Here is a 72,089-nt window from a genome sequence, read left to right on the forward strand (position 1 = left end):
CCTGTCTAGGTGGACGTGGTCTTTCCTGAGTTCTACCCGTGGCGATATTATGTTTCAGAACTGGACAATCGTGTATATAATGACCTTGTTGTTTACAATAGTTACATGTCCCTTTAACTGGACCTGTTGAATCACCCTTTTGGTGACCATCAGCTGGAACTGACTGAGCAACAAGCATTTTCATTTTTGTATCTTTCATACGTCTTTGTTCGTGTTCTTGTTCTTCTCTAATTCTATTGTGGTGATATTGTAACATCTGTAACATCTGTGACGGGGTGTTACCCTGCCAGGTACTCTCAAATTTCAATACTCTATTCTTAACTTGCGGTAGGGAATTTTCAACTAATTTTGTCACAAACAAATGTGGATATGACTCGCTACTTGCTTTTATGCCACTATTTATACCAAAACATTTTTCAAATCGGGAATAGAAATCACTAGTGTCTTCATCTTGCTTTTGTTTACAGGCTGAGATTGCACCCCAGTCCTCCTTTTTCGTAGTTAATAAACGTGGCAGTACCTGCACTAGTAATCCTGGTAGTGCTGTAGTCTTTTCCCCAAGCCCTGCTCCTGCAGCTCGGGCCTTTTCTTCGTTTTCTAATGCTGTCCAATCTATCTTTTGGTCTCCCACCTCCCATTCCTTTTCTTTGAGTTTCTCGTAAATACCGGCAGGCATTAACACTTTCAGTATTTTCATAATGTCGGGGTAGGTATACTCTCCCATGAGCAACATGTCTTTTATCTCACGGTGGAAACCTGCTGGATCCTTGTCATGGCTGGGTACTACTTTCTTCATTTCTAATAATTCGATTTTAGTTATAGGCGTGTACACAAACACGCGGGTAAAGTTATTACCTTCACCTCTGATTGGGTGTACTTCGCGTAACGGATTCAGTCTATCTATGTGATACATTTTTCTTCCCATAGTGGGAACTGGAACGTGTTCTGGGCACACGAAAGTTATATACTGGTTTCGAAATTCTAGAATTTCTTTAATCAAATCAGTACCTGAACCTCTCCATTTATTCGTGAGTAATTCGGTCAATATGTCAGGTAAGGGTCCAGGATCGGAGTGTTGACTTTTATATAATATAAGGAGGTGTTGAATCATGTATATACTAGCTAAACGCTGTTCGTCTGGGGTAAGGTTCAGAAACGTGTGTGCTAGTGCATCATCACTGTATTTGTCGGGACAGTCAGCCCATTGTACTGCTGACCTGGCTAATTCTTGTTCATCCATGGAATCGAGCATATGGTACCCCCTTCGGTCTCGGAGTAGTTTATCAGCAGCTTGGAATAGGTGTTCAGGGGACCTTGTATTTAACATAGAGGTTTGAAAATGTCTATTACATTCTGGACGTATCGGACATATCGGATCATTGAGGCCTCTAGTATTATTATGGGGTCTTCCTCTACCTACGTAAGCTATCGTTTCTATTTGTTCTGATTCTTGCTCCTCCTCTCCCTCTGATTCAATTCTGTCTGCTTCTCTTCTTTCTTTATGTATTCGTTCTATTTCCTTGCGGATCTTTCGGCACATAACTACTATGCATGACTGTTTATCATGTTTCTCGTCTGATATGTTCTGACCCCATTTGGCAAGTTTTTGCATGGTATCATGATCTGCCCCAGGCCTGTCTTGGTTCCTGATCACGCAGTTTATGAAAAAACGTAGTAGTTGTCTTTGTACATCCACTTTCTGGTATTCCATAGCTTCGTTAATACTTTCTGGGCCTCGCCCTGTTTGGACAAAGTGATATATATTGTCTAGGTGTTCAACCATTCCTGGTATCGTCATTAAATACAATGTAGCTCGTCTTATACGTAGTGATGATATTAGCAATCTGTCCTGTTTACCTGGCACTGGATCGTATCTACAATCCACAAGATGTTCTCTAAACATGTCGGATGTCACTAGATGGGGTGTACGTTGGAGTGCTAAATCTCTAAGGGTCTGTTTATTTCGTGGTGGTGTGGCAAACATGTCTGTCGTACCTCCTGTAGCACCGTCTGAGGTGCTAGGCACGAAAGGATTCGTTGGGCGTAAGATAGAAATTGTAGATGCGGGAAAAACAGTAGAGACGGACGGACCTGTTGGAACTAGTGCCGGAGTTTGTTGCTGCGGAGATACAGACGGATGCTCTTGGTGTTGAACACCATCGGCAAGCGGTGTGTGTGGTATGGTATTAGCATACTCGGGAGCTACGTCATCTAAATAGGAGGAAAGGAAAACGTCCTTTGCTGTTTTAGGATGTGCTTTTATCGGGAGCAATGGAGGAGTCAAGTCTTTTGGTATTTCCGGGGTAGCCTTAGGTAATCCTTCGGCCAGAAGAGGATACATACCATTCATAAGAGTATTTCTTTGTCTATCTACTTGTTCTGTTTTTACTCGGGTACCTTCCTCTATTAATAAATTTTCTCGGGTTTTATTCGAATGCTCCCTACCTTTCTCTTCCTGTCTGAGTGCCTTTTCTGTACGTCTATATGATTCTTTACGCCATAATTCAATGGCATCTTTCTGTGACTGTCTGGCTTTCTTTTTCCATAATTCTTCTTCTACTCTCATGATGCAGTCTGCATCCCAGGTCCCCGCTGCGGGCCATCTTTGACTCTCTGGTAAATCCTTGGTGTAGTCCACCCATAAATCAAGAAATAACACGGCATCTAGGCCATGCTTATGATACATAAAGTACCCTGGAGTGTCCCTAGGTGGGATGGGAACAGCTTCTTCGAGTACCCCTTTTCTAGTTTTGATCTGTCTTAATTTCGAAAAGAACGGCATTTTATTTTGATCTGGTTACTTAATCTTAAACAACCTTAATACAAATAAACACAATAATGAACAATCATTCACACCACAATATATAGAACGTATTAAAACATTTAATATTTAACATTTAACGAATAATGATGACTAATAAGAAACTAGTTACTGACATAATACTAACACTAAATAATACTTGATTGTATGCAAGACATACTAGATATACTGCTAAACAGTACAGATACACTGCTGAAACAGTGCAGACCGGATTTGTGTACCCAAACCCGTCTTGACCGGCACAGACTATGTGCACGTTTAAATGCCTCCCCGGCAATGGTACTCACCGGGTAGCTCGGAACGGAAGGCCTCGGAACTGAACTGAAACTGGACCGGACTGGACTCGACTCGACTGGACTCGGAACTTCGGAACCTGGTGGGCCTCTGTATACCTCGGATCTTGCTCTCTCAGCTAGGCTCTGGTCGAGATACTTCGCACTTCTCACCGCCTCGTCTGGGTGTTGATCGCAGCCTCAGTCACCCCGCTTGGCCGGAGGGAGATACAGGAAATCCTGCGGGTACGCGTTTTTGTCCGTTCAGCTGTGGCAGGAGACCGGGCCTGCAACGCACCGCCGGCGCGTGAGATGAGAAAGTGTCCCTGTTCGGGCGCCAATTTCTGTGGTAAATATTTCATTACCGGTACTATTTTTTATGCGGCAAAGTCTAGTAAGAATAACTCAGTAAATATAAGAGGCAGAATCCGTGGTATTAGAGGTTCTAAAAGGCTTTATTCCTCTATAAAGGAAATACAATTCGAATTGCAGGCTTCACACTCCATCACCATGAGGGTTCAGGAAGGAAGGCATACATTATTGACAAGTAATGGTATTTATATGGAAAGCATTACATTAAGACAGATGCAAGAGGCGTAACAGCTGATAATACAGATATAATACACATATGTAATGAAAAAAAGGCGTAAACATGGGTGTAACTAAAATACGTCATTAAACATGATGTCACAAGTGGGTGGATCCATAAGAGAATCCTGCAATGTCAGCAGAAATACTTGGCAGAGATGCGCGCGCAGCCGCATGACGTGTGATTGACGTGTAACTAGAGGGTGAAGGGGACTTGACATTTAGCTCTACATGTGGAGACAGAAGTCTGAGGGGTCATGTCAACCTAATCCCAAATCATATCTAATATCTTATGTTTAAAGAACTGTATTATCCAAAAGGAAAGGTCTCTCGGACGGAATCTTTTCTATACTGACTGTTAGTGCGTGTACAAGCGTCTAAGTGTCTACATGAGATGCGAGGGGGCAGGAATCTTCCATGGTAACAGGAGCTATGAATTACTTGCATGAGGACAGTGAGGCCTGGCCCTTTGCACGGTAGCTGGAAGAATGTTTACCTAAACTACTAGACAGGAATGCATCGGATGAGGAGCGGAGCAGATAATCTTGAAGGTGAAATACAGTTTTTTGGCAGGCAACAGGCTGGATCAGGCACCGTTAGCCGCGCAGGGAGTAGGACAAAGTTCATGGATACAGATGCATGCTTGGACTGGAGCTTTCAGAGGCAGAAGGCAGGAAAAGGCTTGATGGCAGAATCCAGGGCCTACTCGCCTGAATCTGTAAAATGTGGAAAGTGAACCACATAAAGTCGGTGGCCTTTCATACTTAGGAATGGAATATCTGACCCATTCATGGTGGATCTGAAAGAGGACATGTTGACGGTGGACGTACATGTATTTGCGTCTTCAAAACTGGAGCTGGAGGGAACATACATGTACTTATAACATGCACATGGAGCCGTTGGGGTCTACGATAGGGGACATAACTGATCACAAAATTCATATTTCCTCAGGAGGACGTCCCATTTCCGGCGTAGGGGTTCTTCGAGGCCCATGATCATCCCTTTCAGGGTCCTGTTAAATCGCTCGACTAGGCCATTCCCTTGGGGGTGGTGAACTTGTATGATACCCCGCACTGCTGCCATAGGGACCTCATGTATTTGGAGATAAAGTTTGTGCCACGATCACTCACGACTTCACGAGGGAACCCCACGCGGGAGAAGATCCCCATCAAAGCCCGGCCTACCACGGGGGCCGTCACGGTGCGGAGGGGAATGGCCTCTGGGTAGCGGGTGGCATGGTCCACCAGGACGAGGATGAATCGGTGGCCCTGGGCGGTCTTGGGATCCAGGGGTCCCATGATGTCGATTCCAACCCGCTCAAAAGGGGTACTAACAACGGGGAAGGGTTGTATCGGAGCCTTGCGCTTCCCAAAACTTTTTCCGCTGGCTTGGCACGTGAGGCACGACTTGCAGTGGGCCTCCACATTCGCTCGCATTTTGGGCCAATAGAAGTGGGTAACTAGTCGCTGATAGGTTTTGTCTTGGCCTAAGTGTCCTGCCAGGGGTACATCATGGGCTAGGCCCAGGAGGAGACTTCGGAAGCACAGGGGTACCACCAGTACTCGGGCCGATCCCAGCTCGGCCGACTTCTGTTCGCTGTACAGGAGGCCGTTTTCCCAATATACCCAGTGGGTTCCGGACTGGTCACCTGCTGCCTGGGCTTCGGCCTGCTGTCAGGGTCCAATGCGGGAAGGGCAGGTGGCCTGTTCCCTGCAGAATTCTTCTTGGGAGGGACCTCCCTCGCAGTGCCACTGGGCCATCTCGGGCAGGTCCCCGAGCTCGGTCAGTGGCTCGGTATCTGGATGCACTGACCCGTCATCGGGAACGGCTTCTTCTTCCGGAAGAGGGTCATCGGGCTCGGGGGGCGCGTCCCGGTCCTCGGGGACGGCGACTGTGTTCAGCGGTATGGCCTCAACTCCCTCGGAGGAAGGCGATCGGGTAGTCATGGAGCGCGTGGTGGCGCATGCCCATTCGGGTAGGCCCATCATCTCCAGATGGGCTCTTCGTTCCACTTGTCCCCACGGGGAACTCTCGAGGTCGTTGCCCAGGAGGCAGTCTACGGGCTGGGAGGTTCGGACTGCCACCCTCAATTTACCAGTGACTCCCCCCCCATTCGAAGGGTACCAGGGCCATCCGGCAGAGGCTCTCGGAATTGTCCGAAGATATGACTGGACAGAAAGCGTCCAGCAGGATCTGGTCTTCGGAGATCAGGTGGCAGTGGACCGCTGTGACACTCGCCCCGGTGTCACGGAGGCCCTTGACTCGGTAACCGTTGACCGTCACTTGCTGTCGGTACTTCTTCGTGTTGGCGGGTAGGGGTGTTCCGGGGACCATCTCTCGGTCCCCTAGGGAGACCAGGGCCATGGCGGCTGGTTCCCACTCTTTGGAGTCGTCCATCTCTTCTCCTAGGGCTACGGAGGCCATTTGTCGGGCCGGAGGGGTTATCGTTGCGGGTCGTTGGTACATGGGACACTGGGGGTCACTGGCATAGTGTCCGGTCTGTTGGCAGCAGAAATAGGTGATCTTGACTCGGGGTCCCGGCCTCCCCGGGGGCCCGGTGCTGGCTGGAGGTGGGGCTGGAAAGTGCGGAGGTTGGCCTCTGGGGGGACTGTGCTGGGAGCTCCCCTGGAATTCTCTTGGTCGGCCTTGGTTCCCTCCGCCCCTCTGGCGGGGGGGGTCCCTGACTGTGGCGACCGTAGTCTCCCACGGGACCCCGGGAGGTCCGGGTGTTCACCCATCGGTCAGCTTCGACGGCCAGTTTCCGAGGGTCCGTGAGCTTGCTGTCCAGGAGGTGCTGGCGTAACTCCACAAAGCAATTTGCGGACAAGTGTACCCATGCTATTAGGTCAAACAGTTCCTCAAAGGTGGAGACCTTGCTGCCCTTGATCCACCCGTCCAAGGCCCGGCTGTAAAAGTTCACGTACTCTACCCATGTAGTACTGGGTATCTTCTTGCAGTCTCGAAACCGTTGCCGGTACATTTCGGGGGTGAGCCCATATCTGGCTACTAGGGCCTCTTTCATGTGACTGTAGGAGTTCAGCACCGTGGAGGGCAGGTCCAGCAGGGTATCTCTCCCCTCGCTCAGGAACCGGCCCCACAAACCAGCTCCCCAATCTTTCTGCGGAACTCGGTGGGAGGTCATGGCAACTTCGTAGGCCTTGAACCATTGCTGGATGTCGCCGTTCTTGTAGTATTCCTTCACCACATCCTTGGGGATGTGGACCTTTGGTTCCACGGTGGAGGAGGGTGGTTGATTTCCCGAGGTTCTGGACTCCTCACTTTTGGCCTTGAGCTCGATTTCTTTCAGGCTGCGTTCGTGTTCTAGTTGGAGTTTTCTTTCTTCGTGTTCTCTCTGGCATTTCTTTTCCTCGACTTCTCCTTGTAGGCGTAATTGTTCTACGGCTAACTTTTTCTCGGCCAGTTTTAGCTCTCCCTCTATTTTCAGTTTTGTTAGTTCTAGTTCGTGGTTGCGGCCCCTCTCTCGGTCCGCTAGCTCCTCCGGGGATAGGCCCCCCTCTGGGGCGCTGCTCCTTACCGGGATGCTTCGTGGCTCGTTTGGCGGCTCTCCTTCTGTTTGGGCCAGGGAAGCTCCTGCCTCAACCCAGGTCTTCAATGCTCCCTGGAAATCTTCTTTCGTGCTTAATCCGGTGGTAGCGATTCCAAGGTCTTTGCAGAATTGTTTTAATTCTCGATGCGTATAATATTCCAACTGGTCCTCTCGGAATGTCGGGCTTGTGTTGGTACCTGCGGCACCTAGGGAGGTTTCTCCTTCCATCTCTTTTCGGTAGTGCGTCAGCCGTTTACTGCACGATCTCTAGGTGTCGGCTCGGATCCCGTTGTCTGCCACTAAATGTTGGAAAGGCGTTCTCCGGGGGGGCTTGGAATATGTTCCTGACCACCCTTTGACCCACCTCTCCCAGAGTTAGGCCGAGCAAGGGCGGAGAGGCCCTTCCTGGAAGGGACTCGTTCCTAGGATCGCACACGCTGAGCTTGCACTCTCTGACAGAGGGACACCACACAGTAGTTCTTCGTAAGACAGTATTCTTTATCGATAGTTTCAGGGGATCTTTATGATCCGAGATGCAGTTATCAAATCAATGCCACAAGCGGCGGCGGTCTCGTGATGGGGGTATTGGGGTAGCGGGACAGTCTTTGAATTCAGTGTCTCTGCGGAGTATCCTTCGCACAGCTCCCAATCCTCGAGCTGGGGGATGTTGTTCCTCTCGGCAATCTCTGCCGATTCTCCTGGAGGGGAGTGCCGCGAGTCACTCAGCAGGCACAGGTGGTTTCGGAGTCGGGGAGCCGCGACAGCGTCAGCAGGGCTCAGATGGTTCAGAGTTCGGGGAGCCGCGACAGCGTCAGCAGGGCTCAGAAGGTTCAGAGTTCGGGGAGCCGCGACAGCGTCAGCAGGGCTCAGGTGGTTCAGAGTTCGGGGAGGCGTGACAGCGTCAGCAGGGCTCAGATGGTTCAGAGTACGGGGAGCCGCGACAGCGTCAGCAGGGCTCAGATGGTTCAGAGTTCGGGGAGCCGCGACAGCGTCAGCAGGGCTCAGATGGTTCAGAGTTCGGGGAGCCGCGATAGCGTCAGCAGGGCTCAGATGGTTCAGAGTTCGGGGAGCCACGACAGCGTCAGCAGGGCTCTCGTAGGTCCAGGTCTTCTCTGCCTCCCGTCCCTTCAGCACCCCTTGTTATACTCCCCCTCCTCTTTGAAGTCCGGAGTCCTCGCTGAGAGGGGTCTTGGTGCCTGGGGGCGGTGTTTTGGGATTTCCTGTCGCTCGGCCCTTTGATCTGTTCAGGTGGGTCTGGGAGGGACTCCAGACGCCCAGCACGCGAGGCACCCGCTCACCGGGGGCCTGGTGGCCGATCGAAACCCTCCTTGGGGAGGAGATCAGAGGTGTGACCGAGACGGCATCTCCTGGTCTTGCTTGGGGGTTTCCCGCTCCCTCGGCCAGGCCTGCGCGGTAGTGTTGTGGGTTCGGCTGGTGCCCCGGCCGGCCATCGGGTTTGTGGGGTCATGGTGGCAGGAAGTCTGTGACATCAGGGATCAGGTGCGGTTGCAGAGTTGCTCGCTCGTCGGGAGGGCCCACGCCACGAGGCCGGTCTCACAAGCAGCCTACGTGGAGCACCACACTGAAGCACAAGCTGCAGCAAAACACACAGCTCCAGCCAGCGCCGGGATTGGCAATAGCACAGGTAGGACTAATAAACCAGTGCACTGGTACCTAATCCAGGGTTGACGTCTGCACTGAGGAGCATCCTAAACGTGATGACGTGATGAGAAGAGTATAAGGGGAGAGATGCGACCTAAGTACCAGAGCTGCCAGCCTTGCACTGGGGAGCGAGGTTTGGAGTGCTGGCCTCACCTCAACACCCCCTGATCTTAAGCAAAATTACTTATCACCTGTGCTAACGAGAAGCTAACTGTGTGATGTAACTAGATGCTCATGCAAAGCACTCAAATGCCGTTGGGCTAAATTTGCGCTATATAAAACAACTGGAAAAATAAATAAAATCCGGAGCGGAGATATGCACCTAGTGTGGAAAACCTTTGCTGGGTTTTGTGTGCATGCGTGAACACTAACCACCCGTTTGCTGTGTGAGATTAAAACATAAAAAAATGCTTGATGTTGTGGAACATACTGCTAAATGCAATGCCTCTAATAAAGCAAGAAACAGAAGAAAGAAAACATTACTTCCTTGTTTAAGTAAACATGGGGCACAATTCCTAAATGAGCACTGGTGTTCCGCCTAAAGAAATGCATACTCTTGGAGAGGAGAGATGCCAGAGAAAAGTGTGCGTCTTACCGCAGTAGCCGCCACCGTGCTCCTTACTGCTCACTCCTGTGGCAATACTCCATGGGAGTGAACTTTTGAAGAAAGGTCGGACATACACCCACTATTAGCCATTTGCAGGCTACAATTTTGTAATGTGATATAAGGAAAAACAGGATACATTATATATAAATGCACACAGAGCTGAGGTCTGCAACTTCCATGCAAGAGTGTAAAGTTAGAAGCTGTTTTGGGACCCAGTAGGAATCCAGGCCTCTGCAAGAGAAGTAGGTCAGAAATAGCATGTTACAGAGGACAATGTGTTTAGCTGCACTAATCAGGTCACACAGTTCATTGAGAGCTAAGGAAATAGCCTGTGGTCACGAAGTTGAGATACTGCATGAAGCATAGATCATATCTTCCTTCAGACTCAAAAACCCAGTAGGGCTTAAGAGTGGAAGCTGACAAATTAGGTTACCACAAGTTCCATCTGCTAGATACATGGTCCAAAATGCACTTATCACATAAGAGCCTGCTTCCTCTGAAGTGCAGAGGATTCTTACACCTTTAAGCTTGAACACGTACATAGGAAATACTAGGAGCAGAGCCTGCCTTAATACATACTGACGCACATGTGAACGTTTCTGCTGAGATCACACCTACAAGTCATATAGCTGGTCACAAGCTACAGCAGAAACCACAGCTTCACACCTAAACGTTAGATGGCATGATGGATGAAACCACATAGGAAAAGTTAGATGAGCTTGGCCAATCAGCGTTGAGCAGGACATAACCATGGGCTGCCCAGTTAGATAACTATATCTTTGCTGCGCTTAGTTTCTGAGAACCGAAACCCACAGGATGGTTTTCACACTCATCATGTGAAACGAGGCCCACCTACATGTGCTTCTGTTTCTGAGAAATTGATACATCTACTGATGCTATCTTGTATGTCCTGTGTGAACATTAATTACATCAATGGTCAACGTGTGACCTTTTCCTTTATGGTTTGGAAGAATAAATGGAGCTGGTTCTGAACTAAAAGGAGAGACATCAAGTTGCATCTCCTCTGAGGTGAACTTATCTCTCCTGTAGTGACTTATCCTCACTAAAGTATTGTAATAAACCCATATTGTATGGAAGAAATCAAAACCTTCTCAGGGGCATCACTGATACACCTGGTCCTTTTAAACCAACAAAGAAGAGATTGGCACAGAAGCTGTAATATAAAAGACATCTTTTTATTTAACCTCAGAAGAAGGAGATTGCGACACAACAGTGATCTCAAGTCACTGTAGGAGGCATTCTAAGTAGTACAGAGAACAGGGGCCTTATATACCCACATAGGGGCTCAAAAGAAGGCGGTACAAGTACACATGAGAAGAGTTACACACATGGATGGTCATACAGAAAATGCACAGTCAACAAGTAGGAGCAGTAAAAAGTTGCTGACATCAGTTAGAACAGCCTGACAGTTCTATACTAGGAGCAGGTGCATTCTAGGCCCTTCTGAGCATGTGCGAGGTTCTGGAAGAGGGAGAAAGCAAATGGCCAGCACATAGCTAACTAAAATGGCTGCCAAGTACAAAATGGCTTTCAGCTCATGCTAACAGATCCCTGTAACAGTATTGTCAACTTGCTTTTCTTGGTGTTTGTTCAATAGATTTTTTGTTTGACAAATGACATACACGAAAGCCAATCAAAAGCGTGGGAGGAGTCAGATTCTCACACAGTACCTACAACAGATCGTCTAACAGCGCAAATGCTGCATAGACTTGACCTAAAAAGGAAAAAAAAATGGATTTGTGTTTTGGGCTGTTTGTCCGTCACATTAATTGCCTCCACTTTCCTTTTACCCATTATAGCTGCATAATATACCTGTGAATTACAGACATTCTAGGGCAATAATACAATTTAATACACACAGTACTGAGCCATTAAGGGGTGAAGAGCAGAAACAGTTCCTTTGTAGCTCCAGCAATAATGAATGGCCTGACAATCCAAGATCTCGTAGCAAGGGTAGCTGGTTGGATACTAACATTAACAAACAAAGGAAACTCCCTGCCAGTGCAGTTCACCATCAACACAGAATCAAAAGGTTCAAACTAATAAAACAGTCTAGAGTAGTAGTACTGCGCCTAGGGTTCACATCAGCGATTGGTAAAAAGTGTCCCCCTGTAATCCATCAAACATACTGAATTGACTTCTTGAGTCTGACTCACTGATGCCCCATCAAGTACCAAGGGGGGCGGGCCCGCTCTGCCTCTTCCTGGGATGACAGGCACAGGACAGGCTCGTCCTTGCCCACGCACATCCCTCACTGCGGACTGGAGAGAGCAATGTGAGCTGGTCACGCCCCCTTCAAGAGTTGGGCGCAGGTGCGCCTCCTGGCACAAAGAGCATTAAACCCTAACGTTAAGAGGGCCCGTGGAGGGGCCAAAGATGGGATGTATGTCGTTACAACGCACACTTTTACAACGCATGCACTTACAACGCATTTTTTACAACGCACAATCCATTACAACGCATGACATTACAACGCAGGACACTACAACGCATTTTTAAGAACTACCTTTACAACGCATTTCCATTACAACGCATACTACCTTTACAACGCATACCATTACAACGCATAATATAAAATTGCATTTAAGGTAAGTATTAGATAGTATAGGGTTAAAAATTACTATTCTAACTCAAGGGGGTGCAACAGTAGGGTAAATGTTGGATAGTATAGGGGTAAAAATTACTATTCTAACTCCAGGGGGTGCAACAGTAGGGTAAGTGTTGGATAGTATAGGGGTAAAAATTACTATTCTAACTCCAGGGGGTGCAACAGTAGGGTAAGTGTTGGATAGTGTAGGGGTAAAAATTACTATTCTAACTCCAGGGGGTGCAACAGTAGGGTAAGTGTTGGATAGTATAGGGGTAAAAATTACTATTCTAACTCCAGGGGGTGCAACAGTAGGGTAAGTGTTGGATAGTATAGGGGTAAAAATTACTATTCTAACTTCAGGGGGTGCAACAGTAGGGTAAGTGTTGGATAGTATAGGGGTAAAAATTACTATTCTAACTCCAGGGGGTGCAACAGTAGGGTAAGTGTTGGATAGTATAGGGGTAAAAATTACTATTCTAACTCCAGGGGGTGCAACAGTAGGGAAAGTGTTGGATAGTATAGGGGTACAAATTACTATTCTAACTCCAGGGGGTGCAACAGTAGGGTAAGTGTTGGATAGTATAGGGGTAAAAATTACTATTCTAACTCCAGGGGGTGCAATAGTAGGGTAAGTGTTGGATAGTATAGGGGTAAAAAGTACTATTCTAACTCCAGGGGGTGCAACAGTAGGGAAAGTGTTGGATAGTATAGGGGTAAAAATTACTATTCTAACTCCAGGGGGTGCAACAGTAGGGTAAGTGTTGGATAGTATAGGGGTAAAAATTACTATTCTAACTCCAGGGGGTGCAATAGTAAGGTAAGTGTTGGATAGTATAGGGGTAAAAATTACTATATTATGCGTTGTAATGGTATGCGTTGTAATGGTAGTATGCGTTGTAATGGAATGCGTTGTAAAGGTAGTTTTTAAAAATGCGTTGTAGTGTCATGCGTTGTAATGTCATGCGTTGTAATGGATTGTGCGTTGTAAAAAATGCGTTGTAAGTGTAGTGCGTTGTAAAAGTTGCGTTGTAAAGGTTGTTCCCCCCAAAGATGCCCTCAATTGCCACAAAAGTGTCCGGAGCTGCAGGATTGCATAGATTGCTCTCAACAGAGGAGTTGGCCTAACGGCTAGGGCTATCGACCTCGAATCTGGGGAACTGGGTTCGAATTTTGGCAATGACGCTGAACATCCTGTAATTCTGGGCAAATCACTTAATCTCCCCTTGACTAACAAAAATGAATGTGTCTTCGTGTAATGCAACTGGTGCTATGTAAAGCACTCAGGGGAATATCAACAAGGGCTGGCGATATAATTATCGCCGCTTTAGCATCCGTTTTTGGGCGAAAAGCGGCGATAATTATATCGCATTATTTACAAGAACACGCTATCGCGTGTTTCCTTGAATCAGCTCCTGTTTAGTTCACGCCTCGCTTTGCATCTCTAATGATAGGGAGATGTGGATTCAGCCACTGAATCCACCTCCCATGCCGTAGATAGGGTAGTCATGAAAATTAGCAGACGTAAAATACCGGCGATAACAGCGGTTAACGCTGTATTTTACATCGCTATGGGTGTCCTGGGCCGTATTGTAAATACAGAGTAGGGCAGTTAGAGATCATTTTCCCTTAGTTTTTGCAGGGAACGCCTACTTTGCATCTCATTAGAGATGCAAAGTGAGGCGTGAACTAAACAGGAGCTGATTCAAGGAAACACGCGATAGCGTGTCCTTGTAAATAATGCGCTATAATTATCGCCACTTTTCGCCCAAAAACGGACGCTAAAGCGGCGATAATTATATCGCCAGCCCTTGTTGATATGCCCCAAAGTCTCTAGTTTTCTCCATTACCTTTTGCATCTGTTCCGAGCGGGTGAGGTGAAAACATGTTTAAATTAAAACCTGGAAAAAGCGGAGGAGCATGAGTTTTCTGTACGAGCATTTGCGGACCTGTCATGCTCTCAACTAAACTGTACTTTGCAGGTATCAGAGTTCGAACAGTTCAAGCTACAGGTCGGAGACTCGGAAGAAGACCTAAGTCTGTAGTGCACACTACAAATGAAATCGAGTTGTGTATTTGGGGAATGCAGTCTGCGGATTACGTGTCACGACGGGTGCCTGATTGAAAGTACTGGTGCCAGGCTTTACTAATCCACAATGCGTTGAGGTTTCGGCACTGCCTAACAGCATGCCTTGGACATTTCAGGTGAGCCTCATGGTACTTGCGATTGAATATGGATCAGCTCTCTAGCCATTGGCTTTCCAGCTTTTCCGGTTTCAGGCATAGCATTGATGGCCTGTCAGTCAAGCCCATGGCATTTCGCTGATGTTCCCCTTTGCTTTACATTAAGGACATGATAATGGGGGTAATCAGAAATCTGCTCACTGTTTCCAGCAGTTACAGAATATGACCACCTGCCCTCTTTCTTTCTGGTCCCCTCCATGAGTTGAGAGCCTCCTGATATGGTGACTGGTTGTCCACGACCTCCTCTCTTTCAGTTGTCCGCCACCATCACTAAGGTTAGAGATCCCTTCTGCACATACCGTGGTGATGTGCAGCATGTGGAAACATTTGTGACTGAAAAGTTAGCATTGGACCATAGGCGTCAATTCACCAAAATGCCAGGGCTAGCAGCAGAGAAGTCTTCCAAGCAGATGACATTACAGGAAGTGACAAATGCAAAAAGAACAATTGATGGACAGAATGCTGCACAATGTCAAACACTCACCCCAATACAGTGATCTGGGCCTACATTTATTGTTATGTTGCTCCCCATGCCTTTCCAGTTCAGACCCAGCCATTTGCTAATCAGGCTTGACCCTGTTTCATGGGAACAGTACAGCCCGAACTGCCAGACCAGGTCCTCCCTGGACTGGAAGCAAGTATCCTGGGACCAGTTTTGGGGCATCACCCCTCATCAGCCAGGCTAGCTTGAGTCCAATGACATGGAGAGCACGGGACCCACGTCTAGGCATACCCGTCCAACTCGGGGTGACAAATGCAAAAAGAATGATTGATGGACAGAATGCTGGACAGTGTCAAACATTCACCCCAGTACAGAGATCTGGGCCTAAATCCATAGTTTTTTTGCTCCCCATGCCTTCCCAATCCAGAAACAGCCATATGCAAATCAGGCTGACCCCTTTCCCCATGTGAACAGTCCAGCCTGAGCTGCCAGGAAGTGACATCACGTGGCTATTCAACCCAGATAATGTTAGAGTGGGTGTTGCCACATGAACATTGACATAATACCATTAAAGCAGTGAATCCTAGCATCTCCTAAATGAAGTTCATGCATTTAACTGTTGCTGCCAAGAGAAGTCACAAGTAATTAGATGATGAATTTAGTGCTGATTGTGGAATGTTAATGTGATAAATGTTAGACACAGCAGTTTCTAGCTAGCTGGGACGCACCGTAGCCAGACAGAATCCACCGCCCTAGATAGGATGAGTATGATACACTTGTCAGATAATCTGTGCTCACCCTCTGTTAGACCTGGGCAGAGTTTACAGAGTTCAGTGTGTGACCAAAATACTCCACTGCGCTACGCGAAGTTCGGCAAGCGGCGGAGTGCGTTAGGTCACGCCTGGCGTTTTTCTTGTGCTGGAAAAACAGCGCGAATGGCACCATGCGCAGAGCAAGAGGGCCCTGCTTCTTTCTGCCACTTAAGTAGATGGTCTACTCGAGTGGAAGACTCCTCAATGTAAACGGTTGGTTTCTCAACGCGAGTAGTCGCGTCCGCCCGCTTTCAGAAATATCATAGGGGGGTGGTCTAGCGTTGGATTTTCCATGCTCACTCTCGCCAATTTAACATTGGCGAGCGCGAGTGAGGAGAAAAATCTGTTCCATGGAGGTGTTTTTCAGAACTTCATGTGCTTCACGGAGCGCAGAGTGTGGAATACTCTGCAAACTCTGCTAACAGAGCTGAGTTTACAGCCCCGGCCTAACTCTCTGATAGCTTGGCACAGATCAGTCAGGCTTATCCTCAGGTTAAAAGTTTAAAGTATTGGCACAACACCACCCTCGCAACACACTGCATATGCTAAAAAAAAACTCCACACCGTATGTATAAAATAGTGTGACACGTTGGCCTGGTATATGCTGTCCACTAATTATAGTGGGCACCTTGCACCATTCCAAACAACCCCTTATTGATAATAGGTTAAAGACAACCTTTATTGAAAGCTATCCTAGTGGTAGCTATGGAGAGCAGCCTTCAGGCTAAGTCTTGAAGGAATATAAAGCAGCTTGTTTTACCAGTCTATAATCTCTTGAATGACCAAATGAAAGGCAACCACACCAGGTATATATATACAATATATGTATTTATTTCTAAACACACCCTACTAGTCTCTTCATGAGGCTAGAGGTCCAAACACTTAAGTTACACTTCAAATATTACAGTAAAATAGCACAAATACTCGTCAGGCCCTAGGGGAGAGCCAAACCATATACTAAATTAGTGGTATAAGAACCATGACTTAACTAGACACAAGGCCTAGAGCCTGTAGAATAACTGGGACCAAAAGGAACCACCCAAGGTATTGACACAGGGGGCCCACGGGGACCGTGTACAGTGTGAGAACACAGCTGCGAGCTCCCGTTAGCTTCTATGGGGAAAAACGCAATTAGATTTTTAAAGATTAGTTACACTTAAAGATGAGCTAGGTCAAACCCTTTTGGACTTAGGAAGTTCTAGGGTCAACACCCATGGGAGCACCGTAGTACTCGAGTTACCTCACCCAGGGATGCCGGGTGCATAGGTGTCAAATGGTGTCAATTCACGATGTCGTTTTCAATGGGAGCTGGCAAAGAAGTGCTGCTGGCATGAAGATGCGAAGTGTCTGAAGAGATCCAAGCCTGGATGGAAGTCAAGAAGAACCTGAAAGCAGAGGGGACAGAGTCTGGTTCACTAGCCAGTGACCAGGAGCACGATAGGCGAATGTCCACCGATGTCGGGTGATTTCAGGTGAAAAAGGTGATGCTTGACTCTTCAGCCACGAGGACCAGGAGGCGTCGAGGATGACCGGGAGCTAGATTTGAGCTGTCCCACAAAGGATGTCGAGTGCTGCAGCATCGGTGCCCGGATTGGACACAACAAGCCTTGGCAACAGCAACCCACGCAGAAAGGAGAAAGATGCTTTGGTGCAGACCAGCAAGGTCTGAGGAACTCACCACTTGGTAGGGAGTCAGGGCACATCTGGAGCAACTGGAGCCACCAAGACCTGGAACACCCTCCCCCTCAACCTACGACAAACCGAAGACCTGCTGACCTTCAGAAGATGACTCAAGACCTGGCTCTTCGACCAGTAGCAGCAGCAGCACCCCCCCGCCTCCCCCCTCAGCGCCTTGAAACCCTCATGGGTAAGTAGTGCACTTTACAAATGATTTGATTGATTGATTGATTGAGGGAAGCCCAAGGAAAATCAAAGTTGCCTTTACGAGGACCCACCAGTCGACGGACCTGGGATGGTGAAGGGACTTCGAGAGGAATCACAAAATGGCGACCCACAGGTCACTCGGGGTGACTAGGCCGACAATCTTCGGAGGATTCTCTGCTTGAGGTGGGGGCTGCAAGTAACCCCAAGCACGACTTCAAGAGACGTCGAGAAGTCAATGCTCTTGTAAAAGTGCACGGTGACCAGGAATTCCAGTTCCACATTACTCACGAGGGCTGCAGGTCTCAGCTTTGCTGGGGACTCGGGTCAGCCTCTGAGAGGTCTGGAAATCCTCTTCCTGTGTTTCAAAGTCTTCGGCATCCAGCGGGAGCTTCGGAGATGCAGACTGGCAATTGCTTTGTTGGTGCCTGCCAAGCAGGGGAAAGTAGAGAGTCGAAGTTCCAGGATTCAGTTGCAGAGTTTCGTCCAGGGATATCTAAAGTCCTGTTTCCAGGGGTTCCTTACTTATACCTAAGGAAGGGGTTGGACTAACTTTGGGGACCCACCTATGGGAGGGTTTGGAAAGAGCGGTGGCTACACCCATTTTCTTTGTCCAGTTTCGCACCAGAGCAGGGGCTGGAAGCCCCTGAACCGGTTTGAGCTGGACTATGCACAGGGACACCAAATGTGCCCCCAGTGCAGGACTTCAAAGCACTCTGAGAGTGCTCCCACCCAGCGCCAATACAGATCAGCCTGTCTGCGAGGTGGTTACACCTCCCTATCACAGGAAACCAATTGTCCAGGCCTCCCCTGCCAGACTTCGGTCAGCAGCAGGCCAGACCTGTGTCTGTGGCTGCAGCATCCATTTTGTGATGCCAGGGCTCTGTTAAGTTGGTACCGGGTATACCGGTGCTGTCATGTCTCTCCCTCTAGAAGTGTGGGATCATATTCTCAAATCAGGAATTAATGTGGGGGTATGATTCCAAGGTGTTTGACCAATGTTTCCGTGCAGTCAGTCCAAAGTTAGCATTAACCCTTTTAGTTATAATGCACTTAAGAGTATATGGTCAGGCTGCACTACTGACAACCCCGGAGGATAGATTCCGAAAGCTGCAGAGGGGCTCAGCTCATGCCTGGGCACCCTCTCACATATAACCAAGCACCCTGCCTTCAGGATTGATAAGGCCTGCCATAGGGGTGACTGATAGGTTTCTATGTGCAGTGATAGGTGAGATATAGTGAACCTATGCATGCACAACCGTACCCAGTCTGCAGTAGCAGACCTGTGGTGTCATTTTGGAGGGCTTCCCAGGGGTGGCATAATACATGCTTCAGCCCCTGGTAGGCATCTGGGGTACCTATGCTCTCGGTACATAGTATACCATATACTAGGGACTTATAAGGGCACCTCAGAATCCAATCTGTGATGTACCTAAGGTACATGGAATCAATTTAGAGAGGAAGCAGCTAGGCTGGGGTCCTGAATAGCAGGGCCCAAGCCAGACTAAAGTCGAAAAACAGTGTTACAGCAGCAAAAAGTGGGGGTATCCATGTGAAGCAGATCCTACTCTCTTACAACTTGTCTTTGAAATCAAATCAACATACACATTGGATATATGCTTTACAGTTTTATGCAACTGTCAAACTCTCCCATTAGCAGCAGAACGGCTTAAACATATATGTACCCTTCATAGGAATTCACTTGCTCCGTTATCCCCTCAGCCTCGAAAGCAACATAAACCCATGTGCATCCGAATGTTGGACACGGCCATTCTTAAGGAATTTCCCTAAAACGTTTAGCTTTTTGTCCTGGATTTTGCTGACTCTCTGTTCGTGGCCTTAGGACGCTGGGCACTTTCCCACTGTAATACAGTGGGAAAGCGCATATGCCATATCTATACATGCCAGGAAGGGGTGCTTACTTGATTGGTTTAGCTGCTGTTCCTGTGAGTGCCCTGTAAAAAGGTACACCACATACCCAGGACAGGTACTGCAGTGGTTAGCAGTGGGACGCAGCACTGATTGTGCCACCGAACCGAATGGCCTGTAAAACATTTATCATGCTCAGGTTGGCCTTTCTCTCTCATTAGCCAACCCTGAGTGGGCCTTTAACTACCACCAGAGCACCAATAGGTACTAGGGTGCGTCCTGAGGGGTGAAACACGTGGTATGTTGCGCGGCCGGGGAGCTACACATTTGTTTTCCCTACCTGGGTAGGGACGAGCCCCCAAGAGTTTTCCCTACCTAGGGGGGCGGCTTTTCGCTTGTGACACCTTCTGGGTTGTGCTCATTCACTTGTGTGGCCTTAGGTCCTAGGGCACCTTCCCACAGTAAATGCAGTGTAAAGGTGCGCACACCATTCCTACCTATGTTCGGAAGTGGTGCTTACCTGATGTTTTTAAACATGTGTCAAGCCTTCCATTGCAGGCCGGTGTCTGTGCACTGGCACCTATGGTGGTTTTAAACACATGTCCAGCCTTCCATTGCAGGCTGGTATCCGCAATGGAACCTAGGATGGTCTTAAGCATGTGCCAAGCCTGCCATGTCTGCACACAGGCATTTATGCAGTTCGGTGTGTGCGCAATTGCACTTATGCTCATGCTGGTTGCTAAGCTCTGAGGGGTGAAGCAAGTGGAAGGCGAAAGGCAGGGCAGGAATGCATGTGTGTACCCTTCCCAGGTAGTGAAGACTACCCATGTGTGTTTTCAATACCTATGAGGTTTGCTTTTCCTTTAGGTTAACATGGGATAATTGTGGAAGTTACTTCAGGCTGCAATAGTGGATTGCAGTGGAGCAGCCTCATAATGTTTCCTATCATTGGATTCACAATAACAAACCCTTTCCTGTAACAAAGCTGGTTTTCTAGCAAGTGGGCATTTCTCTCCTCTAAAACTCCTTGTGTGCCTTTAAGTTTGACTCCATACCACATGGGAGGCTAGGGCAGCACTTCCAGGTATTCAACTGCGACAGCAAACAACAGACCTCTGCCGTTTGAAGTCCTGGCTGGATAGATTGGAGGAAGAGGTTTTAAAACTTGGCCTCTGGAGCCAGATCATGGCCCCACTAAAGATTCAGATCTGCATTCCACAGCATCAGTGCAGACAGGACTGAAATTTATGGAAGTCATCTGTAGTTCAAAGGGAAACCCTCTGAACCACCTCCACTTCAAAGGCACAATGCTGTAGAACTACTGGTGCCATACTTCAGCTGGGCAGAGATACACTTGTGGGGACATGAGACCAGAGAACCTGGAACTGCGCGGTGCATACTGCCAGAGGAATCTGTTGTGCACATGGAGGATTACTGCAATTGAAAGGGGCTACGTGCGTTCCTGAACAATGGCTGGCCTAGGCTGACTACCTGCTTTTGTATGACACCCTGAAGTGTGCTCTCCAAGGGCTTGTTGGTTTGCCCCCTCTTTTTCGGAATTCTCAGGGACATCAAAGAAGTCCTACGATGAAACCACACCATCTACTTGTGACACCTGGAAAGCGGTGCCCTTTAAAGTGTCCACATCGTCTGCTGGATCCTAACTGGTAGTGCGGCGGAGAGTAAAACTAAGAATTCTGCCTGGAGACCAGATCGCCTTGTGTGGACCCCACGCATCTACGGTATGTGGCCCATGCATCTCGGGGACCTTGACCCACATAAGCATCTTCTTGGTGGTGAGCAGATTCACCAGTGCGACATCCAGCATGACCTGCTTCATCGATCATGCATCATCTCTGTCATGTGACACACCAACTGCATGCTCATTGTGTGCGGTGTCCAATTCACAGGTTGCGACCCTCGGAGGTAAGGGCATAACACTAGTAGAGCCTCATTCTACCTTGTGTGGCATTGCTGAACTTGCGCCTGTGTGTGTGACCGGAATTGCTTGGTGCGATCCAAATCATCTTGCACCAGGGGTTGTGCCTCATTTACAGGGAGGTACATAATTTGCAACTCTTTGTTGTGGGACAGAAATAGCCTGGTGCAACCTGTATCATCGCAAACCAGATGTTGTGCCTCATTTCCAGGGAGGTACAGAATTTGCAACTTTTCATTGTGTGTAATCGGATCTGTCTAGTGCGGGTCAGAGCTAGGCGCACCAAACGTTGTATCTCATTTCCAGTGAGGTAATAACTTTGCAACTCTTCATCATGTGAGACCGAATTGTCTGGTGCATCTCGTGTCACTGTGCTCCAGACTTTTGTGCCCAGATTTCCTGGATGCTACTCTGTTCGACATGTGCCTGGTGGGGTACCTCTTCTTCTGAGGGGCTTCCCTGTTTCATTCCGTTTCATCGATTGTTCCCTTCTAGGTCCTCAGTGAGGTGGACCAACAGCCCTCTTCTCACCAGGCCCCAGACAATGTGTTGCCAGGTAGTATTGCCCGGCTCCGGCTTTTACTTGTAAGAGTGATTGACTGAAGGTACGCTTCCGAGAGTGATTGAAAGAGACTGCGCAACCCCTTTGTGCTTCGCAGAACAGGGCTGGTGCCGGAAGGCCCTTGTGGAACCCTTTTGAGGCACTGATATTGACATCAGCCCGCTTCTGCTCTTCTTCCTGTGGGTGAACTTCCTGAGTGGCTGCCAAACCCCCATTTGACGACTGCTTCCTAATTAGTCCTGCTACCTATCCCCAGCTGCTTCCCTGGGACCCTGACTAAGTGTGACTTCAACCGCGTGTGGCCTAGTATCTGGGGGTAGGGCTGGATATCTCCAATCTGGGGGGTGTAGGGTAGTCAGGTGAGTTGGAGAGTGAAGGGAGGCTTGGGCGAGGCAGTCTACAGTGTGCTATCATTTGCAATGCCGCAGATCAGTTGCACCGCATTACGGTGCTTTGTGTCTATGTGTGCGAGTGCATTCCGTACTGAGTGCATTCCGTACTGACCTGCCTGATATCAGCCACATATCAGTGCTGAGTGTGTGCATGATAGTCCCCTTCCTGGAGCACAACGAGCCTCAGGATACCACATGTCTGCAGATAATCTAGTTGCAGTCCTTCCTGCCCCAATGGTATCTCTTGTCGATGTCTCAGCATCGATCAGCGTAGTGTGGTTCAAATCCCAAAAGTGTCTCTAAACTCCAGAGGAATTATACCCATAGTGCCCTTTGAAGATAAGATCAGTTCAAAAGGCCACTTTTGAAATGCACAGACCCCTCTAAATTTGGTCTTCTCTGCCATTCTACCCTGGGAGACTTGATCAATATCTTTAGTTGGGCCAGGACCGTGCCCTTTGGAATGCAGGTGCCAATTCAATTCCGCCTAATCCATCCCAGGAAAGCCCCTCAAAGTGAGAGGTCTGATGTTTCCATTGAGTGGCCCGAGTTTATGGCCATCTAGCAGGAATGCACAGATGTAGCTGTCCCCCTCGCACCCAGATGTGGATTGTTGGGGGTGATTGAGCCTTCTGACAGTTGAGCCTTCTGACGGTCCATGGACCAGCCTGGTGGAGCTGGTGCCCAAACCTAATCCCCAGGGGGACTGAAGGAGTTAAGGTTCTGTGTGGAATACAGAGGACTTAATGCAGTCATCAAGACTGATACTCACTCTATACCTAGTGCTGATGAGCTTATTGATTGGTAATGAACTACTAAGTATCTGAGTACATTTGATTTGACTTCAGGATCCTGGCAGATTTCCCTCACAGATGGAGCAAAGGAGAGGTCAACATTTTCCACACCAGTGGGACATTATCATTTCAAGGTAATGCCCTTTGGCTTAAATAATGTTCCTTCCACCTTCCAAAGGTCGATGAACAGAGTCCTGGCTGGGTTGAAGCAGTTAAGTGCAGCATATCTAGATGGTTTAGCTGTATACAGTTCTGCCTGGGAGGATAACTTAAGCCACTTGAGGGAAGTTCTTCAGGCCATGCAGGAGGCAGGCCTGACTATTAAGGCCAGAAAGTGTCAAATAGGGCAGAGGTCTGTAGTGTACCTGGGCCACCTTGTATGTTGAGGCCATGTACAGCCTCTCTAGGCCAAAACTTCAACCATGTTGGATAAAACAGCTTCTGTTACCCAGACTCAGGTCAGGGCATTCCTTGGACTGACTGGGTACTATATAAGATTTGTTCAGAACTATAGGACCATTGTGTCTCTGCTGACAGAACTCACTTGTGAGAAAAGGCCCAAGAAAGTGGCTTGGATCCCAGAGTGTCAGAACGCTTTTGACACTGAAATCTGCTATGTGTTCAGCACCAGTGTTACTGGCCCCTGACTACACAAAGGAATTTGTGGTACAGACAGATGCTTAAGAACAGGGGATTGGGGCATTGTTGGCACAGGTAAATGAAGTGGGCCTTGATCAGCCAGTTGCCTTCATTAGCAGGTGACTTCTCCTCAGAGAGAATAGATGAAGTGCCATTGAGAGGGAAGCCTTTGCTGTTGTTTGGTCCCTGACAAAGCTGTGACCATACCTGTTAGGTACTCACTTTTGTATTCAAACTGACCACAGATCTCTCAGGTGGATCATGCAGACGAGAGGGGAGAATCCCTAGCTGTTAAGGTGGTCCATTTCCCTAGAGGGGACCCTCTGGGCCGGTCACCCCACGCACCGCGCACACTCCCCGTGAGTGAGCCCCGTTCCCGCCAAGTGCCGCCGCTGCTCGCAGCTGTACTCCCGGCCCTCGACCGCCGGTACTGCTTCTGCCCTGTTGTGTGAATTGTACTTCTGCTAACTCTGCTACTTTTGCCTCCGTGTAATCTTGCTTTGCTCTGTGTTCTTCTCTCCTCCTCAGTTATTCCCCTGGTTGTTGTGCCCAGCCCCCGCCGCGTCATCTCCCTGTGTAAATTGTACTTCTGCTAACTTTGCTACTTTTGCCTCCGTGTAATCTTGCTTTTGCTCTGTGTTCATCCTTCGTCCTCTGTTTGCCCCTTGTTGTTGTGTCCAGCCCCTGCCGCGTTTCCCGCCACCTCCCCGCTCCCTGCCGCTGCCCCCCTGTGGCCCCGCCCCCTTCCCTCGGTCGCCCTTCCCATTCGCCGCCCTGCTCCCGCCTCCCAGCTGCTCCTCCCTCCCACTGGACCATAAAGAGCAGAGTGCACACGGTGGTGAGCAGTGACCTCTGACCCTCTGGGCCGGTCACCCCACGCACCGCGCACACTCCCCGTGAGTGAGCCCCGTTCCCGCCAAGTGCCGCCGCTGCTCGCAGCTGTACTCCCGGCCCTCGTCCGCCGGTACTGCTTCTGCCCTGTTGTGTGAATTGTACTTCTGCTAACTCTGCTACTTTTGCCTCCGTGTAATCTTGCTTTGCTCTGTGTTCATCCTTCGTCCTCTGTTTGCCCCTTGTTGTTGTGCCCAGCCCCTACCGTGTTTCCCGCCACCTCCCCGCTCCCCGCCGCTGCCCCCCTGCAGCCCCGCCCCCTTCCCTCAGTCACCCTTCCCATTCGCCGCCCCGCTCCCGCCTCCCAGCTGCTCCTCCCTCGCTCCGCCCCCCCCCCACTCTCCACATATGGCAGAGTGCCACACGCGCAGCGTTGACGCGCAGCGGGCGTGCCGATTGTGCGCCGAAGGTGCGCCAAAGGTAAGCCCGTCTGCGCCCGTCCGCGCCTGGACCGCGCCCAGCGCCCCTACCCCTGGCCCCCGCAGACACCAGCCCACCCGCCGGACCTACGACGCCGCCGAACTCAACGCACTCAACACCAACCGAATCCCGGGATGCTACAGAGCCACCCCGAGACGCACCCACGGACCCTTCAGCTGCCACTCCTGCAAATTCACCTGCATCCGGACCTGCACTACACCAGCACCCGCCAAGCCGAGCACCAGCAACAACCACCTGATGTGCATCCTGCTCAACACCCGCTCCGTCCACAGACACGCCATCGAACTCTGGAACCTCCTCGACACCACATCTCCAGACGTCGCCTTCCTCACAGAAATCTGGATGAACGCCTCCTCAGCGCCCGACATCGCCATCGCCATCCCGGACGGATAAAAGATCACCCGGAGGGACCGCGGCAACCAGACGGGAGGAGGTATCGCCATCATCCACAGGAACACCATCCGCATCACAACCAACACAGACGACACCCTCACAACCGCCGAACACCTGCACTTCCAGATCCACACCGACCCCAAGACCACCCTCAGAGGCACCCTCATTTACAGACCCCCGGGACCACGCACACAATTCAGAGAAGACATCGCCGACTTCATCAGCCCGCACGCCCTCCCCTCCGCTGACTACATCCTCCTCAGGGACCTCAACTTCCACCTGGAGAACAACAACGACCACAACACCTCCACCCTGCTGGACAACCTCGCCAACCTCGGACTCAAGCAACTGGTGACCACCCCCACCCACTACGCCGGACACACACTCGACCCCGTCTTCTCATCCAGCAAGGATGTCGCCTTCAGCCACGCCACCGGACTCCACTGGACGGACCATAGCTGCGTCCACTTCAGCTTCAGAAGGACCACGATCCACCACCACCAGCAACAGACTGCACGCAGAAGCTGGAACAAGATCACAGCCGACCAGCTCGCCGCATCCCTGAAACAGAACCCTCCCACCAGCTCAGCGAACCCCAGCCAGGCCGCCAACAACCTCACGAAGTGGATCAGCAACTGCGCAGACGACCTCGCCCCACTGAGGACCCCGCCTAGCAGACCCGGCAGCACGAAAGCCCCATGGTTCACCGACGAACTCAAGAGCTCCAAGAAGAACTGCCGAGCCCTCGAGAATGCCTGGTGCAGAGACCCAACACCAGACAACATGACTACCCTCAAGCTCGCCACCCGAAAACACCACCAATTGATCCACGCCACCAAGAAAACAGCATTCAAGGAACGACTGGACAACAACTCACACAACAGCAAGGAACTCTTCAACATCGTTAAGGAGCTCTCCAACCCCAACGCCGGAAACAACAACATCACCCCATCACAAGACCTCTGCAACTCCCTCGCATCCTACTTCCACAACAAGATCGCAGACATACACAACAGCTTCAGCACGCAACCGACGCACCCCACGACCACACCAATGCCCCCCACCACCACCCTCCACGCCTGGACACCGATCAGCACCGAAGACACCAGCCGCACGATGAGCTCCATCCACTCCGGATCTCCAACCGACCCCTGCCCTCACCACGTCTTCAACAAGGCCGAGGCTGTCATCGCACCCCATCTGCGGGACATCATCAACACCTCCTTCGACACCGCTACCTTCCCGGAGAGCTGGAAGCACGCCGAACTCAGCGCTCTACTGAAGAAACCATCAGCGGACCCCACCGAGCTCAAAAACTACCGCCCCATCTCGCTCCTCCCGTTTCCGGCCAAAGTCATCGAGAAAACTGTCAACAAACAGCTGTCCACCTTTCTCGAGACGAACGAATCCCTCGACCTCTTGCAGTCTGGCTTCCGGGCCAACCACAGCACCGAGACCGCCCTCATCGCAGCCACCGATGACATCCGAGCCCTGCTCGACAACGGAGAAACAGCGGCCCTCATCCTACTGGACCTCTCCGCAGCATTCGACACTGTCTGCCACCGCACCCTAGTGCAGCGCCTCAGCAGCGTCGGAATCCAGGAGAAGGTACTAGAATGGATCATCTCCTTCCTCGCTGGAAGGACACAGAGAGTCCGCCTCCCCCCGTTCAGATCAGAAGACACCGAAATCATCTGCGGCGTTCCTCAAGGCTCCTCGCTCAGCCCCACCCTCTTCAATGTCTACATGAGCCCCCTTGCAGCCATCGCATGCCAACACAACCTCAACATCATCTCCTACGCCGACGACACCCAGCTGATCCTCTCCCTCACCAACGACCCCGCCACCGCCAGAGCCAACCTACACGAAGGGATGACAGACGTAGCCAAATGGATGATGAACAGCCGCCTGAAACTGAACTCAGACAAGACGGAAGTTCTCATCCTGGGCTCCTCGCCCTCCGTCTGGGACGACTCCTGGTGGCCCCCCGCCCTGGGCAGCGCACCCAAACCTACAGATCACGCACGCAACCTGGGCTTCATCCTGGACTCTTCCCTCTCCATGACCAGACAAGTCAACGCCGTCACCTCGTCATGCTTCAACATCCTGCGCATGCTACGTAAGATCTTCCGGTGGATCCCCACCGAAACCAGGAAGACGGTCACCCAGGCCCTCGTCACCAGCCGACTGGACTACGGCAACTCCCTCTATGCCGGAACCACTGCCAAACTCCAGAAGAGACTCCAGCGGATCCAGAACGCCTCAGCAAGACTCATCCTCGACATCCCCCGACACAGCCACATCTCCGGACACCTGAGAGACCTGCACTGGCTCCCGGTCAACAAGAGAATCACCTTCCGTCTCCTCACCCATGCACACAAAGCCTTACACAACCAAGGCCCAAGATACCTCAACAGCCGCCTCAACTTCTACACTCCCACACGCCAGCTTCAATCGTCCGGCCACGCCCTCGCCGCCGTCCCCCGCATCCGAAGAGCCACCACAGGAGGAAGGTCCTTCTCCTACCTGGCCGCCAAGACTTGGAACTCCCTCCCGACCCACCTCCGCCTGACCCAAGACCACCTCGCCTTCAGGAAGCAGCTCAAGACCTGGCTGTTCAAGCAGTAGCGGACCCCCCCTCCCCAAGCGCCTTGAGACCCTCCGGGTGAGTAGTGCGCTATATAAATGCCTTGATTGATTGATTGATTGATTCCAGTGGAACATAGACCTGGGTATGCTCCTGCCGATGTGGATGGACAATCCTGGATTTCCACTTAGCTGATGAGGACTACCAGGGTGCAGGTTAGTGACCCATCACATTTCTTTTGGGGGGGAGGCTAGACCCACTTTCCAACAGTAGCAAAGTACAAAAATGGCAGTTTTAGTGAGCAGAAATCTAAACGATGAAATAGTTCGGAATTTCGCTAGTGTAATTAAACTTTGCAAGTAACTTGATCTAACATGAGTAAAACTGATTGACTTTTAAAAATCAACAAAGTTGCCTTTAAATCATCTGGGGGCTTTCAGATTCCTCTGTCTAATCTGTGACATAGCACTTGAGTCTTTGTAAGAGTTGATTTGTCATGCCAGCATAGAGTGCGTTGCCACAGTCCAATCTGCTGGTGGTGAGGGGCTGGGTGACCATGCGTCTGGTGTTGGCGGGAAGCCAGAGTAATATAGTGCAGAGCATGCATAGGATTAAGAAACAGGAGGCTGTGACAGCATTGTTTGGAGTGGGTCCCAGGTCTCTTCGCCACTAGGAGTTCCATGGAGAGCTCTTGTTGTAGAAGGTTAGTGTTAGACCTCTCAGCATAAGGGTGGTCTTCCCCCCAACTTTTTCTTAACTTGTTTTTGCTGGCATTTGAGTTCTGCATTGTTTACCACTGCTAAGCAGTGCTAAAGTGCTTGTGCTCTCTCCTCTAAACATGGCCATATTGGCTTATCCCAAATTGCCTTATTTAATTTACTTGTAAGTCCCTAGTAAAGTGGTATCACATGTACCCAAGGCCTGTAAATTAAATGCTACTTGTGTGCCCGCTGCCCTGGTTGGGCCTCTTAAATAGCCCATTAAACATGTCTTAGGCCTGCCATTGCAGAGCCTGTGTATACAGTTTTAAACTGCCACCTCGACCCGGAAAAATACACCTTTTGTCAGGCCCAAACCTTTCTTTTCAATACATATAAGCCTCCACTAGCGTAGACCCTGGATAGTCCAGAGGGCAGGGTGTAATGTGTTTAAAAAGAAGGACGTGTACTTTTATGTTTTATGTGTCCTGGTAGCAAGAAACGTTTCACTACTATAAGGCCTATCTCCCCCATTGGATAACATTAGAGTTGCCTTATTACATTTTATAAGTGTAATATCCAAATGGGAAGGGATGCTCAGTTCATGTTTGGTGTCTCTGGAATCCTAATTTCAAATCCTATCTTATGGTGAAGACAGATTTTAAATTAAAATTCAGGAAATGTCACTTTTAGAAAGCTAAAGTAAAGAAACAACAAAACAGCTTTGATGCACTCAATTACACAAAGTAAACAAAGTCTTCAGAAGAAACAAACCGTATGATAATGTGAACATTTTGTGTAGTTATGAATTAGTGTAGTCGGAGTATGAAATAAGTGAGACACTCTTTTGAATGTATGTAGTAGTGCACTTTCTGTCTAAGACTTTTGTCCTAGTACTAATCTTCACTTTTAGAAAGCTGTCATTTTCATGCCTTATCCTTTTGGTACCTGCAGCCTGTCTTTGGCCACATTACTGGTTGTAGCTGGCAGTGGGGCTTTGTGCATTCCTCCTAGACAGTCACACACAATGGGAGCTTAGGTGTAAGTGGATGGGCAATCACTGACAGGATGGGAGGTAGGAACTGGGCACTTATACCTGAATAGGCTGTGTCCTGTCTCCACACAAAGGGCATAACAGCCCTGCATTGTCACTTCAGCTAGGTTGGAGCTTGGAGTTGGCTGACCTCCTAATCTGAAGACTCAGGGGTATTACAGGCTTCCAAAAACCTTGCATCTGCACGTGCACTCTGCCATCTGTGAGTCTACCCGGCCATGTGGTGCCCCCCCACCCAAGTTCTGGATCCTTGGAAGTTGGCTTAAGGTACTTTGCCAGCCTCTCTGGATTCAGCGGAACTGATGCATCACCTCAGCTGCACAGCAGAACCGATGCATCTCTGCATGGATTTGACTCGTAGCAAAGATTTGTTAGCTGCCCTAGACCCCATCACCTTCTGAACTGCCACTATGCAACAAATCCTCAGCTCAGGCCCTCGCATCTCTTGTCCACAGCAGCCTTGACAACAACCAATGACTCCTCGTTACAGCCTTGCCGCTATTTAAATATTTATTGCTTAGTGCCAAGCTCCTAGGGGGTGAGCACAGGTTTAGTTGGGGTTTGCTTGTGCCTTACCCTGACAATGATTGTGGTTGCTGCTTGACCAGGGCTCATACCCCAGTCAACCAACAACCCAATTTTCTTAAATCAAGACTTCCGTTCTATCTGTGTTGAGCTTTAGGCAGTTATTTTTTACCCAATTAGCTACATTGGACATGCAGGTATAGAAGTTGTTTCTGGTAGTGTGGGTTGTTGTCTCCAAGGAAGAGGAGGATCTGTGTGTCATCTGTGTATAATACAATGTTCATTCCATGAGATCTTATGACATGGGTGAGTGGTGTCATTAAATGTTGAAGACGGTAAGGCTCAATGATGATCCATGAGGGACACCACAGATGAGATTCTTGGATTTGAATGTGTAGGGCAGGAGTCCTATTCGCTGGATCAATCAGAGAGGAAGGAGGACAGCCAGCTCAGGATGGGACCATGTACTCTAGAGTTGTGGTGTCTTGTGAATAGGATGCTGTGGGAGACAGTATCGAAGGCTGAGGAGAGGTTGAGTAGTAGAAGTGGGTCAGTTTCTCCTTTGTCCACGATTGTCTATATCTTTCCAGTTACTGTGATGAGAGTCTTTTCAGTGCTGTGGTTGTTGCGGAGTCAAGACTGCAGGATGACTAGTGGGTGGTGTTGTTCAAGGTGGTTGGACAGTTATTCCTTGATAGCTTTCTCAATGACTTTGGCTGGGAAATGCAAGGGGGTGATGGGTCTGTAGCTGCTAAGCTTCTTTGGGTCTGCCGTAGTTTTTTTTCAGTAGAGCTGTGATTTCTGCATGTTTCCAGTTGCCTTGGAAGGTTCCACTTTGGATAAAGGTGTTGATGATAGTAGTGAGGTGGGAGGTAATCAGGGTTCTTACAAGGTTGAGGCAGGTGTCGGTGGATGCCCTAGAGTGGATTGTTCTCATGATTTCAGATGTGTCTTCTGGGGTGAGGGGTTTCCAGTTTGTGATCTGGTGGTCTGATTTTATGGTAGTGTGCAGCTAGTCGATAAGCTCTTGCGTCTTGCGTTGGGGGTTGAAGTTGCTGTAGATGCTGAAGATTTTGTTGTTAAAGAAATTGGAGAAGTTGTCGCAGAGGTCTTGTGAAGCGGTAATGTAGTTGGTGGCAGCTGAGGGGTTAGTGAATTATTTAATGATGTTGAAGGGTTCTTTCCAGTTGTTGGAGATGTTTTCCAGTCTGAGAGCTTTGGCTGGTTTTCTTGCCTCATTGAGTTGGGTGTGGTATTTCCTGAGTGCGGAATTGCAAGAGTTTCTTGTGGTGGTGTCCCGACTGCTTCTCCATTTTTTCTCCATCCATTTGCAGAATAGTCTGGAGTCTTCACTGATATGCTATGATTGCCTTTCAAAAGATTTTAATATGACCTTTTAAAGTGGATTTTCCTGGCTTATGCTAACTATGCCTCAAAGCTATCTTGATCAAAATTGATGTCACATTCACTGTTTATTATTTCTGCTGCATGTAGTCAAGCAAGTTATGTTAGTTTATCTCTGAATGAAACTCTTCCCGAAGAAGACTCTCTAGCTTAGTCTCAGTATTGTATCCCCAACATTCTTCTGCTTGCACGCAGTACTGCATTTATTCCCAATGGTTCACTTTTGTTTTTATAACTAATTGATTTTGACACTGGAGGATGACATGGAGTCAGAGGTGGCTGAATCAATAATCGTGTAGTGGCTCAGTGCTTAGATGGTAAGGCTGAATGCAGGGGTGCAATGCAAGGTCCAACAGCCCTGCAAGTGCAGGGGGGCCCCCAGGCGTTCTAACCTGACAGGGGCTCCTCACCCAAACATCCAGCGACAGTAAATTTGGCTAAATAATAAACAGACCCAGCTGCTGTTTGTCTGCGGCATTCTTTGTGCAATGTCCTAGGCAGTAAGCAGAAAGATACAACTTTGCAACAATTTGATGTATTGTTGAAATATAGAGGGGCCAGGCATACAGGTGCCCCTGTGACTCTCTTTGTGTCTGAGCATGTGAGGTGGAGACTGATGAGGACCAATTAGAGATGATAAACTAAAAAAGGAAGAGAAATGAGATAGGAAAATACAGAGATGCCAATAAAGCAAGGAGAGGGAGAAAGGCTCTTAAGAGTTAGGCGTGCAAGAGACATCTAAGTGAGAGAGCGAAAAAGGGAGACTGAGGAGACAGTAGCTAGAGAGAGGTTTTAACGCAAAAGATGGAAAGCAATCTGTGACAGTGGAGGCAAGTGAGAAACCAGGGATGAGAAAGGGGAGAGAAGACCAATGGAAGATCAGGAGACACCACTAACCAGTGTGTGAGAGACAAAAGTTATGAAGAGGAATGTGTGTATTTCTGTATAAAATCTACAGTGAGAAATACAGCTGAGAGTGTGACAGAAAAGTGAGAGGGGAAGAGTGACAAAATGAAGAGAGAGGATGTTACTGAGGGAGATGTGAGTAAGGAGGTAATAATTAGAGGGGAGGTAAGAGGTCGAAGGCAGAGGATTTGTCTACCATGTCCCTATGAGGGACTGAAGGTAGAGCTCTACCTCTTCAATGCAGGTCCAGAAAGGCGAGTGGCCCCCTTACCATATCTTACAGAAGGAGCCTTGTAGATTTTATTAAACCACTGTCTGCATGATGATATCTAAATGTGTGTTCCAATTTGTCACAAATGTTTTTTTTTCTCATACCACTATGAATTTGCTCTTTCCATGTATTTCTATGAGAAGATTTCCTTTCTATACCCACTATTTTGGGGTTGAGTCAGAATGCTTATGAAACTTTTCCTCTGCTATAGGGATGTTCTATGATATCTTACTGATTTGCTACTCATTTTTGACTTTTTTTATTTTGCCTTTTATCCTGTATTGTTATATTACTGAGAGCCTTCATGTTTATGACTTTATGCATTTAACTGTGACTTGCTGCATCATTACTTTATGACTTTTTTGCATTTAACTAAGATTTGCTGCATCAGTACTTTACTTTTCCTGTATTGAACTTGTTAAACTTTGTAATACATCTTTATACATTTCTAATTCTGCCCTAGACCACTCCCATTGAGTCATTTCTTACTTGACTGTATTTTTGAGATGCTCATTTTGTACCTTATCTTGTTACACATTGCCTCCATAAAGTTAGGTTAACATTGTCCCTGAACCACCAAACCAGTTGGCGTGCCAACACTACAATAAATTTTGGACAATCCCATAAAGATGTGGATGGCCTATATGCTTTGTGTTCTGCTGAATGTGATCTCATATACAGTTTTTTTTACATTAATTTCTTGTTTTGTTGACAAAAAGTATTACTTTTGTGGTTTGCATCTACCTTTCAAAGTAACCTAGCAGGCTATTTTAAAAATGGATGGTGTTTGATATGAATATTTTATAACTAATAGTGGTTGCTGTGGAATTTAACTACTTATCTGTCCTTTCTCACATGAACACTCCTTTGTACTTACTTACATTGGCTTGATGTTCATAAATGCTTTGGTTTAAACAACCCACAAGCGGGGTATTTGTTAGCTGCCTGGTAAATTGTGTGAATGTGTGGAGTTTGTGGAGTTTGTGAGAGTGTGGCTGTATTGACTTTTTCTTTTTCTTTAATTTCAGGGACTATCTTGATGGGTATTGGGGTAAGACTGTAAGTGGACTGCCACGACGTTTCTCAGTAAAGTGCACCCAAGACCTTTCTTTTCATGAACACATTTATAGACAGGTGGTTTGGATCAACCTCCTTTCACCGTGGCTTACTCTGTGTCAGCCTTTTTCAGCCATTGCATCCACAAGCTTACCATAGGTGTCTGTTACTCCTCTGTTTACTGTGCAAGCTGGCCTCACACTTCATGTCTGCTTCCCCGTCCTGCCTGTATTACTGGCACAACTGCACTTGTGCCAATAAAAGTCTACATGGTCTGACTTGATTGGGATCAAGCATCCCTTATTGTGACCCTGACAGAGTCCTCTACCTGAATTTTGGTAGCAAACCATCATGCAATGTAGCACATATAATGAGGTAGACTGAGTGTTCACAACTATGGGCATACTTGCACTGCATATGTTTCTTAGATGAATAGGTGCATTACCTAAATGAGCTAGCATCAGGAGGGGACATGATGTTCCTGCCTAACAAAGGGTGTGATGCGGATTTAGGAACTCAAATGTGCCACACTACTTTGATGTGATTCTTTTTCAGGTCCTCATCTTGGATATATGTCTGCCACGGAGAATTTACCTGGCCCATTGCCAGTCTCTGTTTGAGCAATGTGTTGTTTACAATACACTTTCTCACTAAGATATAAGATTACACGCATCTTGGATTTTCTTGAAGCAGGGATACTGGTCTTTTGTGCAATATATGATGGGAATCTGACAGTTGTTTACAACTAAACATCTTCTTGAATCATATCGATAAACTCAAGAACTTGCTCAAACACCAAATCCATTTTACCTATATTGTTAGTTCAGGTATTTTTTGAAAACCAAAATGTCGGACGCTGGACCTTGGCCAATACCTTTGGCTAACAGGCATAATGAAAGGCTGTATATTTACATATCACATGGTGTACCGATAAATAATCTGGACTAAATCACTAAATCATTCCAGCAAATTCCCATGTGTCTTAAGGTGTCCAAATGTAGAGACATTTCCACTTTAGATGTGTAAACTGTATTGCAAACTAATCTATCTATCTATCTATCTATCTATCTATCTATCTATCTATCTATCTATCTATCTATCTATCTATCTATCTATCTATCTATCTAGCGACCACTGCGCCTTCATCGGCCTGGTCGCCCCCACGCTCCTCGTCCCTCCTGCTCCTGTGCCTCACCTGCTGCCTGTGCCTGCCTGATCGCCGAATACCGTCTTCTCCCTCCCCCAGCGCCACAGCCGCCGCAGGGCCATCCGCCAAGCCCGCACTCGATTTTCCCGCCGCTGCCTGCCTGCGGCCCTGCCCCCCCCGCCAGCCGATAGGCTAACACGCTCCCGCCTCCCAGCGGACCCTCCCCTCCCGGCTCCCTTCTTAAGGGGACCCAGACTCCTTCTCGGGAGCGACCACTGCACCTTCATCGGCCTAATCGCCCCCACGCTCCTCGTCCCTCCTGCTCCTGTGCCTCACCTGCTGCCTGTGCCTGCCTGATCGCCGAACGTCGTCTTCTCCCTCCCCCAGCGCCCCAGCCGTCACAGGGCCGCCAAGCCTGCACTCGATTTTCCCGCCGCTGCCTGCCTGCGGCCCCGCCCCCCGCCAGCCGATAGGCTAACACGCTCCCGCCTCCCAGCAGATCCTCCCCTCCCGGCTCCCTTCTTAAGGGGACCCAGACTCCTTCTCGGGAGCGACCACTGCGCCTTCATCGGCCTGGTCGCCCCCACGCTCCTCGTCCCTCCTGCTCCTGTGCCTCACCTGCTGCCTGTGCCTGCCTGATCGCCGAACGCCGTCTTCTCCCTCCCCCAGCGCCCCAGTCGCCGCAGGGCCGCCCGCCAAGCCCGCACTCGATTTTCCCACCGCTGGCTGCCTGTGGCCCCGCCCCCCCGCCAGCCGATAGGCTAACACGCTCCCGCCTCCCAGCGGACCCTCCCCTCCCGGCTCCCTTCTTAAGGGGACCCAGACTCCTTCTCGGGAGCGACCACTGCACCTTCATCGGCCTGGTCGCCCCCACGCTCCTCGTCCCTCCTGCTCCTGTGCCTCACCTGCTGCCTGTGCCTGCCTGATCGCCGAACGCCGTCTTCTCCCTCCCCCAGCGCCCCAGCCGTCGCAGGGCCGCCAAGCCTGCACTCGATTTTCCCGCCGCTGCCTGCCTGCGGCCCCGCCCCCCGCCAGCCGATAGGCTAACACGCTCCCGCCTCCCAGCAGATCCTCCCCTCCCGGCTCCCTTCTTAAGGGGACCCAGACTCCTTCTCGGGAGCGACCACTGCGCCTTCATCGGCCTGGTCGCCCCCACGCTCCTCGTCCCTCCTGCTCCTGTGCCTCACCTGCTGCCTGTGCCTGCCTGATCGCCGAACGCCGTCTTCTCCCTCCCCCAGCGCCCCAGCCGCCGCAGGGCCGCCCGCCAAGCCCGCACTCGATTTTCCCGCTGCTGGCTGCCTGTGGCCCCGACCCCCGCCAGCCGATAAGCTAACACGCTCCCGCCTCCCAGCGGACCCTCCCCTCCCGGCTCCCTTCTTATGACGCCCCCAGAGCAACCGCGCAGCGGACGCGCGCAGCGGGAGCACCGATTGAGCGCCGAAGGTGCGCCAAAGGTAAGCCCATCTGCGCCCGTCCGTGCCTGGACCGCGCCCAGTGCCATGACCCCTGGCCCCCGCAGACACCATCCCACCCGCCGGACCTACGACGCCACCGAACTCTACGCACTCAATGCCGGCAGAATCCCGGGCTGCTAGCGAGCCACCCCGAGACGCACCCACGGACCCTTCTGCTGCCATTCCTGCAAGTTCACCTGCATTCGGACCTGCACCACACCAGCACCGACCAAGCCAAACTCCAGCAGCAATCACCTCAAGTGCATCCTGCTCAACACCCGCTCCGTCCACAGACACGCCGTCGAGCTCTGGAACCTGCTCGACACCACAGCCCCTGACGTCGCCTTCCTCACGGAAACCTGGATGAACGCCTCCTCAGCGACCGACATCGACATCGCCATCGCCATCCCGGACGGCTACAAGATCATCCGGAGGGACCGCGTCAACCAGACAGGAGGAGGCATCGCCATCATCCATAGGAACTCCATCCACATCACGACCAACACCGACGACACCCTCGCACCCATCGAACACCTGCACTTCCAGATCCACATCAACCCCAAGACCACCCTCAGAGGCACCCTCATCTACAGACCCCCGGGACCACGCACACAATTCAGCGAAGACATCGCCGATTTCATCAGCCCGCACGCCCTCCCCTCCGCTGACTACTTCCTCCTCGGGGACCTCAACTTCCACCTGGAGAACAACAACGACCGCAACACCACCACCCTGCTGGACAACCTCGCCAACCTCGGTCTCAAGCAACTGGTGACCACCCCCACTCACTACGCCGGACACACACTCGACCCCGTTGTGGGAGCCGGCCTCGTGGCGTGGTCCTGTTTCCCCGCACTAAGCCGCACGAGGTCCCATGCACATCGGGACTCCCCCATCTTGGATTGCACGTCACTCCACGTGACCACCTGTATGACCCTGCTCTACCCGGCCTCGGTCCCAGCGAGGCCCGACATCGAGACGCCAACCCCTGGCCCGGGGGATACCACGTGAGCCCTTCCCGCTCCCGGCGGAGGGCAGTATCGATGGGACCCCCTACCGTCTCTCCACACCTAGGTGTGATCACTCCACAGCTCTCTGGGGCCTGGCGCCTCTCCTGCTGGGCGTCTGGCCGCTCCCTACCCGGCCTCTCCGCCCCCTCCGGGCGCAAGGGTCTGGACATCAAAGGGCTCCCGTCCTATATCTGGGGCAACCCGACAACAGGGCAGTAGTTGTATCCTGGAGTCAAGAGCCCTGCTGATCGGATCGCGGCTGACCCTACGGAAGAAGACTCCCCCTGAACCACCACTTGAGCCCTGCTGACGACGTCGCGGCTCCACCGTGCTTAAAGACCTTCACAAACCTTTGGGGCCCTGCTGACGCTGTCGCGGCCCGACCTTGTTGAACCTTACCACCAGAGCCCAGCTGACCTCGTCGCGGCTCGACCGAAGCGGACCTACCACCAGAGCCCTGCTGACCGTGTCGCGGCTCGACCGAAGCGGAACTACCATCCGAGCCCTGCAGACGACGTCGCGGCTCTCCACGTCCGAGCCGCTCTGAGACCAGCATCCAAGGTCTGGCGCAGAGCCCTCCCGTGCCCGGCTGGCACTAAGACTGTCCCGCTACCCTACCCTCTTGAACGAACATTGAGACTCTGATAGGATCCCTCGATCCCTCTGTAAATATTGCACGTATTGCTGCCGATAAAGAATCTAATCTCGCAACTACTATTGAGTCCTGTGTGGTGGTGTTACTGGGCCTAGTACGATCATAGGAGAAAGACCTCCCCGAGGGGGCTTCTCAGCGGCGCTCGGCTATAAACTTTGCGGTAGGAAGGTGCCCGGAATAGTCTCCCCGACTACCCGGTGGGCCTCCCTCCAACATTTGGTGGCCAGCGGCGGGATCCGAGCAAACGCAATCGTACAAGCAAGTAACGCAACCACTACCTGACGAGACGAGGAGAGAAAAAGGGAACCATGGATGGCCAAGAAGCAACCGTGGCCGCAACCTTCCAGTTGGAGAAACTGGAGGAATACACCCACAAGGAACTGAAACAATTCTGCAAAGACAAAGGGATCCCAACTTCAGGATTGGGCACCAAGGAAGAAATGCAGAAAGCCCTGAAAGCCTGGGCAGAACCCGAAACCCCTCCACCCCGAGCCGAAGGGACCTCGGCCCGGGACGGAAACCTGCCAACCACGACCCCGACAAACGGGGAGCAAACCACCCCAGACACCAGCCTTTCCCCCGAAGAGATCCGAGAACGGGAAAGGGCCCGGACGCACGAAATGGACCTTGCCCGACTCCGGCTGGACGGGGAGCTCCTACTAGCAGAGAAAAAGATAGCCCTGGAGCAACTATGACTACAAGAAGAAATCGAGGAGAAGAAAAGGCATCGGGAGCTAGAGGAGAGACGGCTAACCCTCGAGCACGAGAGGAGCCTTAAAGAACTTGAACTAAAAGCTAAAACTGGGGAGACCAGCAACCCCGGAGCCCGGGACGCTCTGCCCCCGACCGAGCCAAAGGTTCACATCCCCAAGGATGTCATCAAGGAATACTATAAAAATGATGACATCCAGCAATGGTTCCGAGCGTACGAAGTCGCCATGACCTCCCATCGGGTACCCCAGAAGGATTGGGGCGCCGGCCTATGGGGGAGGTTCCTCAGCGAGGGACGGGATACCCTGCTGCAACTCCCCGACGCCGTGATGACCTCATACGACCACATGAAGGAAGCCCTACTCACACGCTACGGACTGTCGGCCGAGATGTACCGACAACGCTTCCGGGATTGCAAGAAAATCCCCGGCACCACATGGGTCGAATACGTGGACTTCTTCAGCCGAGCGTTGGAAGGATGGATCAAAGGGAGCAAGGTCACCTCATATAACGAACTGTTCGACCTCATTGTCTGGGAGCACCTCGCCAACAACTGCTTTGTGGAACTAAGGCAACACATCCTGGACAGTAAACTGACCGAGCCCCGGAAGCTCGCCGCCGAAGCGGACCGATGGGTCAACACCCGGGTCCCCCGGAACCCCGTGGGGGACTACCAACGGAGCACCACGGGCCCTCCCCGCCAGCGCGGCGGAGGAGGGAGGTCCCACCGCAGTCGAGAATTCCCAGCCGGGCTGCCCAGTAGCCCGCCACGAGGTCAAGCAACCAACCACCCTTCCCCGACCCAGGGCCGAAGAGGGACCCCTATCGCCCGGTCTGGAACACGACCGACAGTAACCTGCTTCGGATGTCAGCAGGCCGGCCATTATGCAAGTGACCCGGCTTGCCCCGTGAACCGACGGAACGCAGCCCTGGGGGAGGGAGAGGACGAGGAGGAGAACCACGACGACGGGTCCCCCGAGTGGGAACCAGCCGCCATGTCGCTTGTGTGCCTAGGCTCCCGAGAGATGGTGCCCCGCGCCACCATCCCAAGCAACACCCAGAAGTACCAACAGTGGGTCACCATCAATGGGCGACGGGCCGAGGCCCTCCGGGACACTGGGGCCAGTGTGACCGCTGTCCGCTGCCATCTGGTGACCCCCGAACAGATCCTACCACATGTCCTCTGCCCTGTCCGGACCGCCGACAACACCGAGAGCATGTGCCGGATGGCCCGAATCCCCTTTGAGTGGGGAGGAGTGTCCGGCACCCTGAAAGTGACTGTCCGCGACGACGCCCCGGTGGACTGCCTCCTGGGGAACGACCTAGAGAGCTCCCCCTGGGCCCAGGTGGAGCGCCGAGAGCATCTGGGGATGCTAGGACTACCCGAGGGGGCCTGCGCCACCACTCGGTCCATGACCGTCCAGCCAGCTGCGGCCCCGGCCCCCGACAAACCGGCGGGCCCCGAACCATCCACCTCCTCCGGCCCGGAGGAACCTGACGAGGAGGCCGGGCCATCCGAACTTTCTTCCAAAGAGGCCGCTCCCCTCAGCGAGATCCCCGAGCTGGCCCAGTGGCGCCACGACGGGGGCCCCACCCGTGAACAATTCCAGCAAGAACAGAAGGGCTGCCCGTCCCTCGAGGGGGCCCGACAGCAGGCGGCCGCCCAGGCTGCGGGGGACCCCTCGGGAACCCACTGGGTCTATTGGGACAATGACTTATTGTATAGCGAGCAGAAAATCGCCGAACTAGGGGCCAGCCGGGTGCTGGTGGTCCCCCTCCGATTTCGAGAATTCCTCTTGAACCTGGCACATGACGTGCCCCTCGCCGGACATCTCGGGCGGGACAAGACTTACAGCCGCCTCGTGACCCATTTCTATTGGCCCCGAATGAGACGAGACGTGGACCAACACTGCCGGTCCTGCCCGACCTGCCAAGCTAGCGGGAAGACTGGGGGACGAGTGAAAGCCCCCCTGCAGCCATTTCCAGCCGTCCACACCCCGTTCGAACGAGTGGGGATAGACATCGTGGGGCCCCTCGACCCCCGAACCGCCCTGGGCCACCGCTTCATCCTGGTACTGGTCAACCACGCCACCCGGTACCCAGAAGCTGTCCCCCTCCGAACTGTGACCGCTCCCGTGGTGGGCCGGGCCCTGATGGGCATCTTCTCCAGAGTGGGGTTCCCCCGGGAAGTGGTGAGCGACAGGGGTACGAACTTTATCTCGAAGTACATGCGATCCCTCTGGCAACAATGTGGGGTCACATATAAATTCACCACCCCTTACCACCCCCAGGGGAACGGACTGGTCGAGCGGTTCAACCGAACCCTGAAGGGGATGATCAAGGGCCTGGAAGAGCCCCTCAGGAGGAGATGGGGTGTCCTGTTGCCCTGCCTCCTGTTCGCCTACCGGGAGGTACCACAGAAGTCCCTGGGCTTCAGCCCCTTCGAACTGTTGTATAGGCACCCCGTCCGAGGGCCCCTCAGCCTGGTCAAGGAGGGTTGGGAGGCGAACGTCCAAAGTGCCCCGCCCGACGTCTACCGGTACCTCCTGACCCTGCGGAACCAGACTCGAAAGTTCCGTGCCCTGGCAGAAGCCAACCTTGAAGCCAGCCAAGAAGATATGAAACGCTGGTATGACGAGAATGCCTCAGCCGTCGAGTTTGAGCCGGGCCAGCAAGTCTGGGTCATGTCACCCGTGGACCCCTGCGCCCTGCAGGACAAGTGGACCGGGCCCTTCAAGATAGTTGAAAAGAAGAGCCCCGTCACGTACCTGGTCGACATGGAGTCCCCAAGGAACCCCCTCAGGGTCCTGCACGCCAACCGGCTCAAGCCCCATTTTGCCCGAACTGAACTAAGCTTACTACTGGCTACCGACGATGGGGGCGAAAGTGACTCCGAGCCCCTACCCGACCTCCTGGGGTCCTCGAGCCAAGACGGCTCCTTGGAGGGCGTCCACCTCTCCGCCACCCTGACACCGGAACAGCGCCATGATTGCCAGAAGCTACTGCAACCCTTCGCTGCCCTCTTCTCTCTCACGCCTGGGGTAACCCCCTGGTGCGTCCACGACGTGGACACGGGGATAGCCCCCCTGTACGACACCGCGCTTATAGAGTGCCTGACCGAGTCCGAGCCTGCATAAAGACCGAGGTCGCCAAGATGCTCGCCCTCGGAGTCATCGAGCCTTCCGACAGCCCGTAGGCCAGCCCGGTAGTCTTGGTGCCGAAGGCCGCCGCGCCCGGCACGGCCCCCGAACTCAGATTCTGTGTTGACTACCGGGGCCTGAACGCAGTTACCAAGACCGATGCCCACCCTTTGCCACGAGCCGATGAGCTGATTGATCTCACCTCAAAGAAACAACCCAAGGCGGTGCACTGGACGCCCCGCTGCCAGACCGCGTTTGATGCTCTCAAAGCGGCCATGTGCGCTGCCCCTGTGCTACAGGCCCCCGACTACAGCAAGGAATTTGTAGTCCAGACCGATGCCTCGGGGTACGGGGTCGGGGCAGCCCTCTCCCAGCTGGACGCCAAGGGCCTGACCGACCGGTGGCCTTTATCAGCCGCCGACTGCTGCCGCGAGAACAGAGGTGGAGCACCATCGAGAGGGAGGCCTTCGCTGTGGTATGGGCTCTCAAGAAGCTCCGGCGGTACCTTTTCGGTACCCACTTCAGGGTCCAGACTGACCACCGGCCCTTGCGGTGGCTCATGCAAATGCGGGGCGAGAACCCCAAGTTGTTACGCTGGTCCATCTCGCTGCAAGGGATGGACTTCACTGTTGAACACCGGCCCGGCAACGACCACGCCAATGCTGACGGCCTGTCCCGATTCTTCCGCCTCGGCGAGGAGGACCCCCAAGAAGATGGGTGACTCTCCCTGCCTTCAGCTGGGGGGGATGCGTGTGGGAGCCGGCCTCGTGGCGTGGTCCTGTTTCCCCGCACTAAGCCGCACGAGGTCCCATGCACATCGGGACTCCCCCATCTTGGATTGCACGTCACTCCACGTGACCACCTCTATGACCCTGCTCTACCCGGCCTCGGTCCCAGCGAGGCCCGTGGTGGTGTTACTGGGCCTAGTACGATCATAGGAGAAAGACCTCCCCGAGGGGGCTTCTCAGCGGCGCTCGGCTATAAACTTTGCGGTAGGAAGGTGCCCGGAATAGTCTCCCCGACTACCCGGTGGGCCTCCCTCCAACACCCGTCTTCTCATCCAGCAAGGACATCGCCTTCAGCCACGCCACCGGACTCCACTGGACGGACCACAGCTGCGTCCACTTCAGCTTCAGAAGGACCACGATCCACCACCACCAGCAACAGGTTGCACGCAGAAGCTGGAACAAGATCACAGCCGACCAGCTCGCGACTTCCCTGAGCACGAACCCTCCCACCAGCGCAACGAACCCAAGCCAGGTGGCCACCAACCTCGCAAAGTGGATCAGCAACTGCGCAGACGACCTCGCCCCTCTGAAGACCCCACCTAGCAGACCCAGCAGCAAGAAAGCCCCATGGTTCACCGAAGAACTCAAGAGCTCCAAGAAGAACTGCCAAGCCCTCGAGAAAGCCTGGCACAGAGACCCAACACCGGACAACATGACTGCCCTCAAGCTTGCCACCTGAAAACACCACCAACTGATCTATGCCACCAAGAAAACTGCATTCAAGGAACGACTGGACAACAACGCCCACAACAGCAAGGAACTCTTCAACATCGTTAAAGAGCTCTCCAACCCCAACGCCGGAAACAACGACATCACCCCTTCGCAAGACCTCTGCAACTCCCTCGCCTCCTACTTCCACAACAAGATCGCAGACATACACAACAGCTTCAGCTCTCATCCGACGCACGCCACGACTGAACCACCGCCCCCTACTACCACCCTCCGCGCCTGTACCCCGATCAGCACCGAAGACACCATCCGCACAATGAACTCCATCCACTCCGGATCTCCGACCGACCCCTGCCCTCACCACCTCTTCAACAAGGCCGACGCTGTCATCGCACCCCACCTGCGGGACATCATCAACACCTCCTTCGACACCGCTACCTTCCCGGAGAGCTGGAAGCACGCCAAACTCAGCGCCCTACTAAAGAAGCCATCAGCCGACCCCACCGACCTCAAGAACTACCGCCCCATCTCGCTGCTCCCGTATCCAGCAAAAGTCATCGAGAAGACCGTCAACAAGCAGCTGGCCACCTTCCTCGAGACGAACGGATCCCTCGACCTCTCGCAGTCTGGCTTCCGGGCCAACCACAGCACCGAGACCGCCCTGATCGCAGCTATCGATGACATCCGAGCCCTGCTCAACAGTGGAGAAACAGCGGCCCTCATCCTCCTAGACCTCTCCGCGGCCTTCGACACTGTTTGCCACCGTACCCTAGTGCAGCGCCTCAGCAACGTCGGAATCCAGGAGAAGGCACTGGAATGGATCATCTCGTTCCTCGCCGGAAGGACACAGAGAGTCCGCCTCACCCCGTTCAGATCAGAAGCCACCAAAGTCATCTGCGGCGTTCCTCAAGGCTCCTCGCTCAGCCCAACCCTCTTCAACGTCTAAATGAGCCCCCTCGCAGCCATCGCACGCCAACACAACCTCAACATCACCTCCTACGCCGACGACACCCAGCTGATCCTCTCCCTCACCAACGACCCCGCCACCGCCAGAGCCAACCTACTCGAAGGGATGACAGACGCAGCCAAGTGGATGATGAACAGCCGCCTGGTGGCCCCCTGCCCTGGGCAGTGCACCCAAACCAACAGACCACGCACGCAACCTGGGCTTCATCCTGGACTCCTCCCTCTCCATGACCAGACAAGTCAACGCCGTCTCCTCGTCATGCTTCAACATCCTGCGCATGCTACGTAAGATCTTCCGATGGATCCCCACCGAGACCAGGAAGACGGTCACCCAGGACCTCGTCACCAGCCGTCTGGACTACGGCAACTCCCTCTATGCCGGAACCACCGCCAAACTCCAGAAGAGACTCCAGCGTATCCGGAACGCCTCAGACGACTCATCCTGGACATCCCCCGTCGCAGCCACATCTCCGGACACCTGAGAGATCTGCACTGGCTCCCGGTCAACAAGAGAATCACGTTCCGTCTCCTCACCCACGCACACAAGGCCCTACACAACCAAGGCCCAGGATACCTCAACAGCCGCCTCAACTTCTACGCTCCCACATGCCAACTTCGATCGACCGGCCACGCCCTCACCGCCGTCCCCCAGAGCCACCACAGGAGGAAGGTCCTTCTCCTACCTGGCCGCCAAGACTTGGAACTCCCTCCCGACCCACCTCCGCCTGACCCAGGACCACCTCGCCTTCAGGAAGCAGCTCAAGACCTGGCTGTTCGAGCAGTAGCGGACCCCCCCTCCCCTAGCGCCTTGAGACCCTCCGGGTGAGTAGTGCGCTATATAAATGCTGTGATTGATTGATTGATCTATCTATCTATCTATCTATCTATCTATCTATCTATCTATCTATCTATCTATCTATCTATCTATCTATCTATCTATCTATCTATCTATCTATCTATCTATCTATCTATCTATCTATCTATCTATCTATCCAAAAAAACAAAGGGTAAAGTGACAGTATAGTTAGGTGAAAATGTCAGGTAAAACATAACATTTTAAACAAAAACAAAAAAACACTATTCACTCCTTTTAGTTAACTGAAGTAACTCTAACTCGTGCTATGAAGTAACTATAATTCACGCTTTCGTCATGCACAGTATTGTCATATAAAATGTCATCACTTGTTTTGTCAATGCTGTCATTGAACATCTCATATGTCATGTAATATGTGAGGATATAAGCTGTGCACTACACCCAGGGGACTGGCGGACCCCTGTCCCTTATGCTTTCTTAATTGTTGTTTCAAGGACATGGGGACTAAATTCCCAAGTCCTAACATGGTGACGGAAACTTTTTCGGCAAGTTGCGAGCAGATAATCAGATTGTGTGGTTTGATCTTACAGCACCATGGATCTTCGCAGTGGATCCATGGTGGTATACAGATGCATGAACTATACAAAAATTTTAAACCTTAATTTTTTTTAAACTACTGAATAGATTGGACCCCTCTAGGTATAACTTCCTGGGGTCCACCCAGAGCTACCTCACACAGCAAAGGGGTTACCACTACGGAACCCCTTTTCTCTCTGATGTGCACTTTCACTTTCCTTTTAAGGTCCTGAAGAAACGCTACTGATCACTAGGACATACATAGCGTGAAACATGTCGACCTTGTGTTTAGTTACACTGACACATTATGCCTTATTGTGACTCACTAACCCTTTGGTTTTTTAAACTACCAGGGGTACCACACAAATAAATAATCCACTAGTGGAAACCTCTAGGTAATTTTATCCACCTCCGCACGCACCTCACCACCACTTCTCACCGGATCCTTCCCCCCCACACACCCACACTCACCAAACGGCTTTTCTCTTTATAAGATCTCTGTAAAAGAGACCCTTCGGGGGCCCGTCGGGCATTGCAGCGCCGGCCCGACGAGGAGCAACAAAAAGCCCGATGATGAAGCATGACATCCTTAGGGGTGCGTGAGGGCAACTAAGAGGCAAGACTTGGCCCTCCCCTTAGGGATTGGATCCTTGATACTGGAGCTGAACCTCTGCCTCTCTCCAATTTTTCACCCCCTTTTTTCTACCTCTCCCCTATTCTAGTCTTTACCTCCTCTTTCAGATTGGGTGACACCACACCCTACACCAGGAACAGTGTCCCTTATGATCTAACTTTTAGAAAGTTGGCATTTTCTTGTCCTAACTATGTGTTGTCTGCTGCTTGTATCCTGGATCAAATGACCTGCTATAGCTGGCAGTTTGTCTTTGTGTAATCCTCCAAGTGAAACACAGGGCCATAGATGTTGGCAGAATGAGGCATCTCTGACTTGGTGAGAGGGAGGAGCGGTCACCTACCACACTTTCACATTATAAAGGCCCTGCTGGCCACACTTTCAAAGGGTTTGACACTGGTCTTTTGTGACTCCAGAAAATCTGGGGCCAGGGCAGGGAGGCAGGAAGTTCCAAACACCTCTGGGGGTGGAAATCTCCAGGACCTTCATCTACATCAAAGCTGGCACCAGTATAAATATTGGACTCTTAGACCCAACTCTTCTGTACACCTCTGAACCTGTTGAAACTCAGAAGGACTGCTGTGCTTCTCTGCAAGAATTTCTGCTACTCTGTTGCCTTGCCTTGACTAGAGCTGCATCTTGAACCCAGGACCACCTGAGTGATTTCAAGGGCTAGTTGGCCGACCTCTTGATCAGGCTCCAACCCTTTTGAACCCTGCACCAGGACTTTACTTGCTGTGAGTCTTTCCTTCCAAGTGGTGCCATTCCAGTCCTGGTCCTTGGAAGTGGGCCTCAAGGTTCTCTGCCAGCCCAGTTGTCCTATAAACAGAACTAATGCAGTCACATCATAACCTCTGCAGTGCACCACATCCCGACACAAGACGTTGCATCGCAGTCACAGTCTCATTGGAAGTGCTTATGAGTCAAGCATTCTCGAGGCAGACCTTCGCATCACCAGCCCCTCATCTATGGCATCCTTGACGGGGGTGCACGACTAGGCATAGCAAGCCACTCTACTACTTCAGAAACAGCCAGTGCATGACACATCTTCTACGCGGGACTTTGCATCGCAAGCCCTCATTGACGGCAGCCTCGACAATGACACAGAATGAAACAACCGCTACGCAATGCACCTTTGATGTGGGTTCCTGCAACGTCCTGCAAACCAAGATTTAAGGTACTTTATTCAGTGGGGCTAAGTGGGTCCCTGTACCAGGCCCATGCTCCATCATAGTTGGTCTAAACATGTGACTTTGTCCCGGTCTAGCGTGACAAGATTACCACAGTTGGCGCTTTGCGCCTTTGAGCACTATTTTTACAAAAATCATTCAAATTGCATATCTACTGTTCTATTGATTGGATTTTTGTTGTTTTGGTGTCAAATAATGTGTTAGTATTGTGTTGTGTTTTCACTTCATTACAATTTGACATGCTGCATAAATACTTTACACATTGCCTCTAAGTTAAGCCTGACTGCTTTGAGCAAAGCTACCAGAGGGTTGAGCACAGGCTAATTTGGGGTTTGCTTGTGTTTCATCCTGACAGAAATTGTGGTTGCTACTTGAATAGAGTTCCACCTCCTTCAACCAGTAAACCAGTGTCCAATAGACGTATACTGGAGGAGAAAGACTCAGGTTTGTCAGTATACTTCAAAGGGTGCTCTTTGAATCAGGGAGAGGACACTGCAAAGGGGGTCAGATGGAAGATGGGACTGATAAAAGGATTTTTGAACCTGGCATCCTTGTTGTGGTTTCCCCTGACTTTTTGCCTTCAGACGTCCTGCTTTGATGATTTTGTTTTTGCTGCCTTTAGGGCTCTGGGCACTCTACCACTACTAACCAGTGCTAAAGTACATGTGCTCGCTGCTTAAAACATAGTGACATTGGTTTATCCACAATTGGACTATTTCTTTTACTTATAAGTCCATAGTAATGTGCACTACATGTGCCCAGGGCCTGTAAATTAAATGCTACTAGAGGGCCAGCAGCACTGATGATTGTGCCACCTACTTGGTTAGCCATTTAAACATGTCTCAGGCCTCAAAGCCTGTGTATGCAGTTTTAAACTGCCATGTTGACAGTGCAAGTTAACTCTCTTGCCAGGCCCAAATCTTCCTTTTTAATATATAGAAGTCACCCCTAAGATAGGCCCTGGACAGCCTAATTGCAGGGTGTAACATATTCAAAATGTACGAAATGTACTTATAACTTTTACATGTCCTAATAGTGAAAAACTCTAAAGAAAATGTTTTGTCTACTGCAAGGCCATCTCTCCTATAGGATAACATTAGGATTTCCTTATTACAATTTATATAAGTGTAATTTCCAATTGTGTTGAGAGTAAAGCCCCAAGCTTGGTGTCTCTGGAATCCCAATAAAATCACAACTTCTGGTGAAGTCGGATTTTAAACTGTAATTCTGAAAATGCCACTTTCTTTAGCAATTTGGTGCCTGCTGCTTGTCTCTGAATAACATGTCTGGGGTGGGTGGCAGCTGGGCTTTGTGCATTCCCTCTAGACAGCAAGACACAAATGGAGCTTAGGTGTGACTTGAAGGCATTACAAGGATCAACTGTGATGCATCGCCAGCTGCACGGTGCATCAACTCCATTTTCAATGCATTTTCAACTTGACGCAGCTCACAGCCAACCCATTACCTGCATCCTGTATATCATCAGTGACGCATCATCTCCTCTGCCCCTTGAATCTCGACGTCGAGGCCAACAAGGTTCTTTGCAGCGGTCCAAGGCTGGTCCTTGTATCTCACCCCTGCTCCATCGCAGTTGGCCTTAACTTTTGGATCGGACCTGGTCAAGCATGACCAGATAGCTCCGGTTGGCGCTTTATGCTTTTAAGCACTACATTTTAGTTTAATCATTAAAAAATCATAACTTGAGTTCTACTTATTGGAGTTTTGGTCTTGTTTTGTTCATTAAATTAAGCTCTATTTTTCTCCCCCACTCTGCACATCTTTAGGAGGAGCCTCGAGACTTGGCTATGTGGCTGATCCGGAGCTCCACCACCCGCCCCTCTAGAGCCTTGAGACCCCCACGGGTGAGTAGCGTGCTTTAAAAACCCTGATTGATTCATTGGGTATCTTTTGTGTGGTGGTTTCACTGTTTTATTGTTTGAAGTGTTGCAGAAATACTTTACACATTGTCTCTTAGGTTAAACTCACTGCTCTCTTCCAAACTACCAGGAGGTGAGCCCATGTGAAATCAGGGTTTGTTTGTGACTTACCCTGAGTAGGATTATGGTTCCTGCTTGGACCGGGTGCACACATCTGCCAACTGGAAACCCAATTTCTAGCAAGAATAATATAGAGCAGGGGTAAAGCCCTGAGGTAAGCTTTAAATACACAGATCACAGTGGCTGACATCCATGTGTTAACTCGCATGCCCTTAATTGTGGGGTTTTCATATTTGGAGCCACTCTTGCTGTGACAGACTGTTTCCTGAGAAAGGGCAGGGTAGGGGAGACAGCACTTCAAAAGGAAACAGACCCACTACACAATCTTCAAAGACTCAGAACTTAAATCACATTTGGTGTCTGGAAATGGATAATAAGAATGGGAGCTTGGGGGGGGGGGCAAAATAGTTAACTGTCAAGCAGCCAGTCGGGCTGTGCAAGGAGGGTAAGCTCTGAAAGACTTCTGCCTCTGACCATGGCCTGCCAGTTTTCTAGGTGGGTGAGAGGACATACCCCAAGGACATCCAAAACAACCCTCCTCTTGAGCCTGGAGCACCAGTTCTTGTCTGCTTGCCAAGACCAGTGTTCCCTGTTAAGAAGAGGAAGGTACTAGACGGAGGGAGGTCCAAAGGGGATCTCTGCAACGAGGTGTGAGAAGACAGATGCTGTACCAATCCATTCGCCGATGTGCAGATTCAAATCAGCAATCTCTATAAGCCAGAAAGGGCCATAAAGTTAGCTGTGGCCAGCATCACTGCTGTACTGGTCGGACGATAGGCAGTGTGTGGAATGAAGTCAGCAACCCCGATTGCCTGGCATATGGGGCCACTATGAAGAGTACTGCCGTCCTGATCAGACTGTAGTCCGTGTGTGGAGTGCAGATGGCGACCCTGTATGCCAGGTGCAGCCGATGAGAAGATTACTTCTGCGGTGGCTGGGCCACAGTCCATGTGTTGAGTGAAGTCATCTACTCAGTGGGCCAGGTAGGACCACTGTGAAGATTACTGCCATGCCAAAACTGTGCCGCAGCTTGTGTGTAGAAGAAAGTCGGTGACCCCGTATGCTAGATGGGGCCATCGTAAATATTACTACTGGACCAATGGGGCCATAGCACCTGTATGGAGGAAAGTCAGTGACCCTATATACCAGGTGGAGCTACCAGAAAGAATACTGCCATGCCAATCGGGCCTAGTTTATGTAAGGATGAAGGCCGGTGACCCTGTTTTCCAGGTGGGGCTCCTGGAAACATTACTGCTAAACTGATAGGGTTATCAGTCATGTGCGGAGTAAGGTTGGTGACCCCGTATGACCCTGGGGCCTCTGGATAGGACTGTGGTAAATAATTTAATTACCGGGACTTAATTTGATACAGAACATAATAAAAATAGCTCAATAAATAAGAGGCAGAATCCGTGGTATTAGAGGTTAGGAACGGGCTTTATTCCAATGGACGATTTCGAAATCGTGGACTCCAGGTTCCATCACCACGGAGGTTCAGGAAGTGAAGTACATACATTATTGATAATTAATCACTTTTATACAATAGGCATTACAGTGAAGCAAATGCAAGAGGCGTAACAATTGATAAGGAAGATAAAACATACATACGTAGCAAAAGTAGGTGTAACTGGGTGTGGCTAAAGTACGTCATCAGATGTGATGTCATAATAGGGTGGTTCCATGAAAGAATTTCGCAATGTCAGCAGAAATACTTGGCAGAGATGCGCGCACAGCAGCATGACGTGTGATTGACGTGCAGCTAGGGGGTGAAGGGGACTTGACATTTAGCTCTACATGTGGCGACAGATGTCTGGAGGGTCAAGTCAACCTAATCCCAAATCATATCTAACATCCTATGTTTAAAGAACTATGTTATCCAAAAGAGAGGCCTTCTTGGAGTAGAATCTTATTCTATACTGACTATACTGACTGTTAGTGCGTGTACAAGCGTCTAAGTGTCTACACTAGATGCGAGGGCAGGAATCTTCCATGGTAATAGGGCTATGAATTACTTGTATAAAGACAGAGGAGCCGGGCCTTTGCTCGGTAGCTGGCAGAATGTTTACTTAAACTACTAGACAGGAATGCATTGGGCAGGGAACGGAGCAGATAATTTCGAAGGTGAAATACAGTTCTTGGCAGGCAGCAAGCTGATGTCAGGCATCGTGAGCCGCGCAGAGGATGAGACAAAGTTCATGGTCACAGATGCGAGTTCAGACTGGAGCTTTCAGAGGCAGAAAGCAGGAAAGCTTGATGACAGAATCAGGGCCTACTTGCCTGGACTGTAAAATGGCATAAGTGAACCATATAAAGGCGGTGGCCTTTCGTATTTAGGAATGGAATATCCGGCCCATTCATGGCAGGTCTGAAAGAGGACATGTTAACGGTGGACGCACATGTATTTGCGTCTTCATAACTGGAACTGGAGGGAACATACATGTACTTGTAACATGCGAATAGAACCGTTGGGGTCCAAGATAGGGGACATAACTGACCAGAAAAATCCATATTTCCACATTCCCTCCTTGTCCCCTACTTGCCCGTCAAGAGATATCAATCTTCATCAATCCATTGATCTGTTCATATAGCATCATTTGTTCTTCTTTCTTCTTCCGGGATCTTGAACGAAAATCTTGATGTGGAATACACGATGTGGCACACAGACCACAAATCGCTGGTCCACATTGCAGGCATAAGCAGCAACTGAATAGTATGAGAAGGCCAATACCTAGGAAGGATAGAACTCTCCATCCCCAGGCTGATAACACGCTCCAAAACCACCCGGACCAAGTCCAAGTGCCTGGATTCTGGTGTATCTGGCTCACAATCTTATGAAGACGGGTTATAGCTTTATATACAGATGGCGAATTTTCTGGTATAAAAATGCAACAGCTTGATCCGATGACCCTACAAGCTCCGCCCCTATCGGCCAGGATGACGTCAAGGACAAGACGATTTTGAAGCACAACAATCCGCATAGCAGACTGCTCTTCTGTTAAATTGCCTAAGGCGGAAATAGTTTCGTTCACTACTGCTTCAAGGGTTCTAGTTAATCTACGTATCAGCTTACTATTAGTAACGGTACCTATATAGGGAAAGAGACCTTTATTGAAATCTGTGTATTTTTCCCATGCTGTTTCAGTGTAATCGACTATTGGGAGATCTCTCCTTTCTCTATTGTGTACTAAATGAGTATTTCTGTGATAATCAGGAGGAGCTAGAAAAACAGGTGGCAAAAGGAATCCAATGTAGCAGGTACCATCCCAGTCTAGAGGCAAACGTACATATGCCGTCTGACCACATATAAAATAGGAATGGCGGGAAGCTCTAAATGTCGACTTGCCTTGATCACTGAATTCTATTACAATGGTGCATCTACTATGGCCCATATGTATGGAACCATTCTTTCTTACACATAATTCACCCTTTACTGGAAATACTGACATGGCGGGCAAACTTGGATTAGCTTCGGATTCGACATTCAAGATCAGGAGATTAAGCGTAAAATTACCTAATCCATATACTTCATTTTCTAGATCAGTTCCTGTTCTTTTGGGAAGTCCCTCCTTGTTGGGGTGGCAGACTTTAAGTAAACCTAAGTTCAGATTTCCCCATACCCCGTTGTCTTGATAAACTGCGGAGTTCGAATCTTGGGAATTAAGTAAACTAAACCATGCTCCACAGGAGCCGTTGTGTGTGAACGGGTATGGAAAAAGAGGTAGAATTCCTTTATAGTTCTGATAGGGAGGGAGTCGGCCACATATCCAACAATTTGTAGCATTGCTAACCTGATGGGAATGATGTAACATACTAATAAAAGTGTTATTGCGCAGCGCAAATCTGTATGACAATTCATGCGGAGGTAATTCACTAAAAGAATGTTCAGCAGTAACATTATAAACATGTCTAAAAATAGGATAACATATGTGCAACAATATACTTGCAATAATTATTAAAAGACTTAGGAACAGCAAAATCAATAACGTCACTGTGCAATGACTACGCAGTGATTTACAGTATGTATGTCGTTTCAACATTTTTCGGGTTCTTTCTCTATTCAGATCTAAGGGATACATGTCAGAGACAAATTCAACCGCTTCACCTTGGAGAGGACTTAAACAATCAAATTGCCCGACTGGTTAGATCTAAGTTTTAGTTTATATTGTTCGTGACTGCTTGAGTCAACCAAAGGAAGTTTTGAGTCAATGGGTGAAGACACGCAAGGTGTGGGTTTCACATCCGATGGTAGTCCATAAAATTTCTTGATATGACTTGAATGTACCCAGCCTTTTCTGCCTTCGATCTTCACGGCTGTCCTTGTGGTGAGCAAGACCAATTGCGGCGACCTCCACCTAGGATCCAGCTGAGTCTTTCGATCAAAGTTCCTCACTAAAACGAGATCCCCCGGAATTACGTCGTGGGGTTTCACCTCAGTGTTGTCAGGAAAAGTTGCAGCTACCTGTGAACGACAAGATTGTAGTGCAGACATCAAGGAAGCCAAATAATCTGTCAGCATATTACAGTCAATATCAGTTATTTTACGTGGTATAGGCGTCCCCCACATATTTGGTGGTCTGCCAAAGATCACCTCATACGGGGATAGCCCTGTTCGAGAGTGTGCTACCATTCTCATGTAAAAGAGTGCAACTGGTAATGCTACTACCCAGTCGACACCTTTCTCCCTGCATATTTTGGACAATCTAATTTTCAGGGTCTGATTATGTCTTTCCACGAGACCTGCTGCCTCGGGGTGTCGGACACAGTGGAATTTCCACTGATAGCCTAACAAAAGTGAAACGTGTTTCATTAGTTCGGATGAGAACGGCTGGCCGTTATCTGAGTAGACAGCACGTGGTAAACCGTATCGTGGGAAGAATTCTCGAACTAACTGTTTGGCAGTAGTCGGGGCAGTGTAATCTGAAACCGGGTATGCCTCTGTCCAACGAGAAAGAGCACAGACAACTACGAGAACATATTTGAATCCTCGACATCGTTCCATCTGGATATAATCCATCTGGAGAATTTCAAAAGGGTGATCAGGAGGCTGAAATCCACCCTGCTCTACGGGAATGCTTTTTCCTGGGTTGAACTGACAACAGATCATACAGGTACGAACTTTTTGTTTGGCTGCTGCTCGTAAATGTTTGTTGAACCAAATGTGTTGAATGCTGTCTAGCATAGCTTTTTCTCCTAGATGTGCTGGACTATGGACAGTGTTAATAATGACTTGGACCATTGAATCAGGAAGGAACCACACAGATTTTTCCTTCGTCATCCATCCTTGATCCGTTTGGATCCCTCCTAATTCAGTCCATTTCCTTATTTCGTCTGGAGTAGCATGTGTCTGTATGTCAATTACATCAAGAGCGGGATCCTTAACCATCATACAATGTGTTGGTGTCTGGACTATTGTCTTTGTCATGTCGGATGTTTGAGTTTGAGCAGTCTGTTTAGCTGTTCTGTCAGCTAGATCATTGCCTTGAGAAATGATATCAGTAACTTTCGTATGAGCTTTGCATTTCATAATCGATATTGCAGTGGGTAAATGTATTGCATCTAATAAGGCATGAATAAGGGGTCCGTGCTGAATGTGGGCACCGTGAGAAGTTAAATAACCTCTCTCTCGCCACAGCACGCCGAAGTCATGTACAACTCCGAATGCATAACGTGAATCAGTGTATATGTTGACTCTTTTATTTGTGGCTTGAATACAGGCTTGTGTCAGAGCGATGAGCTCTGCTGCTTGAGCGGACAAGGTATTTATACACTTTGTTTCAATAATTTCAGTGTCTGTTGTGACTGCATAAGCGGCCACTAACTCTCCTGTACCTGTTCTCATACATGAACCATCTACATACAACGTCAGGTCTGGATCTGACAATGGGACATCTGTCAAGTCTTGTCTGGGTTTCGTCGTTATTGTAATAACTTCAATACAGTCATGAGCTAATGGGTCTGTACCGTTTACAGGTAAAAGTGTGGCAGGATTCAATGTGTTACAACGTCTGATTTCTATATGTGGCTGAAACAATGTTATTTCGTAACCTGTAAGTCGCGCTATAGTCAAGTGTTGTGTTTGCGTTCGATTCACAAGAACCTCTACTGCATGTGGTACTTGTACTGTCAATGGATGTCCTAACACTATGGCATCGCTTTGTCTGATTGCTAAAGCTGTCGCTGCCACTGATTTCAGGCACGCAGGCAGAGCCTGAGCTACGGGATCTAATGTACTAGAAAAATAAGCACACGGTTTGTGTGATCCTGCTTGTTCCTGTGTGAGTACTGACAAGGCAGTACCTTCTCGTTCTGTAACAAAGAGTGTAAAATGTTTTCTGTAACATGGTGTTGCTAAAACAGGTGCTTGGCATAGAGCTTTCTTTAAGCTTTCAAAAGCTAGTGTGTGTTCCTGAGTCCAAGGGAGGACAGTCGATGTGGCTGCCTCCTGTGTTGTCAATTGAATGAGTGGTTTTGCTAGAAATGCATACTGAGGGATCCACTGCCTACAATATGAAGTGAGGCCTATAAAAGCCCGCACCTCCTTTTGTGTCTTGGGTATTGGCATATTTGCAATTAGCTGGATACGATCTGGTGTAAGCTGCCTTCCCTTCTTGGACAGCGAGTGACCAAGGTAAATAACTCGCTGGACACAGAATTGCAGCTTAGAAGGGGACACCTTGTGCCCCTTTTTGGCTAGAAATTGTAAAACCGTCAGTGATGCTTTTTCACATTCAGGTTCGCTTCGGGCGGTGATCAGCAGATCATCGACATATTGAAGCAGAGCAGTGTTGACTGGCATGTGTATACTGTCAAGTTCTCGTTTCAGTGCTTGGCTATAGATGCTGGGGCTTTCTGTAAATCCTTGAGGTGCGCGTGTGAATTTAAAGCTACGTCCATTTAAACTAAATCCGAACAAGTATTGGCTTTCTGGATCTATTGGGACGCTGAAAAAGGCATTCTTGAGATCAATTACAGTAAAGAATGTTGCTTCGGAGTCAATAGCTGTCAGTAATGAAGAGATGTCTGGAACTACGGGGTATTGTTGTACAATACATTTATTTAATTCGCGCAGATCAATAACCAATCGATATACTGGGGGAGCCTTTGGATCAGTTCGTTTAAGAATCGGAATTATCGGGGAATTACATACATTGGAGTCGGTCTCCACAACCACTCCTTGGCCAATAAGCTCGTCAATGATTTGCAGTAAAGCCATTACAGCATCTGGGGGTAACTTATATTGTCGCATTCGTGGTAGTACCACTCCTGCCTTTAGTGTGACTCGATAGGGTGTAATGTTCATGCAACCAACATCTGTAGGGCCTTGTGCCCATAAATGTGTGGGTAAAGTCTGCAGTCGGGAATCCATATCTCGAGACACATAGTGACCTTTGAAATCACGTAAAAACAATCTTACTCCTTCCGGAGAACAACATATTATAGCTCCTATTGCTTTCAGTGTTTTTATACCTAACAAGTTTTCTGGACATGATTTAGTAAGCAATAAATCTGTAGTTCTGGTCAAGGGTCCTATCGTAAGTGGAAGAGGCTGTGATACTTCATTAACAATAGGTTTTCCTGAAAAGCCAAGGGAAATATTCTGTGAGCCTGAGAGGGGTGCCCCTGGAACTTCACTACGTTTTATAGTTGTTCGACTTGCCCCTGTATCAAGTAAAAATTTTCTATCTTGGCCTAATAATTCACTATGTACATAAGGTCCTTCTTGGTCTACAGGGACCTCGATAAGGGGTAAGTCAACTTCCCTCTCTAGGCTGGTTCATGCGTATCGTTGATAATCAGGATAGTCATACTGTGCGGTCTGGTACAGCTGTCGTGTCGTGGTTTGTGTGGCAGCAGCAGGCAACGCTGGTGCGGCTGGCACGAACTGTATAGACTGTTGTGGAGCTGGCATGGCCTGTGCATGCTGCGGTGCTCCTTGTTCATTCTGATCCTGTCTAGGTGGCCGTGGTCTTTCTTTTGTAATACCTATGGCGATATTACGCTTCAGGACTGGGCAGTCGTGTATGTAATGACCTTGTTGTTTACAATAGTTGCATGTCCCTTTTACAGGTCCTGCTGAATCACCGGACTGTGTCGTACCCTTTTTATGACCTTCAGCTGGAACTGTCTGGGAGACTAGCATTTTCATTTTTGTGTCTTTCATGCGTCTTTGTTCATGTTCTTGTTCTTCTCTAATTCTATTGTAATGATACTGTAACATTTGTAACATTTGTGATGGGGTATTCCCTTGCCAGGTACTCTCGAATTTTAATACTCTGTTCTTCACTTGGGGCAAGGAATTTTCAACTAATTTTGTCACAAACAAATGTGGGTATGACTCGCTACTTGCTTTTATACCACTATTTATACCAAAACATTTTTCGAATCGGGCATAGAAATCACTAGTGTCTTCATCTTGCTTTTGTTTACAGGCTGAGATTGCACCCCAGTCTTCCTTTTTCGTAGTTAATAAACGTGGCAGTACCTGTACTAGTAAACCTGGTAGTGCTTTAGTTTTGTCCCCAAGCCCCGAACCTGGACCTCGGGCCTTTTCTTCATTTTCTAATGCTGTCCAATCTATCTTTTGGTCTCCTACCTCCCACTCTTTTTCCTTGAGTTTTTCATAAATGCCAGCAGGCATTAATACCTTTAATATTGTCATAATGTCGGGATAGGTATACTCTCCCATGAGTAACATGTCTTTAATATCTCGGTGGAAACCCGCTGGGTCTTTGTCATGACTGGGTACCACTTTCTTCATTTCTAACAATTCTATTTTCGATATGGGCGTATATACATATACACGTTTAAACTGATTGTCCTCGCCCTTTATTGGGTGCACTTCTCGTAAGGGATTCTGTCTGTCCATGTAATACATCGGTCTTTCCTTGATGGGCAGTGAAACATGTTCTGGACATACAAAAAGAATGTACTGCTTTCTGGATTCTAGTATTTCCTTAATTAACTTAGTACCTGAACCTCTCCATCTATTCGTGAGTAATTCAGTCAATATATCAGGTAAGGGACCAGGATCTGAATGTTGGCTTTTGTATAGTATAAGAAGTTGTTGAATCATATAAATCCCAGCTAAACGCTGTTCATCTGGGGTAAGGTTCAAAAATGTGTGTGCTACTGTATCATCACCATATTTTCCGGGACTGTCAACCCAATGAACGGCTGACCTGGCTAATTCTTGTTCATCCATAGAATCGAGTAAATGATAACCCCTTCGTTCTCGCAGTAATTTGTCAGCGGCTTGGAACGAATGCTCGGGGGACCTCATATTTATTATAGGTGTTTGGAAATTCCTGTTATTATCTGGACATATCGGACGTATCGGATCAGTAAAACGTCTAGTACTATTACAAGATCTTCCTCTACCTACATAGGCTATAGTTTCTGACTGTCCTGTGGACGGTCCTGATCCTTCCTCCTCCTCATTTTGTTCAAACTGGTCTACCGCTAATCTTTCTTCGTGTAGGCGTTCTATTTCTTTACGGATCTTTCTGCACATGGCTATTATACATTTTTGCCTATCATGTCTCCCCTCTGATATATTCTGGCTCCATCTGGTAAGAGTTTGCATTATTTCCGGATCTACCCCCGGTCGGTCTTGATTTCTGATCACACAATTTATGAGGAAACGTAGCAGTTCCCCCTGTACCTCCACTTTCTGGTATTCCATAGCTCTGTTAATACATTCAGAATCTCGCCCTGTTTGGACATAATGATATATATTATCTAGATGCACAGTCATTCCTGGTAACTTCCCCAAATACACCGCGGCTCGTCTGATACGTAATGATGCCATGATCATTTCGTCCTCTTTGCCGGGCACAGGGTCATATCTACAATCTATAAGAAGTTCCTTAAGCGTGCGGGCATTTATGAGTTTGGGGGTACGTGGATGTGCTGACTCTTGAAAAGTAAGTTTATTTACTCTGGGTGGCGTAGAAAAAATGTTGGTAGCACCTCCAGTAGCCCCGTCTGGAGTATCGGGCGTGAAAGGATTCGTAGAACGCGATACAGCAACTATAGGTGTGGACACAGCTATAGAAGTAGCTGTAGGAACAGATGTGGAAACGGACGTGCTTGCCGGATTTTGTGTCAGGTTTTGTTGTTGTAGAGATACAGATACAGGATCTTGGCGTTGAACCTCCCCGGCCGACGGTCTATGTGGGGCGGGGTTAGCATACTCGGGAGCTGCGTCATCTAAATATGAGGAAAGAAAAACATCTTCTGCGGTTCTAGGATGCCCCTTAGGATGTACTTTTATTGGAAATAATGGGGGTGGCAAGTCTTTTGGTATCCCCGGAGTAGCCTTAGGTAATCCCTCGGCCAGAAGGGGATACATACCCTTCATAAGGGCATTTCTTTGTCTGTCTACTTGTTCTGATTTCACTCGTGTACCTTCTTCAATTAATAGATTTTCTCGAACTTTATTTGAATTCTCTTTACTCTTCTCTTCCTGTCTACGTGCTTTTTCTGTTCGTCTATACGTTTCTTTACGCCATAATTCAATTGCGTCTTTCTGTGACTGTCTGGCTTTCCTTTTCCATAACTCTTCCTCTACTTTAACGATGCAATCTGCATCCCAGGTCCCAGCTGCGGGCCACCTCTGACTTTCTGGTAATTCCTTAGTGTAGTCTACCCATAGGTCAAGAAATAATATAGCGTCTAAGCCGTGTTTATGATACATGAAATACCCTGGAGTGTCCCTAGGAGGGATGGGAACAGCTTCTTCGAGTACCCCTTTTCTAGTTGTGATCTGTCTTAGTTTCGAAAAGAGCGGCATATTGAGAACTGGTCTGATACTTGGTCTTGAACAAACTTAATACAATAAACCACGATAATGAACAGTCATTCACACCACAATATGCAGGACGTATTAATACATTTAACATTTAACATTTTTAAATGGGCATCAATGAAGATGATGATCTAAGAAAACTTAATCACAAAACATAATTCTCGACATTAACGGAGTTTTCTGAATTTATATCCTTGATATACTAGATATACTGCTAAACAGTACAGATACACTGCTAAAACAGTGCAGACCGGATTTGTGTACCCAAACCCGTCTGGATCGGCACAACTTATGTGCACGCCAGAACGCCTCCCCAGTAATGGTACTCACCGGGTAGCTCGGAACGGAAGGCCTCGGAACGGAACTGAACTGAACTGGACCGGACTGGACTCGACTCGAAAACTTCGGACACGTCGGGACATCGGAAACCTGGTGGGCCTCTGTATACCTCGGATCTTGCTCTCTCAGCTAGGCTCTGGTCGGGATACTTCGCACTTCTCACCGCCTCGTCTGGGTGTTGATCGCAGCCTCAGTCGCCCCCGCTTGACCGGAGGGAGATACAGGAAATCCTGCTGGTACGCGTTGTTGTCCGTCCAGCTGTGGCAGGAGACCGGGCCTGCAACGCACCGCCGGCGCGTGAGATGAGAAAGTGTCCCTGTTCGGGCGCCATTTCTGTGGTAAATAATTTAATTACCGGGACTTAATTTGATACAGAACATAATAAAAATAGCTCAATAAATAAGAGGCAGAATCCGTGGTATTAGAGGTTAGGAACGGGCTTTATTCCAATGGACGATTTCGAAATCGTGGACTCCAGGTTCCATCACCACGGAGGTTCAGGAAGTGAAGTACATACATTATTGATAATTAATCACTTTTATACAATAGGCATTACAGTGAAGCAAATGCAAGAGGCGTAACAATTGATAAGGAAGATAAAACATACATACGTAGCAAAAGTAGGTGTAACTGGGTGTGGCTAAAGTACGTCATCAGATGTGATGTCATAATAGGGTGGTTCCATGAAAGAATTTCGCAATGTCAGCAGAAATACTTGGCAGAGATGCGCGCACAGCAGCATGACGTGTGATTGACGTGCAGCTAGGGGGTGAAGGGGACTTGACATTTAGCTCTACATGTGGCGACAGATGTCTGGAGGGTCAAGTCAACCTAATCCCAAATCATATCTAACATCCTATGTTTAAAGAACTATGTTATCCAAAAGAGAGGCCTTCTTGGAGTAGAATCTTATTCTATACTGACTATACTGACTGTTAGTGCGTGTACAAGCGTCTAAGTGTCTACACTAGATGCGAGGGCAGGAATCTTCCATGGTAATAGGGCTATGAATTACTTGTATAAAGACAGAGGAGCCGGGCCTTTGCTCGGTAGCTGGCAGAATGTTTACTTAAACTACTAGACAGGAATGCATTGGGCAGGGAACGGAGCAGATAATTTCGAAGGTGAAATACAGTTCTTGGCAGGCAGCAAGCTGATGTCAGGCATCGTGAGCCGCGCAGAGGATGAGACAAAGTTCATGGTCACAGATGCGAGTTCAGACTGGAGCTTTCAGAGGCAGAAAGCAGGAAAGCTTGATGACAGAATCAGGGCCTACTTGCCTGGACTGTAAAATGGCATAAGTGAACCATATAAAGGCGGTGGCCTTTCGTATTTAGGAATGGAATATCCGGCCCATTCATGGCAGGTCTGAAAGAGGACATGTTAACGGTGGACGCACATGTATTTGCGTCTTCATAACTGGAACTGGAGGGAACATACATGTACTTGTAACATGCGAATAGAACCGTTGGGGTCCAAGATAGGGGACATAACTGACCAGAAAAATCCATATTTCCACAGGACAAGGACCATTGTCAAGTTCAAGACACTGTCATGAGGAGCGGCCACTGTGGTGGGACGTTGAGGCCTAATCCCCAACTGAGGATCAGAACCCGAGTGACCTACACCCACCTGTGGGAAGGATCATAGGAGCTTACCGTCTCACTAGAGGATATACTGTGAATGCCCTGCCATTGCCCTAGCCCAGCCGCGAGTGCTACTAACTGACAGCAGCGGCTGCCTGCTGAAACTCTGGTCCTTCCATCCTCGCAGTAGAGGTTAAGCCTGATCACAGGGCTGGAAGGCCCCAGGGAACTTATTCTGTTGCAAAGCACTTCAGGTGCTGAAACACATTTGACTTTTACAAGAGTCGGGGTGGGACCCCAGAGACTCAGACTATTAGTGGGGCCTAACCTAGCCTAGCCCGGATTTCACCAGTAGGGAATGGGGAATAACCATTACTGCTTCTGAGAGGGAAAAGGGACTCAGGAACCTGCCTATTGAACACTTAAGCCCTGACCTCAGGGGTGCTGTGTGTATTGTTTTGTATGTTGTATTTCACTTTGTCAAAAAATAAAATATCTGATTGGAGAATCATTTAGTGCCACTATTGACTATAGTTTGAGCTATGAGCCTGTCTTCACAGCCTGTATCTACCTCCATCTGAGATTCATTCGACTGCTTGACCTGCTCTACCAGTGAGAGTCAAGTGCTGACTTGATTCTTGGCCCAGTTGATCAGGACCGATATTAAGTTGGGCCCCGAGACATCAGGAGTAAAGGGTCATAACCCCCAAATTGTAGCCCAGTGGCTCCTGATTGCTCCGTGTTCTTCTAAAGGTCTGTAAGCCACTATGATATTTGAGTGGGTTCAGAGGACTTCTACCTCATTGCAATACGGTGTTTGTATCATATAATTGCCAAGTCGATCATGCAACATTCCTGTCCATTCTTTTTGATCTACTCATTGAACCCAATAGGCAGTAGCCTGGATTGAGAGCCAGTGCCATTCCCATCAAGTCCAATACATGCAATAGCAAGCCGGCCCAAGCTCCTTGTTCGTCTGGGCATTCCCATTCCATGTGATAAAAGGCAGCCTCTGGAGCATTACACTGAGGGCATACTCATGATGAGCCCGGAAACATGTGGCGACTGAGCTGTGGTGACAGATATGAGTGATGTAAATAGTTAAACTGTAGCAGCTTGAATCTTTAGTTCAGTGAAACCAGTTTAGCGTATCTTTTGGCATTGGACCACTGCTTGTGCATAATGTCTGTTTGCAAACACTGGGCCTAACTAGCTCTAACATTGTCATGTGATTCTGTATGCTGTACTTGTACAGCAACACCTATGGTGTTATCAGCAATATCACGTTTGGCTGCGGCTCCATCTGGCCTCAAGCATCAGTCATAGCATGTGTCAATGCCCCATATGTCAGAAATAGGTTTGGGCATATCATGTAGATGCATAGCAGGTCAGCGAACGTGCTTATCCTACCTTGCAAGTACAGGTACCATACCATCAGGATGCCAGTTGCAGTCCACAGGCATGTGTCAAACATGTCTGCAATATTTCCTGTGCACTGTTGGCTGGGTGAGTGGGCCATGTGCCTCCTCCGATGTAAATATATGTTTAGGCCCAGGTGATGAGGCCCCTGGTGCCGCTATTGGGCTCGGGAAGGGACTGCGCGCCTCTTCCCCTAAAATACTAAAAAGCCCTAGAGGATGGGGTCCCTGGGGCTCAAAGATGCTCAGGGAGTGGGGATGCATGCACACTCTCTGATTATAATAAATAACAAAGCACTGGGAGCTGTGTTCCCCCGGGGCCCTAAAGACTCAGGGAGGAGGACCGAGGCAACCCTCCCCAATATTAAAAAATAATTGTTGCCTTCTGCCAGCACTTGTGAAGGGTGGGCTGTCTGTAGGGAGTTGGACGCAGGGCCTGCCCGCAGGCAGGGTTTAGCTTTACGTATGGTAATAAAATATTATCTTATGTTAAAAAAAAATCTAGAAATTATCTGAAAAAAACAAAGGTTAAAGTGACATTATAGTTAGGGATTGTTATTGTATCTTACTGTAAATTACCATAAACGTTAGAAATTCACTGACAGAAACACAGGTTAATGTAATTGTATAGTTAGGTAAAAATGTCACTTAAAATATACAGTTTTAAACAAACAAAACACTGAAACTTACCCTGTATCAAGTAACTATAACTTGTGCCCTAAAGTAACTATAACTTGCGCCATCACCGTACTCTGCTGATTCCCCTATATATTACATCGCTCAGGCCAATCTATGACATCAGTCCTAGCATGGGTACTACCAACATGGAGAAATCCCACTGCCTGAAAGCGGTTGTTGAAGTGATAATTGTCACTCATATATATACACACGTACAGGAAACTGGCCCTCCACAACGTGGGACACAAAAATATCTAATCATAAATATCAAATGTATTAAATTTAACACTGAAAATAAGAATGTTTAAAGGATAATACATAATGAGAAAAACAATAAATAACCCAGGCACAACCAACACAGCAGCAACACAACCGTTCACACAGACCAGTGCATACACACACATCCACATACCTCCTAAACAATAAATAGATTCAACAGATTCTCAACATAGACATTCAAATACAATAATAAACCCCTTTGACAACAAAGTGGATAACACTGGGGAACCCACGATAGCTGGATAGTGGAAATAGTGGTGTCAACACAGTGTCATTACAATACTTGAAAGCAATAGTTGGTACAGATTATTTAACAAAATTAATTTCCCGTTAACATAATTGTTTAAATCAGGGGGAAGCAGATGGAAACAAGAACTCCAGCGCCGACGAGCGTTTCGGTGGGTGACCCCGATATTGGGTCTCATCTTCTTCAGGGGGCAATGCTTTAGACAGGAGGAAGCGCCGAGGTAGCATAAAAATAACCATTCATATATATGTTTCTACTATACTTAAGGATAGGCATAAACTTAACAGAATGCAATAGACACTCAGTCATAGCATGACTGCAACATCACAGATGGCATAATGACAAGACTGTGCATGGTGAGGGTCTACCCTAGGGGCGACTTAAAGGTATTAACATTTTTTAGGCCTAACAAAATGTTTATTTTTCTAGGTCGAATTGGCGGTTTAAATGTACACTACATGCTGTAATGGATGTTCTAAAGTGCTACTTGAGTGGGTGGGTCAATGGGAGATGCAGGCCTACTAGTAGCATTTAATTTACAAGCCCTGGATACATGTAGTACTACAAACTAGGGACTTTTAAGTAAATTAAATATGCCAATCAGGTGCATGCCAAATGTATCATGTTTTATGGAGAGAGCACAAGCACTTTAGCATTGATTATCATTGGTAAAATGCACTGAGTCCTAATGTCCCAAAAAACTAAATTCAGAAAACAGGAAGGGTGAAAGTAAAACATATGGGAATGACTCTGCAGAGAGGGTCCGATCCAACAATAATTTACAAAATCATTCATCTAATTAACTACTTAACATTTACTACAATTGATTACCATAATAAAAAAACGAAGTAATACATTCAAAATTGAATTTTTACATAATTAATAATCAAACTAACAAATGAAAATAATAAATAAACAATTTATAACCAATTTAACAAACTATTTAAAAGTTACCACCGTAATCCGCAACTCACCCAACATGATATGTGTGTCAATCGCAATTTTTGAAACGATATAAGGACACAGACCAAAGAGAAGAGCCATCTCCTGTCTGTCCCATTCTGAAGTCAAACTGTGTTCCCACAAAACTGGAGCATCTAAATTCAAGATCTCAAGAAAGGAATACCAACCAGGACTGTGCATTCACATGTGTAGGTACAAGCTTTACTTCTGAATGAAACCACCATTGAAAACAAATGCCCATGCCAACTCAGGGCACTGCCCAGGTGCCAGTAAAATACAATTACATCATTAGTTGGCATCGACATCGTAGCATCTAAAAGGGGGATGTGTATGCGTCACTATGGGACATTAACGAAGAAAAAGCTTTCCCTTGTACCTATTTGATGAGACCCATTCAAAGCACTTTAATGATTTAATCCTTTTTCAAACTTTGTACACGAACAACAATGCAATGTCAATAAAGCAGAAAGGAAGGTGTTGTGTACATGAAGACACAGGCGGCAGGAAAAAAAGCTGACCTTTGCCATCATCAATAGAAGTGTAAAATAATCTTTTGTTACAATATGTACAAGCTAGCAAAAAGAGGCCGTGCTTGAAAATAAACATATCTATAACTCTTTCGAACGCGCCGTTTTCTGCCGTTCTGTTCCTCGCTCGTTGGCACGGAGTTAAGAGCGTCTTGTATTATCAGGCGGCTGCCAAACAGGATCCGGGAGAGCGATATAAAGTGTGTCCACTCACCCGGCCTCCACCGGCAGAACCCTCCTGGAGACGTAAAGACTGCATCGCCAAACACCCGCTCTAGGTGAGTTACTGCCTGGCCGAACCTCTGCGGCGGAGAATGACGTCAGAGGATGATCTCGGGCCACAGCTTTATGTGTTTGTTTTTTTCTTCTAAAATGTCAGTGCATAGGTCTGTCAAGGCGGGCCTTGGAAATTGTGCAATTCCGTCCCCTTATTCTCTAAATAGGAATAGTGAAAAGGAGACACAAACAAACTCTCCATTGTCGGGCCTTGGTAGAGCGAGTCTGCGTAGAGCCGCATTGGCTGGGTATGTTTGTGCTAAGTTTTATCTGGACCACTTCTCAGTCTGTACGCTGTAGTCCAGGAGCTGATGGGGATACCTCTTGTTATACTGAGCTCTTTAAGACATTGGCACCTGTTGAACATGGCTGATGCAGCTACAATGCAACAGCTGTTTTGCCTCCGGGACTGACACACCTGCAAAGAAGAGCATGATGGGACACAGATATTTTGCATGGCCAGGAACCCTGTCCAGATCATTGATTTTTGAATGATGATGCGCAATCCTATTCAGGACAAATGAACTGTCTCAGTATTATTTATGGAAAGCAGAAGGACTTTTTATTTATTTATTTATTTTGTGGTTTATAACGCGCTAGAATCGACTCTATACAGAGTATCTCTGCGCTCAGAAAAAAATAAATAGAAAGAAAGAGAAACCAAGCCTCGCTGCAGTATTTTGTATCACCTGGAGTTTTGCTAGGACACTCTCATTGGCTGACAGCAAAAGTCCATTGCAATAATCCAGGCGACTCAACAGTAGTGCCTGTACCAGGGTTTTGCTGATGGAGTCCGGTAGAATTGGAAAGACTTTTCGTAGGAGTCCAATAACATGGAAGCATTGGCCAACCACCCAATTCCCACGTTGTTTGAAAGTGAGCTCTCGATCGAGACGAACCCCTAGGTTTTTTACTACCTGTTTAGGTTCTGGCACTTGGCCAAGCTCACATGGCCACCAGTCCGATATCCACAATGTTCTTACCTACCCAAAAAGCACATCTTCGGTCTTATTTACATTGCATTGGAAATAGTTTGATGTCATCCAATTTGCCACAGCCTTCATGCCTTCGGAAAAGGCCGTCTTCACTTCATATGTGAGCTTTTTGAAAGGGAATAAAAGCTGGGTATCATCCGCGTAGGAGACGGGGATGAACCCAGAGTCTCTCAAAATTCTGGCCAGGGGTGCCACATAGATGTTAAAAAGAGTCGGGCTCAAACAAGAGCCCTGTGGCACCCCCTTCGTGATGCAAGTCTCAGTCGACCGAAATGAGCCCATGTTAACAGCTTGGGTACGGTTAGATAAAAAACTCTTTAACCAAGCTAGTGCTGTGCTCTCAATGCCAATCATAGTCAGGCATTCGATTAAGATTTTATGGGATATCGTATCGAACGCTGCCGATAAATCTAATAGTACCAGGATAACAGAATGTCCTCTGTCCTGGTACATATGAAGATCATCTGTCACCGATAACAGGGCAGATTCGGTACTATGTTTTGGTCTAAAGCCAAACTGAGAGCTGTCTAACCTACCAGTCTGTTCAATATAGTTTGATACATGTTTATTGACATGTTTCTCTATAAGTTTCCCCAAAAAAGGAAGTAGAAAGATAGGCCTAAGATTAGACATATCGGTCCAGGGAATGGAGGGGTTTTTCCTGATGGGCCTTACTAATGCTTTCTTCCATTCCCTAGGAACTTGACCCTCCATCAATGAGAGATTCACGAGACATTGAATCTGTGGGCTAAGAGTCTTACCTACTATCGGCATAATTCTGGCCGGGATGATGTCTGAGGGACTCCCACTCTTAATCTGGCCCAAATAGCATTCGGTCTCTGCCAGAGAAATAGGGGGAAAGGAGTCCAAGGCCATTGATCCTGATTCTTTTCCTTCTTCCCAGAGTAAGGGCGTAACTCCTATGATGGATAGATTGGATCTAGTAATGTCATCATGTATCCTATTTATTTTGTTGGTGAAAAACTGAACGACTTCATTACATAGTTGTTGTGATTCTAGTTCAGAAGTTTCGCAAGCAGCTGGTTTCACAAACGACTGGAGGGTTTGGTATAGAATCCTGGGAGTATTTCCTGCGGCAGAGAGAAGAGACTCTATATGAGCTTTTCGGGCGCATCTAATTTCTTTGTGATAGGTGGTGAGGGCTGCCCAATAATGATTCCTGTCAGTTTCCTCATGGGTCGTTCTCCACACCCTTTCTAGCTTCCTAGCCAGTTGTTTAAGTGATTTTAAATGCTCCTAAAACCATGCTTCTTGTTTGCGAGCTAGGCGTGGTTTAAATGTTTTCATAGGGGCAATGCAATCGATCGCTTTAAGAATGGCCTGATTATAATTGGCTAAAACCGTATCAGCATCATCTACAGAGCCAATGTGAGGTACGGTAAATTGCTCCTGGAATACTTCAGGGGAGACCTTATGCCATTGCCTACGTTTAGTAGGAAAGGTGTGCACCTGCAAGGGGGCTTTCCTGGATGTGAGGTATGGAATTCCAGAATAAAGTGATCTGTCCAATTTACTTGTGTTGGAGGAACACATGTCATGGTGGTAGATTTATTAGTACAAATGAGGTCCAGGGTGTGACCAGCTAGGTGTGTAGGACCAGTGTTCATATGAGTTAGTCCAAACAAAGAAAGATCAGTCAGTAGGGACTGTGCATCTCCATTATCCTTCAGGTCACTGTGCACATTGAAGTCTCCTAGGAGTATAAATTCAATCTCAGAGTCAATGTGTCTAGCTAGTATCTCCAGCAATAAGATGTTAAAGCCGGCACAGGGACCTGGGGGACGATACACTAGTGCCCCTTTAAAGCTAGTTTTATTAGAGATGCAGACTTTAAAAACCAGAATTTCTAGCTCTGGAATACTCATTTCTTCTAAGATGGTGATCGATAGATTGTTTTTATATACAATCGCAATACCTCCCCCAATCTTAACTGGACGATCTAACCTGACTATTTTATAGCCTTCTGGAATCCCTAATGTAATAGCTGGAACTGAGTGGGGTTTTAGCCAGGTTTCTGTCAGATAGCAGAGTTCCGGTTGCACCGAGAAAATCATGTCCCATACTTCACTGTAATGTTTAGACAGTGATCTGATGTTGCACAAAAGGTTTCTGCTTGTTAACAGGCCCTGTGAGACTATTTTTTGGGTGATGATATCATGTGGAATACAACAAGAAGGACAATGGAGGGCTTGGTATTGACATTTGCGACATGCAAATGGTCCCTCTGGAGGTACTCCTCCTCCTCCTGAGCAACCCTGGAGTGGGGGCGTCCAAATACGTAGTAGCTCCAGTTTCGAGTATCTTACCCGGGGTATGGTCTGGTCAGCGGGGCGAGCAGACATGCAGGCCATATCCTCTAGCCCCTAGCCTCGTCCGGTCGCGGACGGGCGCAGACGGGCTTCTCTTTGGCTTGTCTTAATGAATAATGCACTATTAATTAGTTTTACTTTAGCGTTTTTAAAACAAAGGTTCGTGATTTTTAAAATATCATTCCAATATGATTTGAACAGCACTGACCCTTCCACTAAGTCCAATATACTTTCTGCAGTGCTTGCTGGCATCTAGCGGATCAGGGGAGACTCTGCCACCATCAACACCTTACCGCCCAGAGCCCGCCGTTCCTCGCTGCCTTTGTAGTCCTCGCAGCTTGCAGCTCGAAACGCTAGAGCGCTAACCGCTCGTAATGCGGAAGTAGCTGGGTCTGCCTGTCCGCCCTCCGCTCAACGGCTACAATCACCGAGTCGGACCGAGGAGTGCAGGCTGGTAACTGACCCCAGACTTCCCTACCAGCTCAGTGCGAGTAAGTGGGAGAATAATGCACTATTAATCGGTTTTACTGTAGCGTTTTTAAAACAAAGGTTCGTGATTTTTAATATATCATTCCAATATGATTTGAACAGCACTGACCCTTCCACTAAGTCCAATATACTTTTCTCACGCTGGACACTGTAGGCCTGCATCTAAGGGGCATCAGTAGGGGAGGGGTCTCCACTCCCACTCATTTCGAGATATAGCATCTCCTCGGTGGATGCAGTGATATTCTCTTCTAGTCGCCGCTGGGTGAGATAAGAGGAAGCCTTTGCCATTTTGTGGTCCTTCCAGACAATCTCTTTGTTTGCTTGCCTCGTTCTTCAGCACCATGCCCACCATATTCTTCACACCAAAGTGTATGCAACGAGCAGAGTGGCAGCATGCCAATATGAGTAAGGAAGCAGGTTGGTTCAGTTGAGAGTTGAGACCAGTCCTGGAATTGTGCTGTTAGTTGGGGACATTCAGCAGGTCTTCAGACAAGGATGTGAACTTACGAAAGTCTTGTTCCAGTTCACTTGTGGCAAGTGCATTTTATTGGATGAAGCTTTCTCAGGCGTTTGCCTATTGTGGGACATCCTTCCAGAGTGAAACAAGAGTAGGATCTCATGGCCTTCCTAAGTTGTATCATACAGCGCTTATGGAACAGGGACAACATCACCGGTTGGAAACAGATTACTGGACCTGCCACGAGGCTCCTTAGGAAAAGAGTGAATTCTTTACCACTTTGTGGAAACATATGCGACAGAATGTTGTCCTGAAGGTGTGAGATAAAGAAAAGGTAAATTATGGGCGTACTTTTGGACAAATGTAGAAATTGTGCAAATTGTATATTTGCTTCTTTATAAATGCCACTTTTCCATAAAATTATACTTATGAGTCATTAAAAGAATATATGTAAAAATAAAGCAAATTTGATAGGCGTTCGGTTTTTGGAATCATTGTAAAATGGCGTTGTTTTGGGAGTGCATTGCAATACTTTTTTTATTTTTTTATTTGTCATTTTTATTAACAACATGCATGAATGCACAAGATATAGAAATGCAGATACAGTTCTTGCACCTGAAGGAGAAATGAATAAAAATAGCAGACAGCGTAAAACATAGATAGGTCGAATAGTATATGCCTTCCCTTGGAATGTGCAATGTTCATGGACACGTACTGCATGGTTCCCTACTGTTTCACTTGTGTATGCTTGCTTCCTATCTGGGGCGTGTCCACACTCTGCCTGCCTGGCTTGACTCCTTTCTCGTCGTTCCTGACTGGTTGGTGTGCTCTGTGTGCCTTGCAGCAAAAGGTACTCTCGGAGGGGCTTATAACCAAAATGAGGAACCTAGAGCTTTTTATACGAGGTCCTGCACAATGATCCAAGGAATACGAAAGACAACAGAGTGTGCAGTACTCTCGGAGGGCCTGCCATATGTCTTTAGGTCGCGAAGGGCGGGGCGTTGCAGTTCGGCATATAATTTGCTTGTTGTGTCGCAATACAACA

This window comes from Triturus cristatus, chromosome 6, assembly GCF_964204655.1.
Source record: "Triturus cristatus chromosome 6, aTriCri1.1, whole genome shotgun sequence".
Classification (NCBI taxonomy): Eukaryota; Metazoa; Chordata; class Amphibia; order Caudata; family Salamandridae; genus Triturus; species Triturus cristatus.